The sequence below is a fragment of the Medicago truncatula genome, chromosome 6, assembly GCF_003473485.1.
Source record: "Medicago truncatula cultivar Jemalong A17 chromosome 6, MtrunA17r5.0-ANR, whole genome shotgun sequence".
In the NCBI taxonomy this organism is placed as follows: Eukaryota; Viridiplantae; Streptophyta; class Magnoliopsida; order Fabales; family Fabaceae; genus Medicago; species Medicago truncatula.
The window spans coordinates 1204516-1273669 of record NC_053047.1 but is presented as its reverse complement, the minus strand read 5'-3'; the positions used below and the strand labels follow the sequence as shown (position 1 = coordinate 1273669).

The 69154-nt window shown below is 32.5% G+C and overlaps 2 protein-coding genes and 1 long non-coding RNA gene across 4 annotated transcripts in view; 2 read left to right on the top strand and 1 right to left on the bottom strand.

Annotated features, from left to right (window-relative positions):
* LOC11424089 (mitochondrial metalloendopeptidase OMA1) overlaps positions 1 to 2474 on the top strand; it is a 3480-nt gene extending 1006 nt beyond the window's left edge. The window contains exons 3-5 of the mRNA XM_003618221.3: positions 940 to 1481; positions 1597 to 1730; positions 1996 to 2474. Coding sequence (XP_003618269.1) covers positions 942 to 1481; positions 1597 to 1730; positions 1996 to 2245 — 924 coding nt within the window. The 5' untranslated portion in view covers positions 940 to 941 and the 3' untranslated portion in view covers positions 2246 to 2474. The remainder of the gene's footprint in view (positions 1 to 939; positions 1482 to 1596; positions 1731 to 1995) is intronic.
* A 29918-nt stretch (positions 2475 to 32392) lies between these two features.
* Positions 32393 to 41533, top strand: LOC11424088 (serine/threonine-protein kinase BLUS1). Of its 2 annotated transcripts, XM_003618214.4 has the most exons (20): positions 32396 to 32615; positions 35311 to 35857; positions 36426 to 36680; positions 36977 to 37101; positions 37207 to 37251; positions 37376 to 37457; positions 37559 to 37627; positions 37710 to 37880; positions 37967 to 38032; positions 38243 to 38311; positions 38403 to 38543; positions 38626 to 38699; positions 39222 to 39413; positions 39787 to 39875; positions 40028 to 40104; positions 40441 to 40572; positions 40658 to 40700; positions 40817 to 40925; positions 41004 to 41055; positions 41182 to 41533. In XM_003618214.4, the coding sequence occupies exons 2-20, from the start codon at positions 35690 to 35692 to the stop codon at positions 41224 to 41226; spliced, it is 2004 nt and encodes a 667-aa protein (XP_003618262.1). In that variant the 5' UTR covers positions 32396 to 32615; positions 35311 to 35689; the 3' UTR covers positions 41227 to 41533. The 2 variants fall into 2 exon arrangements, with proteins under 2 accessions (XP_024641662.1, XP_003618262.1); XM_024785894.1 differs by lacking the exons at positions 40658 to 40700; positions 40817 to 40925; positions 41004 to 41055; positions 41182 to 41533 and having other exon boundaries at positions 32393 to 32615; positions 40395 to 40536.
* Positions 41534 to 63357: 21824 nt separating this feature from the next.
* Positions 63358 to 69154, bottom strand: part of LOC11434890 (uncharacterized) — a 5868-nt gene continuing 71 nt past the window's right edge. Inside the window, exons 1-3 of the long non-coding RNA XR_003012915.2 lie at positions 65758 to 69154; positions 65508 to 65641; positions 63358 to 64515 (exon numbers count right to left, since the gene is read on the bottom strand). The exon at positions 65758 to 69154 is cut by the window's right edge and continues 71 nt beyond it. This is a non-coding gene — a long non-coding RNA (uncharacterized lncRNA). The remainder of the gene's footprint in view (positions 64516 to 65507; positions 65642 to 65757) is intronic.

Sequence of the window (69154 nt, the reverse complement as noted above, 5' to 3'; positions counted from 1 at the left end):
TCATTAGTTATTGTTTATGTATAGGGTACACAACCATTTTGGTTCCCGATTATGTGAGGTGTTGTAATGTATCAAAATTGCAAATACATCCCGAGCCATAAATGTAATATATGTATTAAATTGAACAACAAATTACACATTCAATGACTAAATAAACTGACAACTAATATTAGATTTGAGGACCAAAGTGGCTAATAAAAGAGACACTTGTGGATGTGTTTACAACTTTTATGCATGCAAAGAGCAATGTGACAGGGAGCTACACTTTCAGGGATCAAAATGGTGTTTTTCCCTTTATGTATTTCACTTTGACTGAAGACAGTTTTGGTTTGTTTGCTCAATTTGTTTATAAGCTTTTGTTACCTTAATATCAAATTTATACATAATAACTATGAGCTTCTGTTAGTTGGAATCTATGTCTTATAAATTAAACTCTTTTGAATGTATTTTGCTTAAGTCTTCATCAGAATACATAATACGATCCTAATGGATATGGACATTAGATAGAAATCTTGTCATTAACTTGTTTAGTGATGACATGTGCTGAACATAAAAGGTATGAACTTCCTAAGTAATTTATTTACAAACTAATCTTTTTTCATATGTAATTTACAAACTAAACTTTTTTTCTTAGCAACTTTTTTACAAACTAAACTTGTTTAATGCTGCTATGCATGTATAATTGTGATTGTGTATGAGATATTTGCTTGCTAACATGTGTATGTGTGTTGCCATTGTTGTTGGGAGTTCTATACAATGATAATATACTGTTTCGTACGCTTGAATTGTATGTATATCAGAATCCATTCTTGGATTTGTTTGCTGGTTTATTTGGAATTGTATATCTGTACTGTATATATGAAATAATTACTCACTTACTTTATCATATGAAATGAGGTTTACCATTAACAATATGGCTCCTGGTTACTCTTCATACAGAAATGGGAATGCTCAGATATTTTACTCTTGCCGCTGCTTCATTTGCTTCAATTGCAATTTCTCCACGCATTTTATTCCGCCTACAAAATCCTGGAACTATTCCATACATTAATCGAACCCGTTTCATTGACCCAACAAAAGCTTCCACCGAGAGGATTTCTGGTCAGAGAGAGTTTGAAGAGTGGAAACAACAGTTTCAAGGGATGACATTACCTTCAACACATTCTCATAGTGTTAGGGTTACAAGGATCGCCAAAAATATTGTTGGCTCTATGCATTCAGAGATCAACAAATTGAGGTCTATTTCTGAGGATATTTCACAGTATGGCTTTTTGCATCGTGTTTGGTTGCGTATGACACGAAAGCTACCACCTTCTTTGTCTCATTTGGATGGATTGAATTGGGAGGTTTTGATCGTGACTGGTGTCCCTGTTCGTTATTTTCCTGCTTTAGTTTGTCCGGGAGGGAAGATTATTGCATCCACTGCTTTCATTGAGCTTCATCCAAGTGATGTAGAGTTAGCAACTATGCTTGCACATGAGGTAATTGATCATCTTCCTTTATATAACTCCTTGTTGCAGTTGCGGTTGCATTGTGAATCTTGAGTTTTTTTTTTTTTTTTGTTGAAAAAATAACGTTGGTTTTCTCGTTAATTAGATTGCGCATATTATGGCACGGCATGGCTGTGAAAGGCGTACAAAGGTCGAGTTGATTTCTATGATACACCGTGTGCTTAATCGATTTGTCACCATTGATTTTTACCAAACAGTGAGGAATTGGATTGATCATCGGTAAGATTAATTCATTATCTCTCTTTTCTAATCAATTGATTTACCGTTTTGTTCTTTAATTGTTTATTAATGTCATGTGTTCTTACGTACGTTTGTTATTTGTACTACTTGTTCTTCCTTTTAGCATCATGATTTGACATGGCTTCTTTGGTTTATTTTGAGTTGCACCTTACAAGGAGTATGGAAGTAGAATAATGTGTTTCATCTTCTCTAAACCAACGGTCCTTTTTGCTTGTTCTCAATCCAATTTATTCACAATTTGCAGGTTTGAATTTGAAGCGGATTACATTGGGCTTCTACTAATGGCAGCAGTTGGCTATGATCCCCGGCAAGCTCCTAAATACTATGAGAAGATGGCAATGTTTGATGTTCCTGTGAAATATCCTGTGCTTGCAAGGTTTTTAGTTAGCCATCCATCAGGTAGAGAAAGAGCCAAAGCGGTGGCTCGACCAGAGATAATGAAGGAAGCTCTTCTTTTATATAATGATTATAGAGGAAGGCGTGGGGTTGAATGATTTCATTCTTCAGGACAGGTCATTCATTACATCCACAAACTACAGAGTGCATTCTGTTGAAACTTTTAGAAAAGGTTTTTATTTTTAGTTAACTTCTATGTTTGCTTCGATCTCTGTGGAATTTTGCCAATGAAAAAAGACCATTGCACTAGTACCATTATAAAAACTGTACTGCGCCTTCTTTATTGCATTGTGGATGTATATGGTTTCTAAGAATTATTTTACTTGCACTCTAATGAGTATGTGGTTAAGAAAATGTGATAGTGATAGGTTCTCTCTAATGAGTATATGATTATTATACTTGTGTTGAGATTTGTTGATGTATGACATATTGAGTACTTAGGATATTGTTATTGCATATTGAGTTCAAATGGATTGGAACTAGCAAGTGTTTTTTTATCAAACTTATAATGGGGTTTTGGATCAGATGATGGAGTCCTTGATATCCCTATAGGTAGCTATGTTAGAATTACTAGGTGGTGAGTGTTTTTATGCCTAAGATTTGTTATTGGTAGTGCTCTGGTGTTTTATTAGGTGATGAGTGTTTTTCTTTCAATCTTTTGGAGCGTTTTCGTAAGAGGGGGATAGGATTTATCAGAAGTTGTCATGGCGCTTGTTACCAATGTGATGTGGTGTTGGGGATTGGGTGGTCTCTCAAGTGTCCAACCCTTCATAGAATGTGTGTGTGTGTATCACGCGGTCCATTTGTATAAAATTCAAGAGATTAAAACATGGAAAGAGATTGTTGGTAGTAGATTGTCAGCAGTACGGTGTCCCCCTCCACAAAATGTTTGAAAATGGAATGTGGTTGGATCGTCAAAAGGGAAGCCGGGAGCTGCGCGTATAGGTGGTCTGCTGAGGAATTCATTGTGTGAGATGAAGCCGATGTTTGCAACATCAATTGGTTTAAAAGGCTCAAATGAATCTGAGTTTAAGGCAATTGTTTTTGCAGTCTAGTTGTCCTTTCAGCAGAAAATATTGGTTGAAAGGTTATTAGATTAGTACAGAATTGGACATTAAAATGCTTAACATTGGGTGGGGCGTAGTGATGGGTGTCCATTTAATCTGAAATTCTTGAGCAACAAAATGAAAAAACATGTAGAGTTTGATGGATGTGGGCTTTGTTCATATAAAAAAGGAAGCCAATCAAATAGCCGACTTGTTAATAAATGAAGGATCACAGATGGATGACAATTGAATATCTAGGTTTTGATGTAGATAATGCAGGTCTGCAAAGTTCTGTTTTTGTAGCTGTTGCACTCTTTTTGCGAGCTTTGTGTTGCTGTTGGGTGTGTTTTTAGTGTGTCGGGGAGTTTTCCTTCTGGCGGTCCTATGCAGTTTGCTGGTTGCAGCATATTTGGTGTTGATATTTTGTCGTCGATCATGTGTTATTGTCGATCAAGTTTAACAACAACTTAGAAATACCAAGTTAGAAATACTAAGTTCTTTGTACATTCTTACAAGAGTCCTATTTATAGGACAGAACTAATAAAATACAGGTATATTAATGGTCTAATTAAGATAATGTCATTAGTGTTCCACTAATTTCAATGATTAAGATGCACATAGAAGTTGGAAGACCATTCTATTGATGAAGATAAAAATGAAGACACGTTCACATCCACCAAGTATTCATAACATGTAATAAAAAAAAATGATATAGGTACCAACAATCTATAAATGAAAACACTTTATCAATGAATACACTATATGGTAGCTTTATAACTATATATATTCACTCATAATTGAACTCAATAATCTTATAGTTATTTCTACACATATGGAGATCAAATGGTTATTGTTGAGAGACTCGCGCATCAATCAATTTCCCCTCATAAGATATTTTCTATAATCCGATGAAAAAGTTTTTCCTCTCGAAGTTTAATTATTAGAAACATGAATTTAGACCAATATAATAGTGGTTAAATATGACAAACCCAATGTTTTTCTATGTATAAAGACGAAATAACAATGACTACTTAAAATCTAACATACACATAACGGATGTATCCGGTTTGATCGAGTATCTATGTTAATTGAACTAGAAAGAGTTGTGCTAGACCAAATAATGTACAGTAAGTTCAATCAACCCCGAATATTGAGAGGGTGAATTTGTATAAATTTGCGTAGTTCCATCATATTCATAACCCACATACTAGTATCATTTACTAGTATCATTTTCTAGGTAACAGTTGAAAAACTCAAATTGAAGTTAGCCAATATTACATGACATTGACACCCCAATATCACTCAAGTGCTATCCAATGTGACCATAGACTATGCAATTGAATTTAGGAAAATATTTAATTGAGCACAAAGGTTTGAACACACATACACCACAATTGAAAAATTAAAGAGAAAACAATTAAATAATATTTCTTTTTTAAATAATTAATTTTTTTTTTTTTTTTGTGTGAGTGTCTAAATAATATGTTTAAATAACTCGGATAGATGGTATGTTCAAGATACATATTCTGAAGTTTTGCTAATAGTATTTAAGCAGAAATCAAAAATACTACCATTCTATTTTAGGAAATTATTACTATACTCTTTGTAATTTAGCCCTAATGGCTTATATTGTATGAATTGAACGTTCGACCCATTGTTTGTTTTATATCTAGTATCTATTAAGTTATTTTCTTGGTTTCTCGATGTGGGACTTCTGCCCAGCATCATTTTGTGAGTATTTGCTCTTTCAGTCATTGCTGTCCTACATACATATTGTTAGGTACCAGAGTAACAAAATATTATCACGCAGCTAAAATAAGAGACGAGAAAAGAGGAACTGAACACACAATATTTTACGTGGAAACCCCTCAACAAATAAGGGGAAAAAACCACGGGGCAAGAGTAGAGAACTTTCACTAAGTGGAAGAAATTACAGGACCTCTCTCTAACTACAAGGAGAGTACAAATACCACTCTCTCTTATAAATAGGAGAATACTAACTAACACAAACTAGGAGAAACCTCACAGGAGAAACTATTTTTCCTCTCTATATTTTTTCTCTCACTATCTAAACAAGCTTTACTTGTTCTTGTGTTGTTACTGATTTGGGATGGTTTGCTTCATCGCTAAAGCCTTCTATTTATAGTGGTTACATGAGTTGATTGCATTGAATGCACCATGGACATTAGCACAACAGCCAACCAACTTGTATTGACAATGGTGGCACCGAAAATCTTTTGTCAAAAAAACTTCTGACATGTGCTATTCCAATTCAACAAAATTGCTTTACCCACTCTTGTACACTGCCATATGTTTACTGCCATGGATGTGGTAATTCCACAAAAGTGTGCTTTACCACTTTCATGTGTTCACACATGTTCACACATATATCTAATAATCTTAATCTATCCTTATCCTTTTAATATATATATATATATATATACACACACACACCCATCTAAACATATTTTATGACTTAAGCCGTTAATTAAGCGTCAAAATGGCAGTGACCAAGAATCTAAGATAATTATGAATAATTATTTGTAGTTATTTTATCCAAGCATATATATGACATGCTTCATCACTATTTCTAGAATTATTTCCAAACTGAAATTTATAAGACATGAAAGATGAAGACAACATCCTTCAAATCTTTATAATTTCATCAAGGAAGGCATCTTTCAATTTATTCCATTGAGTGAAAGATGGGATGCTATCTGCACACATGACTGTTACTAAAACTTATTCCCTTCACATGCTACTATTTTTATTTTACAATCGGGTTGCTAATTTATGATCAAGACTTCAACTCGCTTTCGGTAGCAACGTTGTATTCACTTTCTCTTAACCTTAATCACTTGAAGCGAATTGATGCTGACATCGTTAAGTATCATTGTCCCCAATCCGAGAGCGAGTTTGAATCAACTATTTATTCACTTTCTCTTAATCACTTGTACAAGTTCCAACTACCCTCGTCTATATTTTTGTTGTGTCTGGCAAAGTGACTTGAAGATTAATGTTTGATTCACGTTAATGTTTTTATTTACTTCAGTTCACATTGAAACATGTATTAACTATATTCAATTAACCTATATATCATGTCTTGTTTGTGTGTGTCCGTGCGTGCGTGCGTTTATAAGAACACGATTTATAACTTATTGGAGTTTCATGTCCCTCAAGTTTTAGTATGGTCAAAACAAGCATTCCAACTTGAAGCACTTTGCCTAATTCACAATTTTATACAAAGAAGTTTATTCAAAACTCACAATACGTACTCTTTAGTTTCTGTTAACAAAACTTCTGCCTTTCATCACATGCTACTATAAGTTAAATGATAGATTTACAATGTAAGAAACTTATCAACTAACAAAAGAGTGATATTCATCAAATAAGTCAAATGATAAAAGTGTAAGAAAATAATGTAAGACCATTCTACTGAAGAAGATAAACATGAGGACACATTCACATCCACCAAAGTATTCATAACATATATATGATAGCTTTATAACTATATTCACTTATAATTGAACTTAATTAATTATCTTATAGTTATTTCTACTCATTGGCACTTAAGTAATGAAGTTCAAATGGTTATCATTAAGAGACTCATCAATGAATCTCCCCTCATAAGATATTTTCTATAATCCTATCAAAAACTTTTATTCTCTAAATTTAATTATTAAAATGTCTTTAGACAATACTTCCACCATATAGTATACCACAGAGGAATCCAGGGAATCTGTATCCAGAGTGACTAGCCAATGAATGGTTTACACTCTACAGGGAAAAAACTTTAAAACTTAAGTTAATGTTGACATATCTGTAATAAATGTTAAAGACGTCAAAATATAGTTTCATGATAGAACTATTAAAGATGTTATAAGAACATTCAACAAATTATTTGATCTCATGTGGTCAGGGCATTTTAGAGGTGGAATGAGTATCATATTTAAGTTCTAAATACACAAAATATTACCAGCAAAAAGTTCAAGTATTCTCCATTTATCTACCTACTAACTACCCACGATTCATGAGAGATAGTGCGAGTTTAATGGAACTCACCACTAATCTCTTTGTTTAAAAAAGCGTAATTGAAGATAGATCAATGGATAATACTATTCATAATTCTATCAGTAGATTAGATAATACCACTTATCACTCTCTACTTCTTTTAACTATAATATCTACTCAGTTGTTTTCTAGGTTTCTCGATGTGGGATTCATTTCCAAGTCCCAACATTTTCTTGTATCCTAATGATCCTGAATTATTTCCAAACCTGAAATTTGTAAGACATAAAAGATGAAGACATCATACTTCAAATCTTTATAATTTCAATTGTAAGGTACCTAAGTCAAGTTAATTCTCATTTATGACTGTCACACACCATGTATCTTTGAATTGATTCCATTGAGAGAAAGATGGGGATGGTATCTGCAAACATGACTGATCCACACTCCCCGCACCAATTTGTTGAGATTCTTGCACAGAAATTATACAATGATTGAATTCAAATCTATCACCAAACAAGATAATTGAGTACGTAATAAGAGAAAAATTCAGCACAAAAATTCTTGGTGATTAGTCTTTGAGAGTAAGGCTTTCTTAGCTTTCATCACTCTAATCAAATATTCTTGTATGGTTGGGTTGCTGTTTGTCACTTTTATGGTAGCATGAACTCTGAAGCTTTTCTACACTTTTCTTATGTACTGATGTTTTTATTTATTTACTTCAGTTCACATTGAAACATGTATTAACTATTGATTAAGTTAACCTATATTGTCTTGTTTTCATGGTTTTCGAAAATTCACTCTACTGTTGTTTGTGTGCGTGCGTTTACAAGAACGCAGTTGATAATAAGCTAAGTTATTGGAATTCCACATCCGTGAAGTTTTAGTATGGTCTTCGTCGGGATATTGTGATTTATTTAGCAATCAAGGAAGGAAGGCATCTTTGAATTTATTCCATTGAGAGAAATCTAGGGATGATATCTACAAACAAAACTGACAAGTTTTTAAGCTCTCTCCTCATTTTTTCAAGCTTTCTCTTCTTCATCACTGTTGGTTTATCTAAGAGCTTCTCCTTTGATCCTTGAATTGTGTCTGCTCTTCAACCTACTCTTTCATCTTCTCCAACCGAGGCTCAACGTGTAACTGCTGCGGCATCAAAAACGTTCAAGCAAGTGTTTCCTGTTAAACTTGATAATACAAAATAACTCCAATGGAAACAAGTGGAAGGTGTGCTTCGTGGAATGAATAATGGTGAAATCATGTAGATTCCTCTAGTTTTTCTCAATAAAGCATATCACGAAGCAAGAAGTGACAATCCTGCATGTACTGAATGGGAAGAGCAAGATTTGTTCCACTCCACATGGATTTTGTCAATGATCTTCTCTTCTCTTTTGTTGTGATTCATTCGTCTTCACAATTCTTGGCAGCTTTGGGGTGAAATTCACAGTTATAGCTTTACGCAAATGTGAACTCGTTTTGAAAACTTAGTTCATTGCACGAATTCGTGCAATCTCTTAATCACTGATGTTTATGTCAATAGATAAACTCAAATAAATCAATCCAAACATGCTCTAAATAGGATAACAAGAACGAAACACTTAAGAAAAGAATCAAAATTCACTATACATTCAATGCTTGTTTAAGTTCTCAAATCAATAACAAAATCAAGAGAAATTTTCACTTTGAATTTCTTCTAGATTGGAAAACAAGAATCAAACACTGAAGATGTGTAACTAAGTCCTCCATTGACGAAGATCGTTTATGGATAACAGTTAGAATGTCAATTAGGCAAAAAGAATGAATTTTGCTTAACCATCCATTTTATTTATGAATAGAAGCTAGAATGTCAATTAGGTTAAGAAGAAGAAAGAATAATATCACCATATTTAGGTGATCTTGTGAAGTTCAACAAATTAAATGATTTGTTGAAACTCCAAACTGGTCTCTTCAAGAAAGATCAGTCTTTTGAGATTACAGACACATCCATTGAAAACAAGACTTCTAGTGAAGAATGATTGTGAGAGTTAACTTAAAATCAGAATTCTGGAGAATCGTGCCACGATGGAGAAGCTTCGTGCCACGATTGTTGAAGCAAAATTCTAGAGCAATCACTGGAAAAATTGTGCCACGATGGTGCGATTGAAGATAAAAATAAAACGTATTTTTATTGAAGATTTGTTTCAGTTTTTTAAGGGATTACTTTCACTATAAATATAGACCTTGTATCATAGCAAACTTTGAGATAGAGAGGGTTGAAACAAGGGTTTAGAAAGGCAACAACAAAACTAGGGTTTGTATAGAGTTTGTCTCTTTGGAACAAACACTAGGGTTTGAGGGTTGATTCACCTTGGGAAACACTATTAGGATTGACTCTCTTGGTTATTGGAAGAGGCTGGGACTTTGGGTAGAATTAGGCGGGAGACTTATTCTTGTAACCCATTGATTTCTCTTTTGTAACGTTACTCATCATATAGTGGAACGGATGGCTGCTCTCTCCCCCAGACTAGGTCAATTTGGACCGAACTGGGTCAACAAATTCTTTTGTGTTCTTCTCTTCATTGTGTTCTTCTCGCCGTTGTTTTATACTTTTGGCTTTGTATTTAATTGTTTCATACACTTTATTTTGGTTGCTTGATTATCTCTTGATCCACACATCAAGTTGTTATTGGTGTGATTTTTATCGAATTCGCAACAATGACGATGGAGTTTTCCGTATATGAAATTTAATGTAATGTTGCTAATCTTGGATGGTAAAGGACCCCACAAAAAAGACAATAAGTAAGGAATTAATGGGAAATCTTAATTAAAAATTTCACCTTAATTATAAGGAACTGACCTTGTTCTTTGGAGCTATTGTATATTCATGATGGTTAAATTTGTTACATGACCCTTTGACAATCTTGAGAGAAAATGACGGATCGAGATTAGAGGGTATATAAGATAGGTGCGATGAGAATGGCACTGAGTACAATGACGAAGAAAAATTGGGTGAGAAATCGGACTCAATAAGGATCTTGAAAGAAACTCAAGAATTCAATAGAAAGTAGAAATTAAATAGGAATAGATCAATGAGACTTGAATGAAAAGTCTCATGCTTAGTGCTAGCTAAATAAGAATTCAACAAATTATTTAACCTCATGCTCAAGGTTTTAAATACGGGTTTGTTACCACGAAAACAGCCGCAACAAAAAGATATAGGTAGTCACCGATACCGTTTTTATCTGTTTTTAAGGTGAGATGAAAAATCAACCGAAATGTCCGTTACAACCTTGACAAAAAGCCGATACAACCTTAAAACTCCGTTACGAATGCGACACACCATTACGGAAGCGAAAAGCACAACACCGTTCCTAAGGAAAAATAGATAACGAGAGATTGTGATGAGTCAATAGTATCTCATAATACTTTCATCGCCTATTTTAATGTTGTATAGTGTTGTAATTATTATATATATTTATTTCAAACATCTTATAAAATATAAAATAATAGTTCAATTTAAGTTATTATATATTATATGATAGAATTAATAAATGATTTATTATGATGACCATAATTTGTAACATAACACGCATAATAGCCAAATTCACGACAACTTTAACACGATCGCGGCCGAGATTTAAAACCTTCTCATGCTTAGTGCTAAAAGAAAAAAAAAAAAAAAAATCTTCGGCGATCAATTTTTACACTGTATTGGAAAGTCTCTCTTTCAAACACCTTCAATCCCTTTTCTTTTTGTTGATAAAATCAATATAGATCCGAAGGAGACCTACATTAATTTCATTTCATCAAATAGAAAGTGTTAGAATGAGAACTTTCTGTAATACTCTTCAATCTAGAAATATTCCAGTCGATTAATATGATACTAAACATTACCCTTGCTGCCTCTTTAATATCTTATGTCCACCCAACTTGTTTTCTAGGTTTCTCGATGTGGGACTCCTTCCAACAACTTAAGACTCACTTGGTCTTTCTTCTCTTACATAACTAATATTCTTAATGTATCCTTATCCTTTTACTTTACTCATCCCCACTTTTTTTTTTACTTAAGCTTCTTAATGGTGATTTTAAGTTATTTTATCCAAGCATATGACATGCTTAATCATTACTCCATCCGTCCCAAATTGTATAACGTTTTGGGCATTTTACACATATTAAGAAATGTAATTAATATTGTGTGGGAAAGAGATGTTATGAGTTGTTTTACAAAATTATCCTTAATAAATGATATGAGAAAGATAAATGAAAGAATTGAAGGAAGAAAGAGTAATAAATACTTAAGGATATAATCGGAAAAATAACATTAATGTTTTATTGATATTGTAAAGTGACATACAATTTGAAACAAATATTTTTTCTAAAGTGACATACAATTTAAGACGGAGGGAGTACAATTTTTGAAAGAATTCATAATTGAGAGTATTGACTATGAGAGTATTGTCAAATGTCACATTGAGTAGTACATTAAATTAAACCAACTAATTCCTAATTAATTTCACTGATACTCCCTCCGTCCTAAATTGTATGTCACTTTAGAAGAAATATTTGTCCCAAATTATATGTCGCTTTAAAATACCAATGAAAAATTAATGTTACTTTTTCTATTATATCTTTAACTATTTATTACTATCTCTTCTTTCAATTCCTTCATTTATCTTTCTCATATTATTTATTGAGGATAATTTTATAAAACAACTCATAATATATCTTTCCCACACAATATTAATTACAAGGGTTAATAGTGCTTTACCCCCCCTGTAATATAGGTCATTTCCGGTTTTCCCCCCTGTAAAATATTTTTTTTGAATTTCATCCTTGTAATTTGAAGATTTTTTGGTTTTGGACCTTCATGGAAAATTTCACTCCCTGTAATTTGAGCAAATTTAGGTTTACCCCCTTGTATTTTGAGAAAATTTCGGTTTACCCCCCTGTTAATTTGAGCAAATTTCGGTTTACCCCCTATCATATCTTCGATTTTGTACTGTCAAAATTCATGAAGGTCCAAAACCAAAAATCATCAAATTACAAGGACGAAATCCAAAAAAAATCTTTTACAGGGGGTAAAACCGGAAATAACCTATATTACAGGAGGGTAAAACACTATTAACCCTAATTACAATTTGGAACGGAGAGAGTATCTGACTAACTTTTTACATCTCTAGTAGTGCCCGCATGCAAACAACCCTTCAAGTTTGGAAAATACAGAAAAGAAATGCCAAAAAATTTCAACATGAAAAAAATACGAAATTTCTAAATACATTGACAAAAAAATGCATAACCTTTCATAATTCTTTTTATGAATAGAAGCTAGAATATAATGTCCATTAGGTTAAGAAGAAGAAAGAATGATATCATATTTTGGCGATCCTGAGAAACTTTAGATTTGTTGCAACTCCAAACTGATCTCTTCAAGAATGACCCGTTGGATTGGTTTATATTTTCAATCTTGATCTTAGTATTGTTTTTCGAGTTTCTTTGGTTGTTCTGGTTAATTTCGACGCCTTGAAGTTTTGAGAATGTTTTCCCACTTCTATTTCAACAGGTTGGTCTCTTTCAATGTTTTTGAATACTTCTGATTCATTTGGTAGAGTATTTGGGCTCCTTCCCAAGTCCCAGCATGCATATGATGATATCGTGTATTTGGATTCTGGCAGGTGTGGTCTTATGCAATTGTTCATGTGGTCTTATGTTATTGATCATGTCTATTGTCTAGATAGGGTGATTCAAGTGCGTTTTAACAATAAGTTTTTGATTCCCTGAACTTACTTATTTTGTTGTATAAATCAGCTAACCTTACAAAAACTGAAGCAACTGTTGGATGATTCTCTCCTTTGGTTGATTTGAAAGCAGTTGAAACTTTCTGATAAGAAAACACCACTTCATTGCAAAACAAAATCCATACATTTAACCACTGTTTGGATAATTAGCTTAATTAAGTGCTTATCATAAGTTATCCTGAATAGCTTGTAAAAATTAGCTGAAAGATACTTTACCAACATGTCTGTATGATGTTTCACACCTGTAGGACTTATGTGAAATTAATGTCCCTTTAATGAGTTGCACATCAATGTAGGTCTTGTTTCCTTTCAGTCCCAAATACAATCACTTCACCATCCATTTCTAAGATACATTTTCTAAAGCAAAAATGTCTATAACCAATTGCTACCTTAACTCATCTTAAAGTTACTTGTATTCCAGTGTTCTCTCTGACAATTTATTTATTTTTATATATTTCTCATGAGATAATCAACAAATTATTTGATTTCATATGTTCAATTAAAAATATAGAAATATCTTACATGCATTTAATAATAATAATATTCAATCAATAAAAGAAGTTGTTTTTTTAAGATCAATCAAAGAAGTTTTTGCCCGATGGGACAAAACCTCTCCAAACATTAAAAACAAGACACTAATTTAGCAATTGCATATTAGAATTTAGAGAAAACCATTAAAATTTTCAAGATATGAACATCTCATCTAGGCTGCATTGAACAAATTCAACTAATTCAGTTGAAATTCTTTGACTTATGCATCATGATTGATTCACGAAGTCCATTCATTGTATAACCTTACCGGCTTACTCTACTCGTTGCATCAGATGATGTAGGACTTGAATAGACAAAAATAGTGGATAGCTTATAAGCTACTTGATAGTTTATAGATGATGGCTGATAGCTAATAGCTTATAGCTGATGACTTATAACTGATGGCTGATAGCTGATAAGCTACTTGAAATGTTTGGTAAAATTAGCGGTTCAATAGCTGATAGATGTAAAATTATATAAAAGGACATTTTTAATTCATAATAAAGTTTATATCAATTAATATTTAAAGTATTTAATAATTAAAAATTGTTAATTTAATATTATTATTAAATTAATTTTTAACTCCTAAATATTAATTTATATTTTTTTCATTTGCCTAAAAAAATTAAATATAAAGTGTAAAAAAGTTTAAATGTAACAATAAATAAAATATAGTTTGTACAAAAATATATATATATATATATATATATATATATATATATATATATATATAGTGACGTTCTCATTTTTTTTGTTGGAGAAAATTATTGTCCATGTTCTTATTCTCCACAATTTTGATATTATTACACAAAATTAATGTCTCATTTCGCAAAAAAAAAAAAAAAGGTGACATTAAATATTGAAATAATCACAAAAAAAAAATGTAAATAGTGAAAGACTATAAGCTCAAACGCTACTTGAAATAACTTCTAAAAAATAGCTTATAAACTTGTGAAATAAAATATAAGCTCTTGATGAAAAAGTGTTATCAAACAGATTTTTTTTATCAAAACAAGTTTATAAACTATAAACTCATTTAGTAGGCTTACCAAATAGACCCCGATACCACCATGATTAATGAGGAAAGAAGTGATCTCATTTTATAACATTACCGGCATACTTTACTCATCACATCAGCCGATGTGGGACTTAAAAATATAACATAGGCATGTAATAACTTCATTTTATACTCTCTCAATCTCAAAATAACATACATTTTTTTTTCTTACATATATTATGTGTATTGTCTAGATCAACTGAGTTAAGCTCACAAGGACAAAATAACAAACGTTTAAGAGTTGTGCACGAGTTTTAAAGAAATGATTAATTGTGTTGATTTAAATAGTAAAATTAATATTATTTACTAAAATATTCTTATTAATTTTAGTTAGTGAAGAAGTTAAGTTGGATAAATTGAATAAATAAGGGTATAATAATTTTAGTTAGTTAAGAAGTTAAGTTGGATAAATTGAATAAATAAGGGTATAATAGTGAAAAAAAATAAATGTTGCATTCTTATTTTAAAGTGACTATTATATTAAGACAAAAAAAATATACTATTACAATTTTTATAGAACTCATAACTGAGATAAAAGTATAGAAAAGTAAAATAGAAATAATATTGATTATGAGAGAATTGTTACATCAAGACTAAGATTTATATAGTCAATTAGACCAACTAACTAACTCTTAAATAATTTAATGTAAAAAAAAAAAAAAAAAAACTCTTCAATAATTTAACTAACTTCAACACTTCAAGGTGTAAACAACACTAACTTTTGCATCTATAATAGTACCCGCAAACATTAAGGTGTAAACAACAACACTTCAAGCTTCGGAAATACATAAAAGAAATGTCGAAAAATTTCAACAAGGAAAGGACTCGACGAACCAAGACAACAAGGAAAGAATTAATTAATTGGAAATCTTCATTAAAAATTTCACCTCAATTATAAGGAACTGACCTTGTTCTTTGGAGTTCTTGTTTTCATGATGGTTAAATTTGTCACATGACCCTTTGACAGTCTTGAGAGAAAATGACGGATCGAGATTAGAGGGTATATAAGATAAGTGCGATGAGAATGGCACTGAGTACAATGACGAAGAAAAATTGGGTAAGAAATTGGACTCAATAAGAATCTTGAAAAAAAATTGGAATATCAACGAGACTTCAATGAAATTTTTTAAAGAAAATTTTGATAAAGAATGTTGCGGAATAATTATTATTCTCTCTAATACTATATTGCAGATTTTGATAGAATCAAAATAGAGAAAATCATAGAAAAGAAGATTAAATAAAATGGAGTTTTGCCACTTTGATCTTAAGCAAAGTTGATCAACAACTTGGTTTGATATGCTTTTCTAATTTCAGTTTGAAAATATTTTTCCAAATAGAAAAACTAAGTAAACTAACTCCAAATGCTTGACCAATTAAGTGACTTTTCAGAGGATATAAAGAAAGTCATTGCCAGATTACACTGTTAGTAGGGTTCTTGCTCTCCCGGCTCCTACAGATGAGGATGGTCCTGATACTATTGGGTGGAGTGGAACCAATACCCACCAGTTCACAGTTCAAAATGCTTATTCTCTGCAGCATCAAAATTGTCCAACGGTGGAGGGTGACTGGAAAATTCTTTGGAAGTGGCACGGCCCACATCGCGTTCAAACTTTTATTTGGTTGGCTATTCATGGGCGAATCCTTACTAATTTGCGAAGAAGTAGATGGGGTGTTGGGATTTCTCCTACTTGCCCATGTTGTGGAAATGATGATGAAACTGTCCTTCATGTGCTTCGTGATTGCATTCATGCAACTCATGTATGGCTTCATATTGTTCCTTCCGACTTTATAACTAACTTCTTTTCCTTTGATTGTAGGGATTGGTTTTCCAATGACCTTAAGAGAAAAATGGTTGGGACAAGCACATCTAGATGGCAGACCACCTTTATGACTACGTGTTGGTATTTGTGGAAATGGAGGAACAAGACTATCTTTGAAGCGGATTTCCAAAGGCCGAATAATCCAAATATACTAACCAAACATTTGTTAGAGATATTGAAGACTACAACCTGGAGCTCTTTCATAGAGGGCCTAAGGTTACAGACACTATCTACATAGGATGGAAACGACCTCAGGAAGGTTGGATCAAGCTCAACAGCGACGGTGCCTGCAAGGATATGGGTCATATTTCCGATTGTGGTGGTATTTTTCGTGACGCATATGGTAAATGGATTAAAGGCTACACTAAGAAGATTGGAGCTTGTGATGCCTTACATGCTGAGATGTGGGGGTTGTATTTGGGTATAGAGATGGCTTGGAGGGAGCATTTTGATCATCTTATTGTGGAAAGTGACTCGAAGATATTGATCGACATGATTTCTGACGAGTTCAAGTTTAATGGGAATGTGCCTATTTTAGTTCATCGTATCAGGAAGCTGCTGAGAATGGATTGGCATTGGCGTGAAGGAAATAGAAGTGCCGATTGGCTTGCTAATTTTAGCATTTCTGTGAATCATTTGAATTTGATTATTTTGGAGACTCCTCCTATTGAGCTTCGAAAGCTCATGTTTGATGATATTTCCGGGGCTTGCATGCCTAGGAATGTCCGGTTAATTTCGTAGTTTCTTTTCTCTTGGGCTTTGCCCTCTATTGTACCAAAAAAAAAAACAAAAGAAAGTCATTGTAACTTTCCCTCTCCAAAGGAATCGATTGGTGAATCACTGTTGCCTAACCTCCGTGTAAGTTGTTGTAAAGTTCGTTTCTACAACTTATTTGAAAAGTCTCTTTTACATGATTTTCTTCTATACAATTAAGAGACTTCTTTTGATAAGAGCTTTTTTAAAATTGTGTTTGGCCCTACTTCTCTTTATAAGTAAAAAATAAGTAGAAAATAAGAAGGGACAAACATGCTCAAAGTCACTCAATCTCAACTTGAAAAACTTTTTCTATCTACACCCCCAACTAAATTTGTTAGAGCATTTTTGGCTTGATAGATGTCCCCTTAATGAGTAGGACATCACTGTAGTTCACCATTCATTTCTAAGATACACTAGTTACAAACCCGTGCTTCGCATGGATTGAATAACGTATTTTTTTAAAAATTTAGTTCCGAATGAGAAATCTTATAAATTATGGAAAATTGTTGTCCTTTATCAATGTGAAAATCAAAACTGCGTAAACTAAAATTTTACAACACAGAGCCTAAAACACTACATAAAAAATAATATAACAACTATTGTAATCTCTTATTCCTTAAAGTTAACCCGAACGCAAAATTTTGCCCTAGATTTAACCTAACTTCTTTGCTTAATTTTACAGTATTAACCCTATTTAATTTAATCAAAATGTTAACGTTAATTGTTAGGGAAATCAAAATAAACAAATCGCTCCTAATTTATCTCCTTAATTTTATTAAAAAAAATTATATTAACCCTAGATTTAATTTATGCAAAATATTATCTCTTATTTTTAACTGTTAACCCGTGACGCAATATTTAACCTTAGATTTAACCTAATTTTTTCATGTGACTTTACTATATTAACCCTAGATTAGGGATGGCAATGGGTACCCAATGGATAGGGTACTATAGTATCCATCCCCATACCCTCATTTGTAAAAAATGTCCGTACCCGAGCCCGTACCCTTGTGGACAACAACTTTAATGCCCTTCCCCATACCCTATGGGCACTTAAGTGCTCATACCCCCACCCATTACCCGCACTTTCTCTATGAAAAGACAATAAAAAATATCACAATTGAAATAAAACTATGATCCAAAATTATTTAAATCAACTAATAAAATAATACGAATTGTAGTATTTAGCCAAATAAAAAAACATCCAAAATATCCCTCAAAAATTAAAATAAAAACATTCAAATAATCGTAGTATTTAGGTTTAAACTTAAATAGCTTAGATTTTAGGTTTAGGTTTAGACTTAAATAGCTAAATAAATTAAATAATTGTACACCAAAAATAAATAAAGTATTTATTATATAAATATGTACATGCGGGTTGCGGGGCTGGGTAGTATAGTACCCTTACCCGTGTCCATACCCATTAAAATTTGCGGGTAATTACCCTACCCGTGCCCATATCCATGAAAGCGGGGTTTTACCCTACCCATTGTGGGTATTTTTTGCGGGTATCCATCGAGTCTGGGTCCAATTGCCATCCCTACCCTAGATTTAATTTATGCAAAATGTCATCTCTTATTTCTAAATGTTAATCCTTGATGCAATATTAACCCTAGATTTAACATATTTTTTCGCGTGACTTTACTATATTAACCTTAGATTTAATTTATGCAAAATGTCATCTCTAATTTTAACCTAATTTTTCCCTCCACACTTTTGCATTTAATGTTTATCTAAAGTAAAATAAAATGATGTTCCCAATTATATGTTGTTTTTTTGGAAAGGAATAACCGTTAACCCGTCTCGCTATACTTAACATAATCTCTTACTTATAAATGTTAATCCCTCTTGCTATACTTAACCTATTTTATTTCTTAAAGTTAACCCGAACTCAAAATTTTGTCCTAGATTTAACCTAACTTCTTTGCTTAATTTTACTGTATTAACCCTATTTAATTAATCCTGTTTAATTTAAATAAAATGTTAACGTTAATTGTTAGGGAAATTAAAATAAACAAATCGCTCCTAATTTTTCTCTTTAAATTTACTAAACAAATTATATTAACCTTAGATTTAATTTATGCAAAATGACATCTCTTATTTCTAAATGTTAACCCGAGACGCAATATTAACCCTAGATTTAACCTAATTTTTTCGTGTGACTTTACTACATTAACCCTAGATTTAATTTATGCAAAATGTCATCTCTTATTTCTAATTGTTAACCCGTGACGCAATATTAACCCTAGATTTAACGTATTTTTTCGCGTGACTTTACTATATTAACCCTAGATTTAATTTATGCAAAATGTCAGCTCTAATTTTAACCTAATTTTTCCCTCCAGACTTTTACATTTAATGTTTATCTAAGGTAAAATAATAACCTTAGATAATCACGGCATAAAAAAAATTCTTCGAAAGAAAAGATGTTAAAACAACGGAACATTGTGATTCATCATAAAATATGTATGAGCTGATTTAGAGATCATATAATCAGTTTATGAGATTAGGAATTGACATAATTTTTAGGATGAAAACAATTGAAACTAATGAGAGTGATTGTTTTGCGCTTTCCTTTTAGAATTGTTCTTGACACCTCGTTTGGGAAATGCTAAACAGGGAAATAACAACAATATTAGTCTAATGCATATTAACATGGATAATGCGAATATAGTTACATATAATTTATAAAATAAAGGTAGCATAACTGATTTTAAGCTAAAGAAAATGTATCATGACTTCTAATTTATCTTCCTAAAAAGGCTAGATAAATGCATTCATGTGCATTATATGAACCCCGTTGACCAATTAACATTGTTGAAACAAATGGAAATTAAGCATCGCTCCCGCATGTGCATCTATAGCTAGCACCATTTGACAATGATGTCTTCGAACATTTGGTGAAACTCTCGTAATATTATCCAAATTGGTTAAGATTGAATTTAGTTGCTTTCCAAATGGTGATGCAATATGTATCCTAACACAAATATGCACATGAAATAAAGAATAATGCAATATGTATTTTTAATTTGTGCGTAAAAAATTCAAAGAATGTTTGTACATAAAAAAAAAGCAGACCTTGACTAAGTTTATAAATTCAACAATTGGCCTTACTTGAGACAGATTGAAAAAATCGTTGTATGAAGTACATTGAGAAGAAGTCGAACTCTGACTTAAGTTCTGACTGATGCTTTGACTCTAAGCTTGAGAAGTGTTAAGGTCACGACAACAATTCAAGAAACATGGTAAAAAAAAATCAAATTAGATTGTGAAATAATAATTTACTCTAACACTGTATTGTGAAATCATAATGCAAACTTACTAAGTCTTAAACTTCTCAACAACCGGATAATGTAGGTTGATGAGCAGCCTCGAACCTGACCAATTGTTACATATATTTGGGTTGCCATTGACTACAAAATGGAAGCCAAGAACTCGAGGTAAATAGATGGTAAATGATAAAGCTACGAAATATTTTTCCCATAGTGTTACATCAACTATATTCTCACTGCATAAGGAAATACATCTTTAAGGTCATTATCAAACTTATACAAAATCCTATCATCTTATGCTGACAAATAAGAAAATAATACCTTTTATCTTTCAACACAATATTCGTACACTATTTCTTTTTAGTCCCAATTGGAATTATCTTGACAATCTCATGAAGAAGCCCGATGATTTCTTAAAAAAATTACTATTATAAATGCTGGAATTTATACTATATGATATTATATTTGTTGGTGTCATGGAAACATATATGTTTAGTTTTTTTGAATAAAAAAAAGATATTGAAATATAATATTAAAAAATAAAGAAAAAGTTCCAAGCGTGAGTTGAAAAGAGGTGTTTGTGAAATAAATTGTGGAGAAGTAGTTTTTTAAAGTAACATTCAACAACTTCTGGTCAAAGCTCATTCCATTCAATTTTATGCGTTCAAAAAATGTTCTTTTTTTAGTAAGTACTTAATTAATATTGTGTTTGCCCTAACTTCTCCTTAAAAATGTAGAGAAGTTTGAAAAAAGTCGGGTCAAACGATACCTTAATCTTCCACAACGGCAATGTAGAAGCAACTGAATTTGGAAGAAAAAATTGAAAAATAGTTAAAAATATAAAAATTGGAAAATAATTAAAAGTTATTAAAAATATAAAAATTAGAAAATAATTAAAAAAATTGGTTAGGGGCAAAAATGGAAATTCATAAGCAATCTTCAAAAAAAAAAAAAACTCAGCCAATAATTAATTTACCAAATTGCCCTTAATAGGGGCAAAATGGTAAATTCAAAGGACATTTCTTTTAATATAAGTATATAGATTACATTTTCTAAAGCAAAAAAGTCTATAACCAATTACTACATTAAGTCATCCGTATAGGGTTAGGGTTGGTGGAGGATATTCATGAGATACATAATATTCAAGCAATCATTAAATATACCTCTTCTCTTCTTCACATCCCAAATGTGTAACCCAAAAACTTTGAGACTTTAAGAAATGATATTTTCTAAATTATCATAAAATTTATCAAAAAATATCATTTTTAAGTTTTTAAATAGATAAAATGATAATGGTAACTTCAAAACTCACGAAAAAATAAACTAATTACGTAGTTACATATTTTAGCTATTACGAAATTGCTAAATTTTAAAAATAAAAAAAAATTTCAAAATTTAAAAATTTCAACAATGCTGAATTATGCAACCACAACTTCATTGAATAAGCATATGCATCTGTGTCTTATGAATGAAGAAGTTCTTTCATTTTATAACTTTACCAGCTTACATGTATAAAAGATTCCTCGATGTGGGACTCGTGTCCAACAGCTTTGGTAGAGTATTTGGTCTTTCTTCTCCAACAGACATAATCTTAATGCATCCTTATCCTTTTAATTTACTTGTGATAGAGTCATTCTCAATTTCCTTATATGATTTTGTGGTTATCCTGTAAGCTACCATTCTCAATCCTTATATGATTAAATACTATATGCTATATGCTAGGTTTATAGATATATTAACTGATTACACATATTATTAAGAGAAACATCAATGAAACTCCCCCTTTAAGAACTTTTCTATAATCCAATCGAAAAGTTTTTCCTCTCCAGAGATGACAACCACAATGTTCACCAAGGTGTCGTTGAACATGACAGAGCAAAACATTGCACCTGAAAACTTAGGGACCTTGGATTGATTATATATGTAACAAGTTGGATGCATATGATATATATGATCCAGCTTGAGGCCCGGGGAGTGTTGATTATTCTCTACTTATTATACTGTGCTTGATTTAGTTTCCTTATTTATGTTTTCTTGAGAGATTCTCTGTGTATATAGGCCACCACCGTTCTTGATTAGTCTGTTTTCAGAATAAATAGGAATTCTATCATAATGATCACCACCACTCGTCATGACAGGCATTAATAACTCCCTAAAAATATTGTCATAAAAATATATATTACCCCATCACCAGATATATCAGCCACTTGGACAATAACACGGCCAAAATTCTCTCCCTTGGAATCTCGAATTTCCACGATCAAATAATCTCTGTGACTATCTGGAAAACTGTAAAGGTAGTCAGAAAAATTCAACCAGCATAATGTTGAAAGATTAAAAAACTACAAAAAGAAAAGAACTTGCAGCGTATGAGCGTCACGAGATCCAGGATGCAACTTAACGGCATCTTCTTCAGGTGAGTTTTTGAGCTTTAAAACACATGAGAATTTCTCTAGTGATATACACATAAGCAGAAAATAAGATAAATGGAAAATTTGAAGTTCAAATCTTGCACGACTTGAGATCACATGGAATTCCTTTTAATTATAATGCAGACTGCATTTTCACATACCTTGCAAAACTTCAGATTGCAAGGATTTTGTTTTAATTATATTCGTCATCATAGATAACATGCTGCAGCCAGTTGGAGCGTCCAGGCCCACTTTGACTTCAAGTACTGCAAAGTGAAGAACGTCTCAAAAGATTCAGGAAAACTTATATACGAAGTTGGGTAACCTAATCTTACAGTGGCGTGGCGTAAACAAACATAATAGATAACAATTCTAATGTACCTTGCACTTTAATGGTGTCAATAAATTTTTTGGGTTTAGGAACAACACCCCCACTTTGAATCTCTGTTTCCAATTGCATTTGTACCTTTTCTGACTTCAGTAGAATTTGTCGCAATCTACACATAGAATAATTCAGGAAAATGAAACTAGAAGAACATGCAGTTATTGGCGGAAGAATCTTAAAAGGTGAACTCACTCACCCAAATGAGTCCCTGAGTAAATAATAATCATTTTTCACAAAAGTTTTAGCTTCCTTGCAGTCAGACATTTCAGGAGCAGAGCCAAGACGCATACAAGCCTCGTAGACTTGGAACGCAAGCCATTGGTCATGAAGAGTACTGAAATGAATGCATACGTACGTAAGTACATGTTTATATAAGCATATGCTTCTTTAAGAACGCATAACATATTAGTATTTTTGTACTACCTTAAACGAAATGTTAGAAGGCGAGGTTTCTTGTTGAACACTCCCTCCTCAAATTGTACTCTGCGTTTTAAATCTTTTGGATCTACTTCCATATCTGAAGCGACAAAACAAAACATTAGGTTTTCTTGTTGAACCCTCCCTCCCTCCTCAAAGTTTGGTTTATAACCAAAACTGAATGCGTTAAAACTGAACTGAACCGAACCATTTCCAATTTTGTTCGAACCAAAATATCATCAACTAACTACTTAGGTGTTCAAACACAACAAATGGTCCTCAAGACACAATAAAATTGACTTCACAAAGAACTAGCAAGCAAGTATTTGTTTGGGAGAAGTTATAAAAACAGCTTATGACATTTTTCATAATCTTTTTCAACATGGAAACAATAAAATTTTATCTTTTGATGTAAAATAATTCTAATTAGCTTATTATAGCAACAAAATGCAGCAAAAATGAAAACAATTACTAAGTAGCTTATTAAAAGCTTAATTCAAAACACGGTTTCACGGCTACAGTTAGAGTTAACTGCGATGAAATAGATTAAATTTGCGAGTGATTCATAACAGAGAAAAAGCATTAGCATGGATCGAAGTTAACAGCGAAATCGAAATTGAAAGCGTGAATTGAAGTTAACTACGAAACCTAAATTGGAAACAAAAGACGAATCTGAGAAGCGCGCGAAAGAGAAAAAGAGATTGTGACGGAGTTGAATTTAGAGAATCTGAGAATATCAACGGTGGAGAATAGAATGTTAGAAGCTGAAATTTGGTTTGGCGCCCTGTATATAAGCAGTTTTTTAAGTGTTTGTCTAAGTTTTAAATTAAAAAAATATATATATCTTAAATAAATAAATAATTGAAGATTAATTTATAGTTTAATAGATTGATTATCAATTGATGAATTAGTTTTTTCAATATTAGCAGGAAGGCCATAAGTTCAAATGAATATAAGCAGCTAAATATATAAATCAGAAGTTTCCTTAAAAAATAAAAATAAAATTATATAAACCAGAAGTTCAAATGAATCATTTGAAATAAATTATTACAGTGATATTATATGTGTTTACTCCCTGCAAATAGGGCTCATTTAAAAAATGATTCATGTATTCCTTAAGCCTACCATTTTGCCCTGTCAAAATTTAATCACTTAAAATTTCGTCCCTATCCCCACTTAATCACTGCCACGTCACTAATTACAGGGATATTTTTGTAATTTCGTGTTTGTACCAATTTTTAAGTGATTAAATTTTGACAGGGCAAAATGTCAGGATTAAGCAATACAGAGACCATGTTTTAAATGAGCCCTATTTGCAGGGACTAAACACATAAAAGCCTTATTATTATTAGGCTAAAATATGGTTTTGATCTCTGCAAATATGTCTCGTTTTGGTTTTAGTCCCTATAAATTTTTTTTGTTGTTTTTTGTCCCTGCAATTTTTTTTCCAAAAGTAAAATATTTTGTAGGGACTATTTTTCTAATAAATGGGTTCAGTCATCATGTGTCACGTGTGCAAATCATCACAAAAGTAGAGCCAGGGACTAAAACCAAAACAAGACATATTTGCAGGGACCAAAAACAAAAAAAAATATATAGGGACTAAAACCAAAATGCGACATATTTGCAGGGACCAAAACAATATTTTAGCCTTATTATTATTATCTCATATAAATCCTCATGTATAATCTCTTCCATTAAATATATTTTTAATGCATTTTTTGGGGAGGAAGTGAGGAACTTAGAAAAAATTCATGGATTAAATGAGATTTAATTTGTTCTAAAAAGGAGATAGGTGGGTTAGGGGTTAGGAGGTTGCAGGAGCTTAATTTAGTTTTGTTTGGTAAGTGGTGGTGAAGGTTGTTGGCTGAGAGGGAGAGTTTGTGGTATAGGATTTTAATTGGTTGATATGGCGAGGAGGGGTCGCATCTGTTATAGTGAAAGGTGAGTGATTTGTTTGGTGGCAAAACATCCATAGGATAAGGGAGGGTGTTGGTGTGGGAGTGGGGAAATGGTTGATTGATAATATTAGGCATGGGGTGGGAGAATGTGATGCGACTTTGTTTTGGAAGGATATGTGGGTGGGGGAAACTTAGTTAAGTGATGGGTTTATATATTATCTGACTTAATTAGTAGATAATAAATGGATGACGATGGTTGATATGCATTTGCTCGGTTGGCGTGTGGATGGTGAGACTTGACAATGGCGTAGACCTTTGTTTTCCTGTTAGGAAGATCAGGCGGGAGAGCTTAGTTTACTCTTAACTTCTGTTGTTTTGCAGGATACAGGGGAGGATAGATGAGTTTGGTTGTTAAATTCTTCCAAAAGCTATTTTGTGAGTAGTGTGTATGACTACTTGATTTTTATGGGTGGTAATGTTTTTTTTTTTTTTTTTTTTTGTTAAGATGGGTGGTAATGGTACTCACATTGATAACAATGTTTGGTTTCTCTTTACATTGGGTTGAAGTACAAGTACCTTTTCTTAACATATTCTATTTTGCTTGTCAAAAATGAAATCCCATGTGATTGGCAAAAACTACTAGTGTTGAAAATTTGAAAGCTATCATCTAATGAATAACTAAGGTTCTTATCACTAATGTAAAATCCCAGTACTACTTATATATCCTAAAGTGTGAATGATAGCCCTAAATTGTGGTCCACAATTAATAGTTTTAGAGATCTCCACAAAGTTGTAGGTGCAACCTCAATTTAAAATCATAGGTGAAGGATCAATATAATAGTTTCTACAAAAAAATAAAATAAAAAAAGAGTAAGTATAATGGTCTCAAATGGAATACAAGGTCATTGTTTGTAAGTGGAAGAGATAGGAAGCTGAAAAGAGTCTCAACATAGATTTTTGCTGCTTCCACAAAAACAACTCTGTTGCTTTGTTTGTCCATTAAGATCTTTAGGGGAATTGTTGTTGACTTTTGTTGTTGTTGAGAAGCCATGGCAGCAAATGAGGATGGAAAAAGAGTGAAATAAATTGATGATGTTGAATGCATTGCAGAGTCGTTTACGGACCTTAGACATAATGTGAGAAAAAACCCCTTACATAATACATTTTAATTTTTTTAGCTCATTGTTGTGTTTTTATTAGCTCTTCATTTTATTTTATTTTCTTTCGCTTTTCACAACCAAATAAATGTTTTTTTTAATTAGGCAGCCTACATCTGAAAATAAATTAAATATTCCATAGACATCAAAACAAAATAAAATATCACGTCAAAAGGGCCGAAAACATTCACAGACTTCAGCACAACCCTACATCATGTCAATATTTGGGGCCTTTCAGTGAACTTTGCTATAAATACCCCCCAAAAATCAAATATTTCTATATACACCCCTTTCTTAAAAAAACTGGGGCCCCTACTAGCATGGGACCTAAGCCATCGCACCCTCAACCTATGCCTAGGGTCGGCCTTGGTGCATTGTACATTTTGGTTTTGGTTCCTCGATATATTTATACTATTATTTGATATTGCTCCATAATAAAGAACAAATTTGAGATGATATTGATTTGTTATTGTTGAAAGCTCTCTACTCTTAAGCAGAACTGCCTAAGGCTCCCTGAAATTATATATAAATCCCAACAAAGATTCGAATTTTTTGCTTCATTCAGAGAGACGAGAGATCTAATACCAAGCCTCTTTTCTGAATCGGTTTGTAGACTTTGTGCCAAGCCACATTAACTATTTTTCTTTTTCTCTATATCCCCACTCCAAATGAAATTCGTTATGCACCTTCAAGTCTCTTTAAAAAGAGAAATAAGCCAAGAGTAATCAGAGATGCTATGAATTAATATGCTTTGGATAACAAATTTAACTAGTTGTGTTCTTCCTACAAATAGATAACAGAGAAGCCTTTCAAGCTGAGAGTTTGACTTTGGTTTTATCTGCAAGCTTCAAATCAGTTGCAAAAAAGAGAATTAAACTCAAAAGCTTTTAAGACTCTCATCGAAAAGGGCCAGTCCAAAGTATCAAAGACTAATTATAATATGTTCAATCAATCAAATCTTTCAAAATTTTAAATGAGATGTTTCAGATCTTTTCTAACTCATCTAAGCACTTTTAAGTAAAATATGAACTTTTAAATGAGATGTTTCAAATCTTTTTTAAGAGTGTCTATATAAAATGATTTAAAATATTTTCAACTCAAATGATTAATCTCTACGGTTGCGTACATAAAAATCAGAACCAACTACCATCATATTATCATAAACTAGCGAAAAGAGCACTCATGTGCCTCGTTTTTTTCGCTCTTTTTATTGCGCTAACGTTTGAAAATGTAAATGTTTGTTGCTTTCAACTTATAACAATCCAAACGGATTTCACTTGTGTACCATTAAGGTACCAATGGTATATACCATTGGCTAATTAGTGTGTGCCACCTTTCAATGTTACTTTATCGATGCTTTATTTGATATATTTTTTTAAAGGGTGTGCCACGTGGCACATTCTAATGGGGCAATGGTATATACCATTATGGTACACAAGTGATATCCCAAACGAAACTAAGCATGATTATCTATTTCAATAATACCAATAAAATAACAAAAAAAAAAAAATAGGTCTGTTTAGGTCCCTTAACATGATATATTGGTCCCTTAACTTGATTTCAAGTATCTGTTTGGTCTCATAAGTAATAAAAGATCTGTTTAGATCCCTTAACTTTATTTAAAGTATTGGTATGGTCCATTTTGTTAATTTAATTAAAAAAAACGTTAAATTTTGGTCCCTTAACTTATTTAATTGTACTAGTTTGGTCATTTAACTTATTTAATTAGTATTAGTTTGGTACCTAAACTTAACGTTTTTTTTTTAATTAAATTAACAAAAGGGACCAAACCGATACTTTAAATAAAATTAAATGACCTAAACGGACCTTTTATTACATATGGGATCAAACTGATACTTCAAATCAAGTTAAGGGATCAATTGAGCATTTAAACCTAAGAAAATTTTATTAATGTATATATATATATTTTTTAAAATAATACCATTTATCATAATATTACTTTTTTGACCAAAAAGAAATATTCATAAATGACAATAAATTTTGCTTTGACTAAGCTAATAAAAAATACTATTATATCAACATTTTTTCTGTATAAATCTCATCCTCCCCAGCGCCTCAGAGAGAAAAAAAATCAGTGTCTATTTTCTTTGCTTATTAGATTCTATCAAATTTCCTTGTTGCAGTAGATGATGATGAAGAAAAAAATAGCCTCAACGAAATCATCGACGTTTGATTTAGTGTCGTTCTGATTTTGAGCTCAATAATTGTCCCTGACTTGAGTCAGATTCATTTCAAAGTAATCAAGAAGGGATTGAGAATATTTTTTTTTTTTTTTGCTGTATCACTCAGTATGATAGAGGAAGTGTTGGGAAAAGGAACATGAGGAGTATCAGAGTAGTTTTGCTGACCTGATAATTTGTCGATCCTTGAAATTCTTGATCCCCTTCCTTCTTCTTATCTGGCAACATGTGGTGAAGTTGTAACCTTTGCTTGTTAGCTATTTGGTGCAGCTCCACCTGCATTAGCATGTGAACACCCTTGCTGCAAGTAAGAATTTTTTAATTAATTCAGCACAATTGTTTTGTGTGGATGTTGCAATCGGCTTAAGGCTCTGTTATGAGTTGGGGTTGACATCTTAATTACTGGTGGCACTTGGTTATGCATTACTACTTAGATATGAGGCATATTTAGTAGCAACAAAAACCAAAGTGTCATTAGTAATTAAGATGCCAACTGCAACTCATATCAGAGCACCAATTCAGGTGCAATATTCATACATATCAATTCTGCTATATGAATTCAAAAATTCACACCGGCATCTAGGGAGTTCACATGCTAATCCAGCTAAAGCTGCACCAAATAGCCAACAAGCTAGGGCTAGGGTTTCATCAAACATTGTCAAATAAGGAGAGGAAAGAGGATCAAGAGTTTACAAGACAGACAAATTTCTAGGTCAATAAAGCTATTACAATACTTTTCATGTTTCTTTGCCCATTTTTTAAACCGCATTTTAAAAATATTTGTAAATACTTTATTCTTATTGGTTGTCATTGTAAAACTATTGTATGTGTGTAAACTAATTCACATTGACCGTGTCATTATATAAAAAAGTTTCATTGAATATACATATTTTATTTTGTCTTTACATTATCCGTTTTCGTATTGCATTTAATTGCGTTAATATAACTTTCTCTCTCTCTCTAGAGAGAGACATCAAATTATACTATATAATGTTATGTCGATATTACACTCCATTCACTATAATTTTATTGAAAATATATTTTTCAAATTCAATTGCTAAATTGTAATTTATATTATATAGATCATTTGTGTAAATTTTTTGTGTTGGTGGTTTCAAAGGGCCTAATGCACAAGAAGAAGAAAAAAAGAACGATCAAAACGGTTGGGGAACAATCCCAACATAATCTATTCTTACAACCTCTAAAAGAAAAGAAGGAACCCACAAGTTCTAATTCAACTATCAAATGTGTCGAAATTATTAGGTCGGATGCTGTGATTGGAGTTCAAACCTCAATTATACACCTATGTCTTTGAGTTCTCACATGATTATTATTTCATCTATTTATCAAAACTTATTGAACCCAATGAATAATTTTTTAAATACTCAAATACATTTATTTTTGTGCTGCTAACCAAAGAAGATCAACCTAATAGCATTTGAATGATATGATCCAGATCTCTTAAAAAATAATTTCATAAAATGATTTAAATATTAGAACAACAAGTGCTTTAAAAACAAGAAAGAAACAATTTCTCAATTGTTGGATAGAGTCAAACTATTGTCATTCTCGTGGTTGGAAGCAAATAATCCTTATTTAACTTTTGGTTTTCATAATTGGTAGTTGAACCCTTTAATGGTTGTGACATAATGTTTCGTTTCTTTTGTTTTTCTTTCTTCGTGATTGTTTGTAAAACTTTTGTGCTAGCATGAACATTTTCATGGTGTAAGCAGAGGTGTAAAAATACGGTTTGGACCGATTTTCAATCAGAAAAATGTCCTGACCAATGAAATCTTTATCGGTTCATTTTGGTTCAGTTTTCACTTTTTTTCAAAAAAGGAATCGAACAAAACTAATCGGTTTGGTTCGGTTGATCAATTTATTTGATAATATAATTCAAAAAATTCATATTCTTACAAATTTGTATTTTATCCATAAGACATATATCATACTAAAATATTTCATAGAACTTTGTATTTCATATCTTGTTTTTTTATGTTCTATATTTTTCAAACAAATTTTTATAACTAACTCTACTCAATTTTTCAGAGGCATAGAAAATGATATATTTTCAAAATTTTGAAGGCACAAACATGATAAAACTAACCAACAGATGGACGATCTCAACAGTGACGAGGAACGTTGAGTTAGGCCATAAGTGTGGTTGAAGGCTAGGATTTCTTTTCTTAGTAGAAAAATGAAATTTAGTTTGAGGGATGAGTTGAGATGATGATGAGGGAAAGTGAATGAATTAAGTAGTATTTTATGCTGAACTTTAATTTTGGGCCTAATGATAAGTGTGTGTGAAGAGGGATAACATTAGTAAAACAAGGAGTGGGGTTAGCATCAATTCGATTCATTGGTTTCCCTTGTAAAATTTTCCTTTTGGATTTTGTTCTTGTACTTTGAAGTTTCTTGGTTTTGGACATTGATGAATATTGACTGTACAAAATCGATGAAATGACAGAGGGTTAGGGATAAACCGGGGTAAACTGAAATTAACCAGGGTAAACTGAAATTTGCTCAAATTACAAGAGGGTAAATCGAAATTTCCTCAAATTTCAGGGGGCGAAATTTGTCATGAATGAAATGTTTCTTATTTTTTCTTCAAGTAAATATATGTAGAAGATATGATTCAAAACCTTTTCAACTTCGGTGAATAATCTTTACGATTGTACGCATAAAAATCTGATACAACTCACATTAAATTGTGATAAATATCGATAACATTTTTATTTTTATTTAGTTTTTGACTAAACTATAATATTATATTGAAAACCATCATAAATAATAACAACAATTTTTATTTTTTGACAAAGTAACAAAAATACTATTATTATATTCTATTTTTTTTGACAAAATATTATTACATTGTAAACAAGTTTGACCCATATAATTTATAATGTGTTGCCACGTTAATTAATAATATATGATAAATTATATGTTTATAACTCAATAAATGATGTGATAATATGTCATTAAATGCATGCAAAAGTTTTTTAAATTGACAATGTATGTAAATTAAATTAATCTTTCATATATGTTATCGATATAAGTTGGATTCGTTCCCAAACCTTAATAAACTAAAAGACATTCATGATATTCCATGATCAACCATCCTTGTTTGAATGAAATTTTTCATATATTTTTCAAGGGTATCATGAAAAGATTCAAAACATTTTCAACTCTAAAGATTAATCTTTACAAGTGTAACCCACTTGAGATGCCTCCATTGATATTGGTCTGAGACCTTGAAATGAGCTTATTCCAAGAGTTTGATCAAAACTAACTCGCATTCGAATACGATAAACATGAAAAACTTTTTTTTATTTTATTTTTAAATAATATCATTTATCATAATATTATATTTTGACCAAAAAATAATATTCATAAATAACCATAAATTTTTCTTTGACAAAGGTAAAAAATTAATAATTTTATAAACTTTCCTTTTCTTTTCTTTTTATAATTTTACATTCAATAATACATTAATTATTCTCATTTGTATAAATCTCATCCCAAAAAAAAAAAACCAGTGTCTTTTTTTTTCTTCGTAGATTCAATCAATTTTCAGAAGATGATGAAGAAAATTTCTATGGTGTGAAAAATCGAAGAAGCTTCGAGATTCACTTGTTGTAGATTGTGATCGTGAATCAACGAAATCTTCGCCACTTCAATCGGCGTTGTTTTGGTTCTGAGCTCAATTACTGTCACTGACTCAGTCAGATTCAAGTAAGCTCAAACCCTAGCTTCAATTCAATTTCACTGATTCGTTTTTTTTTTTTCCTTCATTTCTGAATCTATGAAAAATCTTTGAATTATTTCGATATTGCTTCAATTATTAACAGAATAGTGAAATTTTTAATTTTTCACTTCAATTTGATTTAAATAATTGAGTCAAATTTTTCTGATTCTGAATTCATGATTTTATCAGTATGAATTTTGTTGATCGAATTTGTTTGAGTTGATTTTTTTTAAGTTCGTAATCTTTGAATTTATCTAGTTGTTGCTGCAATGATTAAAGGAATAATGATTTATTTATTTATTTTTTTAATTTTGAATTTTGGTATGATTGTGATGAGAGTATTACTGTTCATGGTTTTATTAATTTGCTAATTTGATGAATTTTGATGATCGAATTTGTGTGAATTTTGAATGATTTTCGGTTTTTTTGAAGTTTGCAATTTGAAAGTTTTTTTTTTTTTTTTTTTTGTGTGGATTTATGATGATGAAGTGATAGATATTGTGGTTAAAGTTCTGATAAATTTGTGTTTTTTTATATATTTTTTTCAAAGTTTTAAGATGCAAAGTTTTTTGTGTGGTAATTAGATTTGGAGGGTTTTCATTTCTCAGATGTGAGTGAATTAATTTGATTTATGCATAATCTGCAACTGAATTTTGTGGTTAGATTTAGTTTGATTTATGTGGTAGATTTTTTTAATTATGCAATGAAAAACATTGAAAGAAGGTGGATTCTAAAGTTCATTTGTAATTATGGCTTGTTAAGTTATTAGAAATCTATGTGGTTTATCGGAGTCTAAGAAAATTGTCTTTTGAAATCTTATATATTTGCTGAAATTTCAATGCTGTTTATGTTGGAAGATGTGTGTCCCTTATGGCTTTAAAGGATTTGATCTTGAGGTTGAAGTGGGGCATTTGTAGGAAATCCATTGTAGCACTTGAGAATGCCCTGATAAAATCCGTACCTTATATTTTGGATCATGGTTCTACATTGCGGTTGTGGTTGCTGTTACATTGCATGCCTTGATAGTGTGTAGCTTCATTGTGTTGGGTGTGAAGGGATGAATTTAGTCCCACATTTCCTAGAGATATGTCCTGTGTAGTGTTTATAAAGCTTAGGCAGCCCTCACCTTACAAGCTGGATTTGTAAGGCTAAGTTAGGTCCAACCCAAATTCTAAGATGGTATCAGAACCTATCCTATACCTGTTGTTAGGCTTTCTGCATCGTCTACGCTTCAAGTTCATTCGGGCCTGAGCATGAGGGTGTGTGTTGGAAATTCTGCCTTCATTGCGGTCCGCCCCTAGCCGCCTAATTGCGGCATTTGGGTTGCCTTCATTGCAGCCTCCAGCACCTTCATCGTGTTAGGTGTGAAGGGGTGGATTTAGTCCATCAATGCTTAGAGATATGGCCTTGTAGTGTTTTATAAAACTTGGGCAGCACTCGCATTACAAGCCGGTCTTGTAAGGTTGAGTTAGCTCCAACCCAAATTCTAAGTTAGTATCAAAACTTATCTAGATCTGTTGGTGGGCTTCCCGCATCGCCCACACTTCAGGTTCATTGGGGCCCGAGCGTGAGGGTGTGTGTTGGAAATTCCACCTTCATTGCAGTCCACCCCTAGCCGCCTAATTGTGGCATTTGGGTTTCCTTCATTGCAGCCTACAACACTTTCATTGTGTTGGGTGTGAAGGGGTGGATTCAGTCCCACCCTGCCTTTGAGATATGGCATATGTAGTGTTCGTAAAGCTGGGGCAGCCTTCACCCTACAAGCCAGTTTGGCAAGGTTAGAAACATTTTGGGCAGCCTTCACCTGTTTAGGTCCAACCCAAATTCGAAGACTTGTCCAGAAACTTTTTTGTAGGAGAGGAGCTTAGTATAAAATCCCTGTATTTTTCTTCGAGCTGTGAAGTCACTTATCATAATAAAGTAATGAAATAACAACATGAAAAGTTGTAAACAAAAATAATGATTCATGTATATTATTTACATCAATTCAAATATAGAGTTGACCTTGGAGTAAGCTATTAATGGCAACATGTTGTTTGAATTAATTCTATTAAGAACAGCAATCCACATAAAATAATAGAATTGACGTTAGAGGGAGTGCAGCACTTCCAAAGAGGTTTATCTAGCTCCATCAAACATGGGTTAACATTGTGTATTTTGATATCCATCAGAAGAAGTTGGATCTAGTTTCCTGCCTCGATAGTTTAGTAGTGTTGGACAAAAAAGGAAAAACATGTAGCAAGGAGCAGTGCGTTATTTATGAGATATCTTTAGCTGCACCACATATGCCAGCCTCAACCTCTATTGATTCTACTACTTCGACATTTAGAAACATATACCTTCTGCTTGTAGTGTACAATGTACTACATACAACTTCTCTCTGAATGCTCATGACTTTCCCGAAGACTTAAATATACTCCTTAACTTAAAGTTGGAGACTTAGACTAGTTAATTGTTTTTGGGCACATTATTAATTTTCCATATGTGCGTATCTGTGTTCGTCTATATATATATATATGAATATATGATATGCATGCAATGGGTATTGTTCTGTGCTATAATTGCATTTAATTTATGGTTATCAAACCTATTTCTGTTTTGTGATATTTTTAAATCGGCTGTGACTATTGTTTGATTTTCTTGAGTTATTAGTGAATCTATCTTTTTTTACCTTTGCTGCAGATATTGGAGATTGGTATTGTGTCCTCTGCACCTACCCATCCACGTGCAGTACTGATTGAATACCTCTGATTCTCATTTCAGTTGTATAGCATGGTATAGCCTGTTTGATGCGCCACATCAAACTGGCCAAGGCGTAATCAAAATTCAACTTTGGCAGCTTAAATTTATTGAAGAACAACATCTGTAAATTATATTGTCATTGGAGTTGAAGGGAGAAGTTTTGTTGGTAAAAAACAAAAAAGCATTTGAATAAAGTTGTTGGACGCGCTCTCAAGTTCCATTCGAAGAAAGGGGATTGCTACCGATCGGAAAGAATTATTATATTGAGCTCACATATATTTAATAATAAAGGATTTGATATAATGTTATAAGGAAAAAAATGGAGCGAATTTCAGAAAAACGATATCCTCTCAGTGCAAAAGATTACAAGTTATATGAAGAAGTTGGGGAAGGCGTTAGTGCCTCGGTATACCGGGCTCTCTGCATTCCACTCAATGAGATTGTTGCCATCAAAGTTCTTGATCTCGAGAAGTGCAATAACGATTTGGTACGTGGGGTAGTCTCTTGTACAATTTGTAATGTTAATTGTTCAGTTTCCTCTGCCTGTGCTGAATTTTGTTGCATGTTTGGTTATTATTGGTCAAGTGATCCAACACTTTTTATTTCTAAAGCTGTGAAAAATATCGTGCTTGTTTGAGTTTGCCAAGCTGCTACAGGATGAGATTCTTTTTATGCGAGGCTCTGTTGAATCCAATCACCCTTATTTAACCTAATGTTATATATAGAATCATTATATTGTTTTCATATTGTACTTCATTATCTTATCACTTAAGTTGTCTTGCTACATGTTTGGAGTCAATGTCTTAGGAACCTATTTGGTGCTAAATCATGTATTTGTGTCTGTTCAGTTGTTTGCTCTTTTAAGTCTGGTGAGTTAATATGTGTACTTGCACAGTTGCCTCCATTTTCTATAATACAAGAAAAAATTCGATCCCTAGTTCACTGTCCCATAAATAATTGTGCAAATGTTTATTCTATTGTCGTACACTATAAATATTGCGGGATTGTATTCCATTGCTGTACATTCATAATGATAGGTGCACAAATATATGCAGGATGGAATTCGGAGAGAGGTGCAGACCATGAGCTTGATTGATCATCCAAATCTTTTACGGGCACATTGTTCTTTTACCGCTGGGCACAGTCTTTGGGTTGTGATGCCATTCATGTCTGGTGGCTCTTGCCTTCATATAATGAAATCTTCCTTTCCTGAGGGTTTTGATGAACCTGTTATTGCAACTGTATTACGCGAGGTTCTCAAAGCTCTTGTTTATCTTCATGCCCATGGGCACATACATAGAGATGTTAAGGTATTGTGCTACATCTTAACTTATACTAGTTGTCATCTTTTTAACAGATATGCACCCTTTTGATAGTGTATATTGAGAATTTTTCAGTTAGAATTCTTAATTATAAACTAGGTGGATAGTGAGATTGAATGATTTTAAAAGAACTTAGTTTCTGGTTTGTGCTGCTTGTAAGGCTGTATCTGAAACCCAGGATTAATTTCTTTTTATTTCGGTGAATTTTTATCCGCCTTTTCTCCACATGTTTGTATTCATTGTGTCCTCTTTTTATCCTCTTTCAAACATTCTTAACTATGCAGGCTGGGAATATTTTGCTTGATGCTAATGGTTCAGTCAAAATGGCTGACTTTGGAGTGTCTGCGTGTATGTTTGATACTGGAGACAGGCAACGTTCAAGAAATACTTTTGTTGGAACACCTTGCTGGTACCATTTTTTTTCTACCGAGTCTTTGTAGTTTTTCATGTGAAATCTTGCTTCCCTCGTATGAGTGAGACTGTTTAAGCTATACATTACGCTAATTTTACACAGGATGGCTCCTGAAGTTATGCAGCAATTGCATGGATATGATTTTAAGTGAGTGCCTTCTATTCTCTTCCTCCATCCACTGATGATTTTTTTTTTCCTTTAAAAAGGATCTTGCTCCATGATACCTTACTCTTTGTTGAGTTTTTTATATTTTCGTTTTCTCTATTAACAGAGCAGATATATGGTCATTTGGTATAACAGCACTTGAACTTGCTCATGGTCATGCCCCATTTTCCAAGTATCCGCCTATGAAAGTAATTTACTTCTCCTGTTTCTTCTAAATTTGTTTGCATGTGTCTACTGATTCCACTGTGAGCTAAGAGTTCAATTCTTTCCCTTATTTTCTTGGATGCAGGTTTTGCTTATGACTTTGCAGAATGCCCCTCCAGGTCTTGATTATGAAAGAGACAAGAGATTTTCAAAGGTTTGTGGTGTTCACTCAAAACTATGAATCACCTGTTACTTAGAAAGGTTATTTATATATAGATTGTTCTTCTTTCTTTCAGTCTTTCAAAGAGTTAGTTGCCACCTGCTTAGTCAAAGACCCAAAGAAGCGTCCAAGTTCAGAAAAGCTTTTAAAGCACCACTTCTTTAAACATGCACGTGCGACCGAATATCTATCTCGCACCATTCTCGATGGCCTTGCTCCATTAGGAGATCGTTTTAGACAGCTGAAGGTTTGATGTTCAATTCTCAATTCTTCTGTTCTGTGTAAAATTGTTTGGGTAATAATATCATTCCTTGATTTGCTTGTGTGTTCTAGGCTAAAGAGGCAGATTTATTAATGCAAAACAAGGCTCTTTATGAGGATATGGAGCAATTATCTCAGGTAGGTCGATTATAAATCCCCTGTGGTTAGTGCTTGCTTCTGGCATGGTCTATACAGATGTGGTGGTTTTTATGAGTGCAGTCTTAAATGCATGTCATTTTGCCTTATTTCCCTTTCTGTGCTGTATCTGATTTAAATTTGTAATTTTCAATTAGACCTTGAGGGTTTATGAATATGCTATATTTGACCATGCAACTATTTCAAATACAGAAAGAATATATTCGAGGAATTAGTGCATGGAATTTTAACCTGGAAGATTTAAAAAGTCAAGCTGCTCTTGTAAGTATTTTCACCTTTCTATTTTGTGTGATCTATTTCAACTAGATGGGGAAGTTTGTCATTATTACGATCATTTTTGTGTTGGCTACAGATCCAAGATGAAGACATGTCAAATGCAGAAGAGCCAGATATGGCTAAGAAGAATGAAGACACATCAAATGACTTAAAGGTTCCCGTGGAGAACCTTTCTGCCTCTAATCATTCAGATGGTACATCCACACTGGACAAAGAGGTACTGTTGTCCTAAATCAGCTTATCATTTGCATTTGGTTCTTTTTGAACTCTTTACGTATTTGTATTGCATCTTATTTCAGGATGGATTCAACAATCTTCAGGATTTGGAAAGTTCACTTGCTTCATTTCCTATGAAACCTCTTCAAGCACTCAAGTATGCTCATCTCGTACATTTGTTTTTCCATTTCCTACTTATTTAGCGCTATCTTTTCAAGTATTGGTACCTGGTACCATGTTTGATTTTGACTAGTTAAAGATTGGGTTTTTATTTTACTTAATGCTGTCTCATTTTGTTATTATAGTAAAGTATTTGCCGAAAAAACCAGGCCTTTCATTTATCACCCGTATTAATTTGTCATTAAATTCTGTATATATGATGTCCATCTTTTTACTATCCTATGATCTATATAAAATCTCGTTTATAGTTCATGCAATGTTATTTCAGATCATTTTCTTCATTCATATATAAAAACGTAATATACTATACAATTATTTTTGTATGAAAAAGAATTAAAAGATAAATGCAGACGTAGCAAATGCTAGACGTTTAAACTATCAATTGATTTTGTTTTTGGCAGCAAATTTTAATTCTTCCTTGTATTTTCAAGAATTATGTAATAATTTAGCAATTCGGTTTCAAAGAGAAAATATTATTTCTGATATGCAATTTATGCAGAGGCTGTTTCGATGTTGGTGACGATGATGGCAATAATACTAGCCCAAGAGATTTGGATCACAGCTATGGAAGGAATGACAATGAAAGTGCTGGGCCAAGTAATTTGTCACCTCAAAATGCTCAGCCTAATAAGTTTTTGAGTGGCTCTTTACAATCTGATAATTTTGCCAAAAAGGTTACCGATGGGGACAGGTAACTTTTTTCTTTATGACAGTGTTTCTGCCACATTATTTTTGTTGCTTGTTCTGTCTTCGTCACTCTCTTTTTTTTGGGAATATTATTAACAAACAACGAATTCATTGATTTCCTTATGAAGTGAAACATGATTATTGAGATTTTATGGAAATTTGGTATCTGTTGCTAGCTTTATTTTGTTATGATCTGGGGCTGTGAGAATGTGGATATTTTTATATTTTCTTTATTTTGTTATGATCTGGGGCTGTGAGAATGTGGATATTTTTATATTTATTTAGTATATATTATTGTTTCTTTACTACTGCTGCATATTTGACTGAGTTGCATTATTACTATTAGTGTACTAATTATATATTGTGTATCTTGAAAGGGATTATTTACAAACAAAATATCCTTCCGAGCGTAATCACAGTGGTCCATTATATCGGCAGAGGAGAGAAATCAACAACTTTCCATCGGGTACATATATACTTTTATGCAAATGTGATTGGTATTTTGATAATCTTTAAGCTTTTTTCCTCTTATCAACAAGTTTTGTAGTTGTTTTATCTGAAAAATAAGACGGGAAAATGGCTCTTAAATAATTTTTTCAATGCTGCTTCCATATGCAGTTGATGACACATCAGAAGGAGCAATTGTCCAGCGCAGGGGGCGGTTTAAGGTCACATCTGCAGATCCCAGTTCAATGGTATGTATTATATGGCAGATATTATTTTTTTCCTGTCCAGTACTCTTGTTACCTCTAACAAGTTTTTTTTGCATGCTGAATCGTCATAGGATGCGATTATTTATCTTTCAATCCTGAATTTCTCCATTAATTTCTAATTTAGAGCTTTCAAGTCTTATTATCTGCAAGCTTAACTATTAACATCTGTATTGTTATATTAAGACTAAATGAAATTATGGTTGGATTTCGACGTGCCATGATGTTTGATTTCATTGACATTGAGGATGGAACTTAAGTGATTTATGTTTTAGGCAATGACTTTGTAATCATTGCCCCCCCTTTTTTTTACTCATTCAGGGTCTTTCAAACAACACTTCTGGCCCAGTTGCTGTAAGTCCTACTCCTACAAGTCCCCCAAATCAGAACTCAATGGCTGCTTCTATCCTTCCATCACTGCAGTGCATCTTGCAACAGAACGGCTTGCAAAGGGTATGCTTCAGTTTGTATTTCTAATTTTTTTGTCAAATGACTAGTGAAAGGTATAGATTCATTTTTTCCCGTGGGTTTTTGGCAGGAAGAAATTGTTAAATTGATAAAGTATGCAGAGCAATCTTATGGTATTTCCTCTCATCTTTATGTGTGCGAATCTATGTGTGTCTATGTATATTTGTCTACTGCCCCTTGAAACTGGAAATTGTTGTTTGCTTCGTTTAAATAATATCACTTGTTGCAGGTAAGAATACAGAATCAATAGAGGCAGGAGCATCTGATGCTTTGCAGGCATCACCTGTGTCGACTAGAGAGAAAGAACTGCATTTGCAAGTGATTCAACTCCAACAGAGGTACATGAATATAACTATATATCTTAAGTTTTGTATGTTTACATTCCACATACATCTTATTTTAAACTTTTATGTCAGCATTGGGAGTCTTGTCGAGGAACTGCAGAGACAAAAGCTGAAAAATGTTCAGGTGTGTTAATCTTGGCCAGACACACTTACTGATATACCCTTTTGGTTCAAACAGTGATGCTTTGTAATTGTGTCAACTAAGTTAGAATAGTTTTTTTAATTATCATACTGTCTGTTTGGTTTGCAGTTAGAGAGACAGTTGAGCAGTATGGTCAACAAAGTTGAAAAGTGAAGAACAAACTGATGAGCGTTATTTGGTTTGATTAATCTTGGACAACACCTGACATTCAGTGATGGATTGGGGCATATCTTATTACCATATGTGAACTTCTGTTTGCGGCAGACACCAATTTTTGAGTCACCTGTAAAATATAATTTATTGGACAAGATTATCAGATCATGTAATTATGACTCTTTCTCTCCCTTCCCCTCCTCTCCTTCTCCCTTCCAAAATAATAATGACTCATGAGAATTCTGATTATTGCATATAATAGTTTTTCAGCTCTTTAATGCGGCTTTTTGCCTGTTTGGGTTTCAATTAATTGATATCATTGTTGGATTGTATTTCTTAATATTATCTGCTGTTGAACCGCTTATGCAGGTAGAGAGACACACCAAAGAGGTTTATGATTAAAGTGTTGGAACAATCACTGATTCCACACTAATCATATACACACTTTTAAATGACACTAGAGTAAAAAGTTAGATCGAAAACTTGGCTTAGTTGTGTTTTGGCTGCTTATGAAACTTAATCACCAAGTCGCAGACCCTATTTATTTTCTTGGCACATAACCTACAACTAGTTACTATCAAGTGCAAGTTACATACCCCACAATAGATTGTTTAATGAAACAACCCTCAAGTTATCCCTCAGAATTTTGAATTTTTCACAATTCAAAGACTTGGTAATTCAAGTAGTAGTTTTATTTTAATTTATATTTGTTCGCCTGACCCTTCCGAAAATAAAACTCTCTTGGTGTGTGCACTCCTTTTATAGTCATTTTTGTATTTTAAATTGTAATGATCAGGCATTTTAGTCAATTAATCTGTGAAATATCAATACGTTACATTGGAAAATACCATGACTTTAGTTCTCAAACATCACAATTTTAAAGGTCTCATGTTTGTTGATAAACTCCACTTCAATAGACTATTAAAGGTTAAAATAAATTGTCACTCTCGGTGATAATCAATTGATTGAAGCTCTTTAATTTAAGGAACTAAATTAATTGATTTATTCAACAAGATACTTATAAAATTTAATTGAAACATACTCTACCCAAAAAAATAAAAAACCGAAACAGGTTGTAGTACAAATTAAAAGCATCATTTTAAGAGGTAATAAGACTTCTAAGTAAGCCTGTCCATCTTTCTATTGATCACAACAACATTAAAATTCCAGCCTCAAGCTTATACTTTCTTGAGGTACAAAAATTTGTACACAAGCTTCCAACGATTCCATAACGGTGTCTTAAAATCAACATTCTCATCGATCTTCATAGTGCTCGTGACTTTCACATCCTTCAAGTCATGCCACCAACACTTTGTATCATCAGAACTGCAAAAGCAGTCGTTCTTTTTTTTTCTCATTAACGTCTCATAGAAAAACTGTAGTTATCGACGATTAACAAAATAGAGTTAGAAGTCAAAAGCTACACTACACATAACATTTATATTGAAAACCTCTAAAAAAAACATTCATATTAATAAAAGTATAAACATTCTAAGCATAAATGTAACATGTTTGACAAAAAAGGAAAACATGGCAAGACAAGTTTCCTTTCCCCCTTCTGTCATATAGGACAATCACAATATGTCATGAAAGAATTTCATTGCTTAAAGCACGACTTAAAATTTAAGGAGCATGGAAGACAATGACATACCTTAATGAATGCTTTGGCGCATGAAAAAGAAATAGTTGCAGGACAACAGCTTGCAAGTAAGATAATTACATGAGACGAGAACAAATATTCTTTTAGAGGAACATAGTTTATGACCAAGTGTTTGATGCGGGGTGGAGAGGATGAAACCTGCAAGGCAACCAAGTCCAATGCTTCCTGCATAATCCACAGATCAAGTATAGGCAAGCATTAATAAAATAAGTGATTTGGCTTCAATGACACACCTTGGCAACGCATGATAATAGTATTGGTCTTGATTAACCCATTGGGAATACTCTATTACCTCAACACCACATTCACAAGCCAATTTCAACCAAATATCAACATCCTTTGACATGTACTTAGGTACAAAACCGTTTAAATCGATCTTAAATTCTTTGATAGGCAAACTTTGGTCACGAAACATTAGCATTCTTCTCTTCACATAATTACCAAATTCTAAGATCTTTCTCTTCCTCACACTATCTTCCATTGGTGGTGGAGACATTCCTATAATTTGATTACTATGGAAATACAATATGGGAAAGGTATACCATGTGACTAACCAAGCCTTTGACAAAACACTTGTCCTAGCACCATCTTTCTCTGACAACTTTGACAAAATGCAATGAAGAATTATTTTTGGCAGACACGATAGGTGATCTTCCTCAAGCTCCATTTATGTTCTGAAATCAACAACATAAAAGACTGTTGAATTGGGCAATATTTTATATCGTGAATGTAGGTAAATCAAAATCTTAAATATATATATCAAAATAGACCTAGTCTTCTGAAACCCTTAAAAGTCCTCTTCCGAAACAGACCATGAAGAATTTCGTAGTTATGTATAAATTTCAAAGTGGTCTTTGTTTTTGAGTAGTGTTATTTGAACAATCAAATGAGACAACTTATGTGATAACTTCTTTTTTCTCTCTTTTCATATAGAGAGAGAAAAAGAAAGAGAGAGAATAAGAGTATAATGTGAGTATTAGAGAGAAAGTTGTCAAAAAGTGATTGTACAAATATCATTTCTCTTGTTTTTTGAGGCTAGTTTGGAAACAATGAGAGTTATTTTTCCCATCCTCTGCATCTTGGTTCAGATTCTCAAATGTTCTTTTTAGGGGTACTTCTTAAACGTTGTATAATATCTTTAAACCGTTCAAATTATATTATCCGAAATCATGAGGACAAGTGAAAAGCTAGTAGGGTTAAAAAAGAAATTCTCCATCTAGTACTTTAGAGTGTGTTTGAATGAGGTAATTGAGAAATTTTAGAGAATTTGAAATTCTAGGCAATTTAAATAATTCAATTAAATTGCTTTTATTTGGATAGAGTGATAAAAAAATTCATTGTATCATTTTTGGGCAAATTTTATAATTTTTAATTTTTTTGGACCAAATTTGAAAATTGAAATTTGGGGTCAATTTGTAATTTTCAAAAAATAGGGGTCAAATTAAAATTTTTAAAAAATTTGAGGGGTCAATTTGTAATTTTTTGGGGTCAAATTGAAAATTTTGGAAAATTTGAGGACCAAAATGTAAAATTTTAAAAATGATAACAATTAAGAAATTTGAAATTCTTAACTTTTAGGTGTCATTTGAAATTCTCTAAATTTGACTTGAACAAAATACTTCATAAATTTCCATAATTTTGAAAATTCTTCAAATTATTATCTAAACAATGGAATTCACCTCAAAGTATTTGAAATCCCTCAAAACATTCCCCCATCCAAACACACTCTTAGTATTTCATCCAAGTATTTTCGGTTTTTAAGCAAAAGTTTGGTTGCGTATAGACAAATTCATTTAAATTTTTATTTTATTTTAAATAAATTAATGCAAAAATATAATATTTTACTAAATAATTGGATAATGAGTATATATTAAACAAAAAATTTAATGGTATCATGTTCACCGTACTTTAGTTGTTGTATAAGTGTGAAAGTTGTTGATTCGTCTCAAGATTATAATCATTAAACATTCACTTCATTAAATTTACAAATAGATAAAGTGTTTGTCTAACATGTGCAATATTAATTCAATTAACCATATTTTTGTACAGCTCTGCACATAATAGATCAAATGAAATCAAATGAAAGGTAGTTAAATAGTTAGAGGTAGAGGAGGACCACCAAAACATTAGAAAGGATGTAGATTTAAATGTTTTTTTATAGATGACTTACGACTATATATTATGAATTAATAAATTTCATTTTTTTTATAAATAGAAATATTATTAATAAAATAGTTCAAATTCATCATTATAGTAAAAAACTTGGATAACTTGTGTCACCGTGAGCTTAGCTTACTTGATAAGGGATAATGTATAATATATGCAGCGGCCAAAATTCAAACCCCGACACCCCACTTATTCACTTTAAGGTGAATTTCTCTAGCTGAAAGGCTAGTTGACCAAAAAAAACTTGGGTAACTTGTACATGAGTGTGAAGAACTTGGGTAATTTGTGTTATTTGATCCTGGTTTAGCAAAAGAGGGATCATCAAAATTTACCCTGACTAGTGCATTGGAAAACTTTTTGAATGTATTTGTCTACACGCATATACTTTGACATCAAAGTAGAAACAAACTAGTTGGTTAGTTTGATGATCTTTCGAATGAGCTTGTGTTTAGAACAATAGCTAGAAATCTTGGACCTTAGTTTGTAATATCAATAGTTTGTGGTATTCCATTCTATTTAGCTTTTCTATTCCAGGAATTCTTATTGGTTCTGTTACTTCAGTCTTGTCATTAACTTGTATCTTGTCAAACTTTCATTTAAGCTGTTAGATTCTAAGCCAACTGCTCATGATACAATTAATTCAATGAATAATTATCACAAAGTTCATGAACAATTTTGATTTTCTATTGAACACTTATCACCTAAAAACACATGACAGATGCAAAAATATCAACACCAACTATGCTGCAGCCAGCAAACTGCATAGGACCACCAGAAGGAAAAATCCCTTGAACACGACGGACGCAAAAATACTGCAACAGCTACAAAAATAGAACTCGGCAGAACTGCATTATCTACATAGACGCCTGGATATTCTGTTGCCACCCATTTGTGATCATACTTTTGCTAACAAGTTGGCTATTTGATTTGCTTCCTTTTTCCATTTCCACATCACATATTCTATACTTATCTTACAACCTTTCAACCAATATTTTCTGTTGAATGGACAATTAAACTGCAAAAACAATAGCCTTAAATTAAGATTCATTTTAGTCTTTTAACCCAATTGATGTTGCAAACATCGGCTTCATCTCACACAAAGAATTCCTCAGCACACAACCAATACACGCAACTCCCAGCTTCCCTTTTGACGATCCATCCACATTCCATTTCAAAACATTTTGTGGAGGGGGACACCATACTGCCAACAATCTTTTTCCATGTTTTAATCTCTTGAATTTTATACAAATATTGGACCGCGTGATACACACACATATTCATTCAATGAAGGGTTTGAGACTCTAGAGACCACCTACCTAATCCCCAACACCACATCACATTGGAAACAAGCCATGACAACTTATGATAATTCACTCATCACCTAATAACACACCAGAATACTACCTATAACAAATCTTAGGCCTAAAAACATTCATAACCTAGTAATACTAACATAACTACCTATAAGGATATCAATGACTCCATCATCTGATCCAAAACCCCCATTTTAAGTTTGATAAAAAAAACTCCAAAACTCCAAAACAACAACAATATCCTAAGTACTCAATATGCCATACATCAACAAATCTAAATACAAGTATAATAATCATATACTCACAAGAGAGCACTTATCATTTCATCACATTTTCTTAACCACATACTCATTAGAGAGCAAGTAAAAAAATTCTTAGAAATCATATTCATCTACGATGCAATAAAGAAGGCACATTACTGTAATTTATAAGTGTTGGAACAAAATACTTGGGACTTGGAACAAAATAATAGTACCTCTTTTCAACATTTTTCAACATGAAAAGAATGCACCTCTTTTCAAGAGGTAATATCAAACTTCTAAACAACATTAAAATTCTAGCCTGAAGGTAATATTTGTTCGATGTTCAAATTCTGGTGCATAAGCTGGCGATGAATCTAAAATTGTGTTAAAACAAACATTCTCATCAATCTTCTTAGAGCTTATGACTTTCACATCCTTCAAGCCATGCCACCAACACTTAGTTTCAGCAGAAATGCAAAAGCAATTGTTCTCTTTTTTTCCCATTAGCGTCTCATACAAAAACTGTAGTTTTAGATGATAAACAAAATAGAGTTAGAACTCACAAGCCACACATAACATTAATTATAAATATTTTTTAGTTAAATGCACTTTTGCCCCTTTTCATTTGAGCGACTTCCGATTTACCCCCTGTAAAAAAATAATAATTGGATTCCAACATTGTAATTTAGAGATTATTTGACCGTACAAAGCAGATGATGTCGCAGGGTATAAACTGAAAAAATGCCTTTAATTATGTAAATTTATGCCATGAAGGTCTAAAAGAAGAATCTTTAAATTTCAAGGTTGGAATCCCAAAATATAAACTTACTAGGAGTAAACCAAATATCGCACAAATGGCAGGGAGCAAAATTGCATTTAACTCCGAATATTTTAAGCATAATGCAATAAGTTTGACATTAAAGAAAAACATGGCAAGAAATATGTTATTAAAGAATTTCATTGCTCAAAGCACAACTTAAAATTTGAGCATGGGAGACAATGACATACCTCAATGAATGGTTTGCTGAACTCAAAAAAAGTGAACGTAAAAGAAATAGTTTCAGGACAGCAGCTTGAAAGTAAGATATTTACAAGAGACGAGAATAAATATTCATTACTAGGAACATTTCTCATGACCAAATTTTTTATGCTTGGTGGAGAAGATGGTTACTACTTATTAGTCAAAAGGATTTTAAAAAGTGAACAATGGTATTTGAGTGAGATGAAAGGCTTGTTGCTTGCTAATTGATATCATAGGTACACAACAATGAGATCGAGCTGAAATTTTATACTGAAAGAAATAGAGAGAAGTGTAATAGCTTGATATAGAACCGGCACTTATGATCCACGGTGTGTTCTGGTGTACAACACATGTTAATGTCCGACACCGACACGATGTGACACCGACATAAGTGATTATATTTGTTTATGTAATTTTCTCAAGATTAGATCGGTGTCAACGTGTAAATGTTTGTGTGTCTGTGCTTCATTCTTTGGGAGAGGGAAGGCAATACTAATTAATATTCACTCATTGATATTGATAGAATATAATACTATGAAGCACGGACACGACACGGACACTGACACGGACACGCGCCGACACAGCTAATAATTTGAAAAATTCACAAAATTCAGTGTAATTACAAGTGTCGATGTTGGACACGACGCGTGTCCGACACCACACACCTAATCCGAGGACCGTCTGTGCTTCATAGGAATATATGTTAGTAAAAAAAAAATATGAAAAATTATTTTAAACCCCAAAATCAAAATTATGGTAATTTTAACAGTGCAATAAACTAGTATATGAAGGACCGAGGGTTCAAACCCCGACAAAAAAAAAAAAAAAACCTGTATATGAAGATACAATATGAGATTATATAATATGGTTTTGGTGAATAAATAGTTTAATTTATACAGATTCAATACTAAGAAACATGAAGGTGCTTCACCAATGATTATAAACCGAAAGCTATGAACACAAATCAAACAATGATGAGAAGTGGTATCGTTACCTGCTGCAATCTGTGCTGGAGCTGAAAAACCCTAACTTTTCACTTTCCTGCGGTGATTGAGAAGAGAAGTCAGAAAACAGTTTTCGCTTTCTCTCGGGAGATTAGGGTTTAGGAGAGAAGTGATATTTCACGTAAAAATGTTTACCCCATTTTAATTTACAAATACATAAAAATATAGGTAAATAGTCATTTTCGTCCTTTGAACTAACATTTTTTTTTTATACCTTTTTTACGTTTCAATTTAATTATCTAATTTATTATGTTAATTAAAAAAATTAAATCACATTAAACAATGACAGATTATCCCCACTACAATATAAATAATATTATCTATACTATATTTAAAGGGGATAGAGATTTTGGATTAAATTTTTATTATTTCAATTATACCCTTAAACAAACTTTCTTATATTGATGACACTCTATCATATCACATTTTTAGAGTATTTTTTTTATCTATTTTTATTAGTTTAGTATTTAATTTAGAATCATTTTAAATAAATCCTAGCTTATTAACTTATTGAGTCAAAAATGTTATTATTTTTATTATTACCCGGGAAAAGACGAACACTCACATGCCTGTCTTTCCGCTCTTTTTATTGTGCTAACGTTTGAAATTATGAACGGTGTTTTTTTTTATGAAATTTTGATTTTTATTAAAACTAAAAAAATTATAAATGTTTGTTACTTTCAAGTTATAAAAAATCAAACTAATCATGATTATCTATTTTAACAATACCGACAATACAATATAACAAAAAAAAAATAATCTGAATTCTTTTTTTAATGACATCAAGAACAATTTTATTATAGAAAAAGTTGTTCAAGTGTATAATTGGAATGATGAAAAAGTAAGTATAAATATACTCATCTAGTTTGTTACACTTTTTTTAATATTTAAATTTATTCTTATCTATTTGTTACATGTGTTATTTGTATTGAAAATTGAGGATATTTTTAGAAAGAAAAATCCAGCACAAAAGTGCTGAAAGTGGTAGTTTTCTTTATATATAGTATAGAATAGTATAGATTATCATTGATGGTCATGTGCTAATGAGACAAAATAAGGCACGACATTATTTGGAGATTTGCTAGTAGGGGTGGGAATAGGCCAGGCCGTCCGACAGGGGGCTACAACCTAGCCTATTTAAAGCCTAACTCGGCCTAGCCCTTTTAATAAAAAGGTCAAGCTTAGGCTTTTCATAAAGCCCATTTGATTAAATAGGCCAAGCTAAGGCTTACAAAAAAGCCTATTAAGCCCGTCAGGTCGACCTATTAATCTTTTTATATATAATATATCTTCTATTATTAATATTTTTTATTTCATAAACTCAAGTCTTCATATATATTTGTTTATTTAGTATCATATATATTTGTGTGATCAGACCTTCGTAAGATTTCTTAATTTAGCTGCAGACATATTCGTGTGCTTTAGACCTTCATAAGTTTTGACCTATTTAGTAATAGGCTTATAGGTGTTGCTAAGTCTTAGTGTAATATAGACTTTTAAATAGGCTTTCAGGATTCATCAGACCTTTAAAAAGGCTAGGTCAGGCCAGACCTTGAAAATGAGTCTATGAAAGGTAATAGGCCAGACTCAGGCCTATTATTTTTGATGTAGGCTAGGCTTAGGCCTTACAAAGTCCGACCCGACATAACCCATTTCCATCCCTATTTGCTAGTAAGAAGAAACATGGGTAATTGGATGAAAGACATAAGTGGGTCTTTAGTGCTTTTGTTGTGTTACTAACATGATACAAGAATTTATAGGACTAGGGTCCTATTTGGTTTGACCTTATTTTGAACTTATGAAAAATAGCTTATGTAAATAAATAAGCTTTAATTTTAATTTATAAACTCTCACTAACGAAAAGTGTATCTTCATAAACAGTTTTTGCATAAGATGTTTTTTATAAACTCTAAAATAAGCTAATCCAAACAGGCCCCAGGTCTCTTTGGGCAATAATATATAAGGTATTAAATAGCCAGCCACACTCAAGAAAAAGGAGTAACACGTAGCCAATGTAGGAATTGTTAAAAACTAGTGGGCATTTGACCAAAGTGGGATTGGATGACCCGAAGCTATATAAGACGAAAACTATTGTTGACACATCATGTTTGGCTGAAAAACATCAGTAAATTACTCAAATGTTCCCATCGGCAGTTAGCTGTCGCGGAAATTAACTGGAGGTAGTTAACTGCCGAAATCCAATTTAATCCATCGGGACTTAGGTACCGTGGAAATAGGAAGTGTAATTTTCTTCAATACTTCTTCTAGCGTAGAACACTTCCCAATTATCCAGAATCCAGTTAATACTTCATGGATAAAATTCAATTAAAGTCATAGAAATCATCGCTAAGCATAAAAAACGCTATTCATTTTTTGGTTAGTCTGATGATCTTTCAATTGAGCCTGAATTATCAAAATAAGATATTGTGTTTTGAACAATAGCTAGAAATCTTGAACCTTGGTTTGTAATATCAATGGTTTGTGGTTTTCCATTCTGTGCTCATGATACAATGAATTCAATGAAGAATCAAAAAACTATTAGTAACTTAACATCAATGCTTGGATTCTAAGAGTTTAAAACCCAAATTCCCTACTAAGCCAAGTGCTCATGATACAATGAAATTCAATGAAGAATTACTATAGGATCACAAAGTTCATGAACAATTTTGATTTTCTATCGAAACAAGAATCCCACACCCGATCAATATACTCCCAAACAGATAGCATAAAATGCTGCCATGAAAGAAAAACAATTATCACCTAACAGAAATAGGGGATAGCATAAACGTAATGTTGTGTTGATTAAGATAGTGAATAACATCCTAACCAAGTGTTGTGTTATATTGTAGGTTGTTGCAGCCTTGAAGCAACTTGACAGAAAAGGATTTCAAGGGAACAAATAGTTTATTTTAGAGGTTTTGATTTGGAGTTTTTTACACCACCCTAACCTTGTCAGCTTGGTAGAATTAGATGGAAAAGTGGCATGGTTTGGTCACAGTTGAAAATATCATTATACTAGTTAAGCTACATGACAAGAATATTAAAAAAAATAATAAGATCAAACGAGACATGAACTTTTAGGATATCAAATTTGGTACTTTGTTCTCCTTTTACTTGATTTATTGTGTTGCTTACTTGCTTTAACAGAATATGCACGTAGGTTACAAAATGATTAAGTCAGCTTCTAATTATTATATACACTGGTCTTGTTCAGAAAACAATTATCATATATGTTTTGGTTAAACAAAATGTATGTTTTGGCTTCTAAGTATTATTATGTATTTTTTGGTATTGTATAATATTGTTTTAAATTCTAAAAAGGATTTGAAGCATATTTGTTATCAATCACCATCTTCATTTGATCAACACTCTTCAAATTGCCATACTGAGTAGAAATGTTCTGAACTGCTAGGAAATAATAAAATCATCTGATCAACTCGAATCGAACCCAACTTACGTATAAAATAATAGAGAAACATATATGAGAGATAGAGAGAAAGTTATGGTGACTTCCCCGGTAAACCTAACCCGACTAAAAAGAAAACAACGACTGTTTCATCTCCAAATTCTTTTAGTGAAAAACTGCACCCACACCCACTCGTCTTCCAATATTTATTTTTTCCTTTTTTTTTTCTTTCTAACCCTCATCTATCATGCTGGATGGTTTGTGCTTGTTATTCTTTTTCTGCTGTTATGTTTGTAAAAATCCGAGTGGGAGAAAATAAGATCACTTCTTTTCATATTTGCTCATAAAATTTAATTGAAACAGGTTGCAATACAAATTAAACTTACCAGTGACAATTATAAAAAGAGATCGAACTTAAATATTTTTTTGCAGTACGAATACTTGAGAGTTAGAACAAAATGATAGTACTAGATCCTTTGGGTACCGTTCAAGATTTTTCAACAAAAAAGGATGCACCAACACTTAGTATTCAAGAGGCAATATCAAACTTTTAAGTAAGCATGTCTATCTATCTATTGATCACAGCAAAATTAAAATTCTAGTCTAAAGCTAATATTTTTTTTTGGGTTCATAAGCTGACGGCGCCTCTAAAATGGTCTTAAAACAAACATTCTCATCAATCTTCATAGAGCTTGTGACTTTCACATCCTTCAAGCCATGCCACCAACACTTCGTATTAGAAGAAATGCAAAAGCAATCGCCTTTTTTTCTCATTAGCGTCTCATAGAAAAATTGTAGTTTTAGATGATAAACAAAATAGAGTTAGAAGTCATAAGCTACACAAAACATTAAGTATTAACAATTTGGGGTTATATCCAGTTTTGCCCCCTTCCATTTGAGCAAAATTCAGTTTACCCCCTGCAAAAAAATTGGGATTCCAACATTGTAATTCGGAGATTATTTGGTTTTAGACTTTCATAACATTTGATTGTACAAAACAGATGATGTGGTAGGGGTAAACCGAAATCCTCCCAAATGACTCGGGGCAAAAATATCTTTAATCATACAAAGTTGGAAGTCCAACAAATAAATTTACAGAGGGTAAAAGTACAAATATCGCACAAATGAGAGGGGGCAAAAGTACATTTAACCCAATGATTTAAGCATAAATGCAACGTTTTTGACATAAAAGGAGAACATGGCAAGACAAGTTTTGTTTTCCTTCTGTCATATAGGACAATCACAATAAGTTATTAAAGAATTTAATTGCTCAAAGCACGACTTAAAATTGAAAGAGCATGGAAGACAATGACATACCTCAATGAATGCTTTGGCGTACGAAAAAGAACAGAACGTAAAAGAAATAGTTGCAGGACAAAAGATTGAAAGTAAGATATTTACAAGAGGCGAGAATACATATTTATCACTAGGAACATCTTTTATGACAAAGCTTTTGATGCTTGGTGGAGGAGATGAAACCTGTAAAACGTCTCCAACCTCTTAAGTCGAACACTTGAAATATCAATCCTCTCAGGAATTTCACAATTTTCTAATTTCAAACTCTCAAGAAAGGGGAATTTCGGAAACAATTCAAGAAACCACTTGTTGGTGAAAAAAGTACTCGCCACAGACCTCAAAAATAACTCTTTAAAATTTCTGCACCTATCAATATCGATAATAGATGGTACACCGTAATTTTGATTACCAGGAGAATAACATAAATTCTCAAGACTCGAGGCATCAATAGAAACATATTTTATTCCTGAAACATCAACACTCTTGAGCTTTTGTAGACCACTAATTCTTAAAGACTTCATTGGCTCCCTTGTGCCACCACCAGAACTTAGCACCTTACAGGAGTCCAAAGTTATATATTCAATCAAATGACAAAAAGAGATGAGGTGGTTGATTGCATGTTCATCTACCAAAAGTACATGCCTTAGTGACAATTCCCTCAATGAGAAAAACTTTATTGAATGATTCGTGAATATTGGATCAATCTTTATAAACCCCTCCAACACCAACTTTGTAAGTGATTTGGCTTCAATGACACACATTGGCAAGGCATAATAATGGTACTGGGAATGACCAACCCATTGGGAATACTCTATTACCTCAACACCAATTTCAACCAAAATATTAATATCCTTTGATATATGGTGAAGCTCTAAACGGAGCACATTGAGCTTAAATTCTTTGATAGTCAAGCTTTGATCACGAAATTTTAGCATTCTCCTTTTCACATAATCACAAAATTCTAAGGTCTTTCTCTTCCTCACACTATCTTCTATTGGTTTTGCTTGAGGCAATCCTAGGATTTTACTATCAGAAAAAGACAAGATAGGAAAAGTATACCATGTGTCTAACCAAGCCTTGGACAAAACACTTTTTCTAGCACGGTCTTTCTCTTGCAACCTTGACAAAATGCGATTAAGAATTATTTTTGGCAGACTCGATAGTTGATCTTCCACAAGCTCCATTTATGTTCTGAAATCAAAAACATAAATGACTGTTGAATTGGGAAATATCTTATATCTTGAATGTAGGTAAATCAAAATCTTAAATATATATCAAAATAGACCTAGTCTTTTGAAACCCTTAAAAGTCCTCTTCCGAAACGGACCGTAATTAGGAATTTCATAGTTATGTATATAAATTTCAAATTGGTAAGAGTTTGATATTAAGCTTAGCAATAAATTGAGTAAACAAAACAAAACTGCTCTCAAAGTGAAATACATAAACAATAACCAGAACTCTCAAATCGAAGCTCTACAAAGAGTAAGAAACATATTATATTATATAAAGTTAATAACACACTATGCACGGATATGTACACGGCTTTTGACACAGTTAATAATTAAAAAAAATCTTTTAATTCAGTATAATTATATGTGTCGGTGTTGGTGTCGAACACAATACGTCACTAGGAAACTTCTAATCTGATGAGTGTCCATGTTTAATAGCACAAAAGGAAAACTATGAACACAAAACACAAACAATTGAGAAGTCAAGGATGATGAGAAGTGATATTGTTACCAGCTAAAAACCCTAAATTTCTACCTTTACGTGATGATTGAGAAAACCCTTTTTGCTGCGGGAGATTATAGTTTAGGAGACCATGTCACGTGGAGAAGTGTACTTATACGTAAGTTTGTTTTGCTTATAAGTTTCTTTTCCCACCCTCTACATCTTGGTTCAGATTCTGGAATGTTTTTTTTTTAGGGGTAATTGTTAAATATTGTATAATATTTTTAAACCGTTCAAATTATATTATCCGAAATCATGAGGACATGCGAAAAGCTAATAAGGTGAAAAAAGAAATTCTTCATCTAGTACCATAGTATTTCATCCAAGTATTTTGGGTTTTTAAGCAAATGTTTGGTTGCGTGTAGACAAATTCATTTAAAATTTTATTTTATTTTCAAATATATTAATTCAAAAATATAATATTTTATTAAATAATTGGATGATGAGTATATATTCACCAAAAATTTTAAAGGTATCATTGTTCACCCTACTTTAGTTGTATATAATTGTGGAAAATGTTGATTCTTCTCAAGATTATAATCATTAAGCATTCACTCCATTAAAATTTACAAATAAATCGATAAAGGATTTGTTATGTGCAATATTAATCCAGTTAACCATATTTTTGCACACCCTACACATAATAGATCAAATGAAAGTTACTCTAATAGTTAGAGGTATAAGAGGACCACCAAAACATTAGAAAGGACATAGATTTAAATGTTTTTTTAAGAAGACTTACGACTATTTATAATGAATTAATAATTTTTTTTTACAAATAGAAATTTCATTAACAAAAAAGTTCAAATTCATCATCATAATGAAAAATTTGGATAACTTGTGTCCCCGTGGGCTTAACTTATTTGATAAAGAATAATCCATAATATATGCAGGGGCAGGGGTTCCAATCCGGACACCCCCACTTATTCACCTTTAAGGTGAATTTCTCTAGCCACACTATGCCACTTGACAAAAAAAAAGCTTGGATAAACTTGTACAAGAGTGTGAAGAACTTGGGTAATCTATGTTACTTGATCTTGGTTTAGCAAAAGAGGGATCATGAAAATTTAACCTGACTAATGCATTGGAAAACTTTTTGAATGTGCCAAAACAAGAATCTACTTTGACATCAAAGTAAAAACAAACTAGCTGGTTAGTTTGATGACCTTAGTTTGTAATATCAATAGTTTGTGGTTTTCCTTTCTATCACCATTACTTAATTGGATTGTGGTTTTTCTATTTAGCTTTTCTGACAAATTCCTTTCTGGTTACTTCAGTCTTGTCGTTAAGTTGTATCGTGTCAAACTTTCATTTAAGCTGTTAGATTCTATCACCAAGTTCATGAATAATTTTGATTCTCTATTGAAAGAAGAATCTAGAGTTCATTTTGTTTTTAGATAAATAAATCACTTTATTAATTAAAACCATCCAGCTTAGCATCATCATGATAATTTCTGATACATAATTGAAAGAAAAACACTTATCACCTAATAACACACCAGAGACAAAACGAAGCGCTCAAGAAGACAATCACACATGACAGATGCAAAAATATCAACCCCAACTATGCTGCAGCCAGCAAACTGCATAGGACCACCAGAAGGAAAACTCCCTCGACACTAAAAACACATTCAACAGCAACATGAAGCGCGCAAAAACAGAACTTAGCAGACCTACATTATCTATATCAAAACCTAGATATTCTATTGCCATCCGTTTATGACCCTACTATTGCTAACTAGTCGGTTATTTGATTAGCTTCCCTATTTATATGAACAAAGCCCATATCCACCAAACTCTGCATTTTTTCATTTTGTTGCTCAAGAATCTTATATTACATGGACACCCATCACTACACCCCACCCAATGTCCAATTCTATACTTCTCCTACAACCTTTCAACCAATATTTTCTTTTGAAAGGACCGCTAGACTGCAAAAAGAATTGCCTTAAACTCAGATTCGTTTGAGTCTTTTAAACCAATTGATGTTACAAACATCGGCTTCATCTCTCACAATGAATTCCTCAGCACACATATAAAATTCCTATACGCGCAGCTCCCGGCTTCCCTTTCGACGATCTATCCACATTCCATTTCAAAACATTTTGTGGAGGGGGACACCATACTGCCAACAATATTTTTCCATGTTTTAATCTCTTGAATTTTATACAAATATATTGGACCGCGTGATACACACACATATTCTATGAAGGGTTTGAGACTTGAGAGACCACCTACCTAATTTCCAACACCACATCACATTGGCAATGACAACTTCTGATAAATCCTATTCCCCCTCTTACGAAAACGCTCCAAACAATTGAAAGAAAAACACTCATTACCTAATAACACACCAGAACACTAACAATACCAAATCTTAGGCCTAAAAACACTCATCACCTAGTAATACTAACATGACGACCTAAAAGGATATCAAGGACTCCATTATCTGATCCAAAACCCCATTTGTACTCAATATGCAATAACAATATCCTAAGTATTCAATATACCATATATCAATAAATCTCATCACAAGTATAATACTTATTAGAGAGCACTTATCACTTTATCACATTTTCTTAACCACATATTCATTAGTAGAGAGCAAGTAAAAAAATTCTTAGAAACCATATACATCCACAATACAATAAAGAAGGCACAGTACGGTATTTTATAAGTGTTGGAACAAAGTAATAGCACCTCTTTTCAACATTTTTCAACAAAAAAGAATGCACCTCTTTTCAAGAGGTAATATCAAACTTCTAAACAACATTAAAATTCTAGCCTGAAGGTAATATTTGTTTGATGTGCAAATTTTGGTGCATAAGCTGGCGATGAATCTAAAATTGTGTTAAAACAAACATTCTCATCAATCTTCTTAGAGCTTATGACTTTCACATCCTTCAAGTCATGCCACCAACACTTAATTTCAGCAGAAATGCAAAAGCAATCGTCTTTTTTTCTCATTAGCGTCTCATAGAAAATCTGCAGTTTTAGATGATAAACAAAATAGAGTCAGAACTCACAAGCCACATATAACATTAATTATAAACATTTTGGAGTAAAATGCACTTTTTCTTCTTTTCATTTGAGCGACTTCCGGTTTACACCTTGTAAAAGAAAAATTGGATTCCAACATTGTAATTTAGAGATTATTTGGTTTTTAGACCCTCGTGACATTTGACCATACAAAATAGATGATGTGGCAGGGTATATACCGAAATTCACCAAAATGAAGAGGGGAAAAAATACCATTAATTATGTAAAATTTATGCCATGAAGGTTTAAAAGAGACAATGACATACCTCAATGAATGTTTTGCTGAACTTAAATAAATCGAACCTAAAAGAAACAGTTTCAGGACAGCAGCTTGAAAGTAAGATATTTACAAGAAACAAGAATAAATGTCTTTCATAACCCCATATTCCGGAGCCTTGCATGACCAATTTTTTGATGTTTGGTGGAGGAGATGAAACAACTAGGCCCAATGCATCCTACATATATATGACGGGGCAAGTATACACAAAAATTAATAACTAAACATACAAATCGAATTAACCAATAATGAATCAAGTACTTAATTCATACTCACCACATATGACTCCGCAATGGCTACAGATAGTGATGGCAAAACATTGTTAGGTTTAATGTTTTGCACGAATTCCCTCAAGTTGCAAAGATCCTTATATTCAACCGCAATATGAATACGGGCTTCCAGTTGACTAGAATTTTTCAAAAAAGATATGGTAGGTTCTGAAGCACCCCAACCGCTATATCCAAATGATATTAGATTTGGAGAATCAATATTAAGCTCCTTCAAGTTAGAGGAATGCATAAACTCCAATCTCTTAAGTCGAACACTTGAAATATCAATCTTCTTAGGCATTTTACAATTGTTTAATTTCAAACTCTCAAGAAAAGGGAATTTCGGAAACAATTCAAGAAACCACTTGTTTGTTGAAGTACTCTCCACAGACCACAAGTATAACTCTTTTAAATTTCTACACCTATCAAAATCAATCTTAGATGGTGCACCGTAATTCTTGGTATTGTAACAAAAATTCTCAAGACTTGAAGCATCAATAGAAACATCTTGTATTGCTGAAACATCAACACTCTTGAGATTTTGTAGACCACTAATGCTCACATACTCCATATACCTTGTGCCACCACCAGAACTTAACACCTCACATAAATCCAAAGTTATATATTCAATCAAAGGACAAAAAGAGATGAGTTGGTTAATTGCATGTTCATCTCCAAAAAGTACACGCGTTAGTGACAATTCCCTCAAAGAGAAAAACTTGATCGAATAATTCATGAATACTGGATCAATCTTGATATTCCCCTGCAACACCAACTTTGTAAGTGATTTGGCTTCAATTACACTGATTGGCAAGACATGGTATTGCTCCTGACCTTCCAGTATCTGTTGGGAATACTGTATTACCTCAACACCACATTCACAAGCCAATTTCAACCAATTATCAACATCCTTTGACATGTACCTAACTACAAAACCATTCAAATTGAGCCTAAATTTTTTGATAGCCAAACTTTGGTCACGAAACATTAGCATTCTTCTCTTCACATAATCACCAAATTCTAAGATCTTTCTCTTCCTCACACTATCTTCCATTGGTGGTGGAGACATTCCTATAATTTGATTACTATGGAAATACAATATAGGAAAAGTATACCATGTGTCTAACCAAGCCTTGGACAAAACACTTGTCCTAGTACGTTCTTTCTCTGGCAACTTTGACAAAATGCAATGAAGAATTATTTTTGGCAGACACGATAGGTGATCTTCCTCAAGCTCCATTTATGTTCTGAAATCAACACTTGTCCTAGCACCATCTTTCTCTGACAAATTTGACAAAATGTGATGAAGAATTATTTTCGGCAGACTCGATAGTCGATCTTCCTCAAGCTCCATTTATATTCTATAATAAGCAACATAGGAAATTTTATTTAATAGGGTATAATTCATATGTCAATTAATGCACGTGAATGAAATCAATTGATTAGGGTTAGTGAGAATGAGCTAATTGTGTTAAATAGGTCATAATTAACATCTTTAAAAAGTAAAGCCTACAACAGTGAGACTATGACCACAATAAACCGACTAATATCACAGGCAGTCTTCTTAAATATTTTGAACTGATTATTTTAAAACTCAAGAAGGATTTTCAAATGAAAATAAAAAGCAAACTTTAATGTGAAGTATTAAAATAAATGGTTAATTAAGTAAATAGTTCCTATAAATATCCACAATTTGTTGTTAGTCCCTATTAACAGGGACTAAAATATGCGATTTTTTTTTGTACGGGATAAAAATAAATTCTAATTAACAATAAATAAGACTATTTTATTAATTAACTTAAAATAATTCCATTGCATTAATAGGCTAGAAGTAGAAAATGCAAGCAGTTATCAATATGGTTAATCTGAAATATTAAAGGAACTCATTACTTTATTGACTAGTCTGTTGATAAGTTACTTTTAAAAAAGAGGGTAGCATAAGAGCAGTAGGTGTTCTCAGAATATTATTTGACCCATGGAATGTGATCCAAATGCTGCCAAAATAAATTCTGTGCATCCCAGCATACATATAAACAACACTTGCCTAATTTTAGATTACATGAAACGTCACAAAAGTTACAGTTATTACAAATTAGTCAAAGGGATTTTAAAAAGTGAACAATGGTATTTGAGTCAAGTTGTCAAAATCGGGATTTTGCTTCAGGTTGAAAGGTGAATGGCAATTTCAAAAATCCTAAAGTCGCAATCAAAATCTGAAGGATTTTACTCAACTACTTTTGTAGAATCAATTAGGATAGCAAAGTCAAAGCTTATATGTCAAACATTCTTTACTAGTCATAAAAATGCTAAACAATCTAGACAAAACTTGGTCTTTTATGTATTTATAGAACTAGGTCACGGGTTGAAACCAGATCAAAATTGACCCGTATCAAAAAATTGACAGAATCCTTCAAAATCCTGCGATTTCGCATGGATTTCACGATTTTGTGTGAATTTACCAGGATTTATCTTGTTTTGTGATTCTGCAATGGATTTGAATCGTTGAAGGTGAGTAACATCGCAAAATTTTCGGAATTTAAGTCGGAATTTTGACAACAATGATTTGAGTGAGATGAAAAGTTGCAATTTTAAAGTAAAAGAAATAGAGAAGCGTAATAGCTTGTTATAAAACCGCCCCTTATGATCATGGTGTGTTCCGGTGTACGACACATGTCAATGTCTGGTCCTGACACTATACGGCATTGACACATGTACTTATATTTGTTTATGTAATTTTCTCAAGATTGTATCAGTGTCAACGTGTAAGTGTTTGTATGTTTGTGCTTCTTTCTTTGGGAGAGGGAAGGCAATACTATTAATACCTCAAGCTCTCATTGATATTGATAGAATATATATTAGTAAAAAATAAAAAATATAAATATAAATATACAAAATCATTTTAAATCCCAAAATCAAAATTCAAAATTATGGTAATTTTAACAGTGCAATAACCGGTATATGAAGATACAACATGAAATTATATAATATGGTTTCGGTGAAATAAATAGTTTAATTTATACAGATTCAATAAAAACATAAAGGTGCTCAAGTTGTAACCAGAAGAAGCAATATAAATATAAATAGGACGAAAAAGAAGATATTTTTTTCTTGCAGAAAAGAAAATCGTGATGACTTACGTGTAATCTAGAATGGAAAACAAATAGAATATATGATTATAAAACGAAAGCTATGAACATAAATCAACAATGATGAGAAGCGATATTGTTACCTGTTGCAATCTGTGCTAGAACTTAGAAACCCTAACTTTTCACTTTTGTGCTGTGATTGAGAAGAGAAGTCAGAAAACCGTTTTTGCTTCTATCGGGAAATTAGGGTTTAGGAAAGCATCTAACGTAAATAGTAGTAGTAATTTTCTTCCTTTGAGTTGATTATTTTTTTTTTATACCTTTTTTACGCTTCATTTTTATTTTTATTTTACCAATTTTATGCTTCATTTTAATTATCTTATTTATTATTCCCCTCAAAAAAATTATCTTATTTATCATTTTATCCGTCAACAATTAATTTAATTTAAATGTTATGAAAAAAATTAAATCTCATTAAAAAATGATTATCCCGCTACAATACGAATAATATTATCTAATACTATCTATATATAAAGGGGTAGGAATTTTGGGCTAAATTTTTTTAGATTTAAATGTAATTTTGATCCTCCTATTTTCAATTTTATTAAATTTTGATACCCTATTTTCTAAAACAATTTTTGATTGTTTACCAGTGTTTTTGGTAAACAAATACTGACTGGTTTTGATTATAATAAGAAGGACCAAACCAGATCATATGACATGTTTGTGAATTCTGTTGTTGTGTGTTTATCGAGTTCGTAGGTTGTTTAACAAACGGGACAAGACCGTGTGGCGTCTTTCGACAGGTTTTAAAAGCGATAAAGGTGCATTAAGTTTAAATTGAAGAAACTTAAAGAAAATAAAAAATGAAAATGCAAGTGCATTAAAAATAAAGGTGGTTCGACAAATCCTTTACATACATGTATTCTTTATGACTCTTTTCTCTCGCGCTAGTACTTCGAGTGTTTTAGAATTCTGTATAGATGATTTGCGTCCTGTTTTCCTATGCAAAACTACTATTTATACATAGGAAATAAATGAAAAGAAACTAATCTCATGATCAACACTCCCTCCATGTACATAGACAACCGCTTGTCTCCCACGTTCTCCCTTGAGGAAACCGTTTCTCTTTTGAAATTCGAATCTTCCCGCTTCAAAGGCAGTTGCTTGACTTCGATGGCTTCGTCTCTTGCTCTGTATCTTGTCGAACTTCAAAGCTTTGAGACTTCTTATACTAAATCCAACATCTCGTTGAACTCCTTTTATTGAAGAAAAGATTTCGATTCCTGCAAGAGTAAAAGTCAACTAATGCTGGAACATAAAGATGATTGAAGCTCGAAACTTTATTGTCTCAAGGTTTGCTAGACTATTTTCATGTTTTGCAATCTAATCATTGTTGAAAGTTAATTGAATTCATAACTCCCTGTCGGAACGATACTCTTTTATTACTACTTCGGTAAAACCGTGCACTTGCAGTTTTATCCCATCAAGAAGTAAAAAAATTCTTAGAAACCATATACAACCACAATGCAATAAAGAAGGCACAGTTATGTATTTTTTTAGTGATGATAGGTAAACACCCATAGGTGGCATACCACTCCTCTACCACCCTTATGTGGCATTTTTTTTTTAATTTCAGACCTCTTCTCTCCTCAAACCCCTCTCTCCGTTAATTGCTTTAAGTTACTGCAATTGAGCATTAATGAGGTTTATTAGCTTTCTTTGTAGTCCACTCATACCATTAAAACAAACAATACCAAATTCAAAAACCAAAAAGAAATTTGAGACTATACAAGGAAGTAATGGATCATGTAGTTGCAACTGTTTGTATATTGATGAACATATAATCTGTCTCTTCTTCGAGCAACCCACTGCCTCCCTCGGCCTTATGGCCGCCGGATTTACCGTCTCCGTAGAAAACGTTAGATCTGAACCAAAAAAAATGATACAGTGCGGGAGAAAAGAAGATCACCGGCGATGTGACATTTCTGGATCTGAACAGCTTGAAAACAGGCGGCGGTGGTTATGAGGAAGAAGAGGCGGCGGTGCGGTTGCAACTTTGAAGAGAAGAGGTGGCGATTCTGGTGGTGTTAGGGTCGGAGAAAGGTGAGAAGATGACAGAGGGTTGGAGGCGCGAAGAATGGGGTGGCGGTGGTGGTGATATGTGGAGATGGAGAAATGAGAAAGAAGAGAGCGAAGGGAAAGACTCGTGTTTGTTTTTCTTGCATTGATAAAATAAATAATAAATAATAATAAAGGCCACTGTTGCTGTGTTTTTCTTGCATTAATAAAATAAAAAAAATAATAACAAATGCCATCTAGGTGTGTGTATATGGGTGGTAGGGGAAAATGTGTGTTCATGAATATTTACTCTTATAATGATGGTACTAGTGCAATGGTTTTTTTTTATTGGCAAAATTACAGAGATCGAAGCAAACATAGAAGTTAACTAAAAATGAAAACCTTTTCTAATGCGAATGCACTTTGTAGTTTCTGGAGGTGGTGAATATAGTGTCCTGAAGAATGAAATCATTCAACCCAATGGCTTACTCTGACATCATAATACAAAAGAAGAGCCTCCTTCATTATCTCCGGTCGAGCCACCGCTTTGGCTCTTTCTCTTCCTGGTGGATGGCTACATGGAAAACTTGCAAGCACCGGATATTTTACAGGTGCATCTAACTTTGCCATCTTCTCATAGTATTTAGGTGCCTGCTGGGGATCATAGCCAGCTGCTGCCATCAGTAGAAGCCCAATGTAATCAGCTTCATATTCAAACCTGCAAATTGTGAATAAATTTTGTTGAGAACAAGCACTTGTATATGTTCTATTAAGAAGACAACATTGACTAGCAGAAAAGACCATTGGATTAGAGCAGATGCATAACATGTTTTAAAGCATAGCATAAACATACAAAATTATCATTTTGAGTATCTTAAATGTAATAGCCCTAGATTAGCAGAATTATTCTTCTGGTTGTCACAAATTCCACCCATAAAAGTATGGAAGTGCTCCTGACTCACCAATTTCATTTTCTTTAACTCACCAAGTCTCTATTTTAATTTTGGCTTAAATATGATTTTCGTCCCTGTAATTTGGACCCGTTTTGATTTTCATCCCTGTAAAAAAAAAAGTTTGAAAAACATCCTGTAAATTTTTTTTTGTTTTAAAAAGGTCCCTGGCCCCACTAAAACGTTGAAGTGACATGGTTTTTGCCACGTGGCAGTTGCTGACTGTGCAACTTATGTCACGTGGCATGCCACATAATATTAAATTTTTAAAATCTAAAAATATAAAAATAATTAAAATTATTTTCTGAAATTATTTTTATCATATAATTTTCAGAAAAAAAAAATTTTAAATTATAAGATCTGAAATTTCTAAAAAAAAAATGAAATGATTTTTTTTTAAAATATGAAGAAAAAAATATAATTTAACAGTTTTTTTTTAATGATTTTTGAATTTATTTTCATATTTTTTAATTTAAAAAAATAATTTTAATTTTTTAATTACGTGGACTGCCACGTGGCAAAACCCATGCCATATCATCACAAATGTGGGGTCAGGGACCTTTTTCAAATAAAAAATTTTTACAGGATGTTTTTCAAACTTTTTTTTTTTACAGGGACGAAAATCATATTTAAGTCTTTAATTTTTATTCAATCATGTATACACCTTCAATTTTATTATCAATGAAAGGAATCTACTACAGTTAAAGAACAAAACGATAAATCAATCGATCAAAAAAGAGAGATAATGAATTAATCTTACCGTCGATTCATCCAATTCATCGCTGTTTGGTAAAAATCAATGGTGACAAATCAATTAAGCACATGGTCTATCATACAAATCAGAAAGAACTCTGACCGCCTTTCACAACCGTGATGAGCCATAATATGTGCAATCTAATTAACGAGAAAACCGACATTATTTTTTCAACAACAAAAAAGAGAAAGAGTCAAGATTCACAATGCAACTGCAACTGCCACAATGTGTTATACAAAAGAAGATGATGAATTACCTCATGTGCAAGCATAGTTGCTAACTCTACATCAGTTGGATGAAGCTCAATGAAAGTAGTGGATGCAATAATCTTCCCACCCGGACAAACTAAAGAAGGAAAAGAAGTAACAGGGACACCAGTCACGATCAAAACCTCCCAATTCAATCCATCCAAATGAGACAAAGAAGGTGGTAGCTTTCGGGTCATACGCAACCAAACACGGTGCCAAAAGCCATACTGAGAAATATCATCAGAAATAGACCTCAATTTGTTGATCTCTGAATGCATGGCGCCAACAATATTTTTGGTGATCCTTGTAACCCTAACACTATGTGAATGTGTTGAAGCTAATGTCAGCCCTTGAAACAGTTGTTTCCACTCTTCAAACTCTCTCTGACCAGAAATCCTCTCGGTGGAAGCTTGTGTTGGGTCAATGAAACGGGTTCGGTTAATTTATGGAACAGTCTCAGCATTTTGTAAGCGGAATCCAAGGTGTGGAGAAATTACAGGTGAAGCAATTGAAGCAGCGGCGAGAGTAAAATATCTGAGCTTTCCCATTGCTGTACTGTATGAAGAGTAACCAGAAGCCATATGTAAACGTAAGTGAGTAGTTATTTCATATAATTAAACATATAAAGTATGTAAGCAATATCTCATACACAATCACAAATATATACATGCATAGCAGCATTAAGCAAGTTTAGTCTGTAAAAAAAGTTAATTTGTAAATGCATATGAAAAGATTAGTTTCTAAATGAGTTACTTAGGAAGTTCATACCTCTTATGTTCACCACATGTCATCACGAAACAAGTTAATGGCAAGATTTCTATCTAATATCCATATCCATTAGGATCTTATTATCATATTATGTATTCTGATGAGGACTAATGAAATAAATAAATGCATTAGGCAAATCAAACTATACATCAGAAACCACTTTTATAAAGCAATGCAAGCCCAACAATGCTGAGATCGATGCTGCACTTCAATTTTTGTTTCTACTCCCAATTCCTAAGACAGAGGTGATGTCTGTTTTGAGCAGTTTCACTTTTGGAACTCCTATATTATTCTCAACTTTTAATGTCAGAGATGTTGATCACCACTTATATCAGTTTAGACCATATTTCTATCCGATGTGTGACTGACTCTCGATCAAATTTCAATGCAGAGTTGCATATTGTGAAGTTAAAAAAAGACTTAGAAATTTGCGGCAATTGAAGACGTATGTGAATGTGATTGTGAATGCATCAAATTCTCAAATGAACAAAAAAAGAACTTCCAACAAGTGAGGCAATGCAATTTCTCAAACAAAAAAAGAAAAAAACTTCCAACAACGAGACACATACACATGTTAACGAACAATTTCTCAACTACAATCACAAAGCTACAAAAAGAGAAAAGGAAAAAATAATTATAGCTGCTAAGTTACTCTTGTAAATTATTACTCCCATTTTGCAAATATTACAAGCTGCATAATATTACATTTCTGACTAGGGATGTATTTGCAAATTTGATACATACTCACATATCCGCGGACTAAAATGGTTCTGTGGCCATTACAAAAACAATAACTCAGGACTATCAAACCAAAGTTCTGGAATTTAGAAAAAGGATTGAAAAGAGAGAAAAATATTGTTACCTGCAATCTGGAATGGAAGTGAATCTGCAAAAAAAGGAAATGTAACAAATAAAGGACCCATTTGGATTAGCTTATTTTTGAGCTTATGAAAAATAGCTTTTGCAAAAAAAAAAAAAAAAATTTTTATGTTAATTCATAAATTCTCTCACTAATGAAAATTGTATTTTCACAAGTTGTTTTTTCATAAGCAACCTTGACAAGCTTAAGCTTATGAATAATACATAAAAGCTCATTTATCTAAATATGCTATTTTGTATAAGCTCAAAAGTAAGTCAATCCAAACAGAGCCAAAATGCACAAACATACTAGATTGTTGAAATTCATGTCAACAAAGATGAACCATAAACAACAAAAGAAGTTAACAACGCATTCAAATGCTTTAAAATAGTTGATTTCAAGAAGGAAAGATTAAACCTTTAAGCTAAACTTAGTTACCCATTTTTTGACTAAGTGAATAATGGATAGTAGAATATAGAAACAGAGCAAACAAAAAAATGAAGAACACAAGATTGAGAAGAAGTGATGTTGTTACCTTTGTGTGGTTCTTGAGGAGAAAGAAGGGTGCTGAAGAGTGTGAGGGTGAGAATTGAACAGTGATAGTTGGACTCATAAAACGACAGAAAATTGGTTAACGTTGTTTGTCCAACAATTTGGAATGAGACAGGTGGCACAGAAAAAGACAAAATCAAAGGATGTTACTTCTGTCTCCACTCTTCCCACACACAACAACGTATAATATGTTCCCGACATTCCAACTACAAATCATTTTATTAAGAAATTTTGAAAAAGGGCGTCAAAGTTAGCGCAGAGCTATGAAATATAGATATTCCTTGAACAGTTTCTATAATTATAATAAATTATATAATTTTTTTAAAGGTTAAAATATGTTTTTGATCCCTGCAAATATAACGAGTTTGGTTTTTGGTCCCTGATAAATTTTTTTTTGAAATCCATCCCTGCAAAATTTTTGTTTTTAAAAATAGTCACTGAATCCACTTTTTTGCTGATTTGTCACATTTCTACCTACGTGTCAGTTGCTGACTGTGTTAAGCTTCCCACATGTCCTCCACGTGGCAATTATGCTATTTAACATATTTTAAAAATTCAAACATATTTTTGGAATTTAAAAAAACCAATTAATTTTAATTTAAAAAACAGCAGAAAAGGGGGTAATTTTAATTCCAAACAACATTGATGTTCATCCCCAAATTTTAATTCATAAATTTGGATCTACAGTCTCTAACACACACACAGGAAAATGAATCACGCACACAAACTCAGCTTTTATGTAACTACAAATCTGCATACCATATCAAAACCCAGTACCACTTTAAACTTGAAAAATTCCTTCAAACTTACACAACAAAGCTATTACTTGCTTTCTGTTTTCAGTTTTCACCACACCAATCCAACCTTCTACCTTTCTTCTTCAAGCTAAACTCAAATCAACACAACAAATTCATCCCCAAACCCGAAATCTGAAAAGGAGGAAATTTTAGGGTTTTAGATTTTTCCCCTTTTTTCCTCTTCTTCGATGACCTCAACTTCAACAGCAACGGCGTCCTCAACTTCAACAGAAACGGCGCGAACGGCAAGGCCATTAGTTTGGGTTTTGGATTCAGTTTCGATAGCCATGGAGATTGTTTTGGTGTTTATAATAGTGTTGTTGTTTGTAAGTTGCAAGAAGTGTTGTTGTAACTGTGGCTGTTTTTATGTTAATGGAAGGTGAAACATGGAGAAATGGTGTGAGTGTGAGTGGATGGATCATGAGGATG

What these genes read in the sequence shown, in the direction of transcription:
- LOC11424088 (XM_003618214.4), top strand. Translation starts at nt 35,690, where the DNA reads ATGGAGCGAATTTCAGAAAAACGATATCCTCTCAGTGCAAAAGATTAC. An exon ending in AATCAACAACTTTCCATCGG is followed by an intron (nt 39,876 to 40,027) that starts GTACATATATAC and finishes TTCCATATGCAG; the next exon opens with TTGATGACACATCAGAAGGA. An exon ending in GTGATTCAACTCCAACAGAG is followed by an intron (nt 40,926 to 41,003) that starts GTACATGAATAT and finishes CTTTTATGTCAG; the next exon opens with CATTGGGAGTCTTGTCGAGG.